Genomic DNA, 72,089 nt, shown 5'->3' on the forward strand with positions numbered 1-72,089 from the left:
AATTGTTCAATTGTTTATATGTGATTTGTAGCTGTTTTCACACTATAATGACAGAGCTGAGTAGTTGCATCAGAGAAACTATGACACACCAGCCTAAAATATTTACTATATAGCCCTTGAAAGAGATACTTTGCCAACCATCATTTTAACTGATATCACATTCTCTTGACTATTGTTGCTTCACAGCAAATCTTGAAATCAGGTAGTGTGAGTCCTCCAACTTTGTTATTCTTTTTCAGAATTGTTTTGACTATTCTAGTTATTTCTCTTTTCCACATACATTTTAAAATTAGTTTGTTGAATGTTTTAAATGCCCTCTGGTATTTTGACTGATATTATGTTGAATCTCTAGATCAATTTGGTTAGAATTGACATCTTAACAATATTGAGTCTTCCAACCTATGATCATAGTATATTACTTTATTTACCTAGATCTACTTTGGTTACTCTGATCAATGTTTGTAGTTCTCAGCATATAACTCTTGCGCACATTTGATAAGTTTTTATATGATAATTTCTTATGCTTTGATGCTATTTAAGTGGTATTGGTTTGTGCATTGAAAATTCCATTTGTTCATTCCTACTACAGAGAAAGAAAATTAGTTTTTCTATATTTATCTAGGGTCTTATAACCTTACTTAAATGATTTATTGTTTCAAGTAGGTTTTTATAGATTTTTGGTGTTCCAGTGTAGATGATCATATTGTATGCAAAGAATATAAGCTTATTTATTCTTTTCCACTTAGTATGATTTTGATTTATTATTATTTTTAATTTATCACATCTGGTAGGAACACCAGTAAGATGTTTACCAGGAATTGAAAGAGCAGACATGTTTGCCACGTTTCAGTCTTAAGAGGAAAGCATTCAGTCTCTCACCATTAAAAATGATGGTAGCTGTAGGTTTTGTTCATGACCTTTATCAGATTGATAAAGTTTACTTTAACTTCTAGTTTGTTTCAAGCTTTTAACATAAATGGATGTTAAAATTTATTAAATTATTTGTCTGGATCTTTAGAGATAACCATATTTTTTCTCTTTTAATATGTTAATATGATGAATTGCATTAAATGATTGCCAAATATTGAACCAAACTTAGATTTCTGGGGTAAAATCAACTAGGTCATCATATATTATTCTTTTCATATATTGTTGGATTTTACTTGATAGCATTTCTTTGTAGATTTTTCCATCTACATAATAGGCATAATGGTCTGTAATTTTTACTTTTTTATGATTTTAATGGTGTTTAATTAAAAAAATATTTGGTTCTGTTTATAGGGTAATTCTGGCCTCATTGATCAAATTGAGAATTGTTTACTCTTTTGTTTCGTAGAATAATTTGTATGATAATGGCAATATTAATTCTTTAAATGTTTAAACTGGTAGATTTTCCAGTGAAGTCACCTGGAAAATGGAAATGAGGAAGGGAAAAAGGAGAGAGAGTGTGTGTAAATCTACTTGCCATACAGCTCAAATAAACCTAACTTCAAAATGGAAAATTTTCACCATAATTGGTTTCATCTAGGCTTTTTGCCCAATCCAGAAATTACTGCCATGTGCAGGTGAATGCACTGATTGGCTTAGGCACAGGAAACATGTCCTCTCTGTAACTGAGCCAATCTTATTTAAAAGACTAAGACTGGGAAAAGAAATTTCCTTTGATAGGAAATAGGGCACAGTTCCCAGACAAAGGGTGAGTGGATGCTGAGTGGCACAAACAGAAGTTTCCATAAATTACTAGCCTTGTTTGCTGCTAAATCTGCAGAACTGGGGACCAATGTGTAGAAGTCACAGGGAGACATGGAGGCTATTCTCCTATGTATAGGAAGGACTTTATAGCAATCGGAATACTCCAAGGATAGAATAAAACGTATCTTTAAAAAGTGGTGAGCTCTTTGTCCTTAACTACATTGTTGCAAGAGATTGATGATTGCCTTCAGAGATATAGTAGATCAAATCAGAGAAAAGCATATTTTCATTCCAACAAGATAACATCACCAAGCATCATTTCTATGATTCTGTGATTCAAAGATATCCCAAATCAATATAAGAGTCCACAGTAAAGAAATTGTCTGGTCAAGAGCTTTTGTGGGTACCATTTCTTCACTGAATAATTTGTTTTCCAGGTGTTGAGTTTGGGATGAATGGATAAAGAAGATGTGGTTTATATATACAATGGAATACTACTTGAGAAGAGAAAGAATGAAATCATGTCATTTACAGCAACATAGATGGAACTGGAGGGTATTATGCTAAGTGAAATAAGTCAGTTAGAGAAAGACAGATATCATATGTTTTCACTCATATGTGGAACTTGAGGAACTTAACAGAAGACCATGGGGGAAGGGAACGGGAAAAATAGTTACAAACTGAGAGGGAGGGACAGAAACCATAAGAGACTCTTAAATACAGAGAACAAACTGAGGGTTTATGTGAAGGGGCAGAGGTTGAATGTAAGTGACGAATGTAAGTGAATCTACCTCAAAGCTAAGACCACACTGTATACACTGTATGTTAGCCAACTTAACAATAAATTATATTTTTAAAAAAAGAACTTTTGGGGATATTCAGAGACTGGAGATGAGGCCATTTTAGAGCAAGGTGGACAGAGGGTGATCCTGGAAATGTGATTCAATCTGGGTCTGGGTGTAGGTGTAAACTCTGGAAGTGGGAGCAAACAGGGCAAGAGGGAAGGGCATTTAACACATATTGAAAAGTTGACCAAAATATCCTGTACTTAACACAATACCTGACACTTGGTAGATACTAAAATAAGTATCAACAACATAAAGAATAATAAAGTGAATACATAAACATGTGTTTGGAGGTGATAAATAAACCAATTTGGCTGACGTTGGGAGCTTTATAGAAGAGCCAATTTATTGAGAGAAAAAAATATGTTGATGCTAAATTGGAGAGGTCCTTAAATGGCATATTAATTAATCTCTAAATGTTTCAACTTTTTTCTGGGGAAGGAAAAAGGAAAGCAAATGCATGGACATTGTATTGGAGAGGGAATATTTTGACCCTCCCATATGTATCCCAAGTTTTGTTTTAATCCATTAGTCTAGGAGTATTTTGTATTCATTGCATTGAAGCTTCTAAGCCAACTGTTTCCTCTTCACCGATATCCAAGGCATTTTGATGGGGCACCTGGATGGCTCAAATGGTTAAGCATCTGACTCAGTTTCGACTGAGATCATGACCTCAGGTTTCATGAGTTCAGCCCTATGTCAGGCTCCATGCTGACAGTGCAGAGCCTGCTTGGGATTCTTTCTTTCTCACTCTCTCTGCCCTTCCCCTGCTCATGTGCATGCTCGCTCTCTCTCTCAAAATAAATAGACTTTAATAGAACAACAACACTTGATGATGACGATGATGATGATGATCACGACATCCAATGCACTTTCAAATGAGAATCACAGCTTTATTTTATTTTATTATTTTATTTTATATTTCATTTCATTTCATTTTATCTTTTTTTTTTTAAGGTTCAGTGGACTTTAAATTTGAGTACAGCTGACACAGGTTATATCATCTTCACGTGTACAACAAAGTGACTCAGTTAGTCTGTTCATTATGCTGTGCTCACCACAAGTGTAGCTCCCGTCTGTCACTATAGAATCATTGACTATATTCCCTACACTGTGCCTTTTATTCCCATGACTTATTCATTCCATAACCGGAAGCCTCTATCTCTGATTTCTTCTCCCTTTTACCCATTTGGCCCACCCCCACCCCTCTGGCAATGACTCCTTTGTTCTTCTATTTATAAGCCTGATTCTGCTTTTTATTTGTGTATTCATAGGTTTTGTTTCCTGGGTTCCACATATGAGTGACATCGTATGGTATTTTTTTAAAGTCTACACATGTTGGCGATTCTCTTTCACTGTGTGAGTATTAATTCTGCTTTTCCATTCTCAAAATCGTTTTTGATACTTTTATTTGTTTCTTTTCACTTCTGGTAATTAATTAAATTTGAGGGGAAAATTCTATAGGAACTTAAACTTGGAATTTTTGAGGGCCCTGGGGGGTTCAGTCAGTTAAGTATTCCACTTCTGATTTTGGCTCAGGTCACCATCTCACTGTTCTTGTGAAATCGCGCCCTAAGCCAGGCTCTGTGCTGATAGCTCTAAACCTGCTCGGGATTCTCTCTCTCTCCTTCTCTCTCTGCCCCTCCCTTACACATGCTCTCTCACTCTCTCTCTCTTTTTCTCAAAATAAATAAACTGAAAAATTGTATTAAACTTTGAACTTTCTTGTTAACATGAAACTCTATTCTTTGTTAGCATTATTATTCTATGTAGAAGATACATAGTTTTGTAATCCACCCAGTCAAATACTTTTATCTTGGTTATAATTTTTTCTTTTTTTTTCTTTATAACATCCATGCACAAAACCATTTGTACAGAAATTCTGACAAGGTAGCTCAGTTTATAGAGTTCCATGAGATGTTGATAATTTTTTTTTCATAATTTTCTCTGAATTGGCAATAAGTTTCACATAGTACATCTACAGAGTGAAAGTAGGATATTTACCAAAAGGGTGTTTTGGAAGGAATATGCTGGTGAGTGATGAGACAAATTAGTTCCTTGAACCTTGACACTAATGAGGTGGGTGACTTTGGGCAAATCTCAACTCTGGTATGCAATTTAGTTGCCTTGTTGCAACATAAAATGGGTTAAATAAATAGCATTAAAAACTTAATTTTATGCTCACTCTGTCTCATGATTTTCACTGTAATAAGAGTTATAAAGAGGTAGAAAGATTTAGGGTAAAAATACTGCAGTTAACTTCAGACACTTTCCATTTTAGGTACATATCGTATGTTTTTAGAAATTCCTCACAAAACCTTAAAAGAGAGGTCTCAGAAAAAGACAAAGAAAAAATAAAACATTGTAAATATCTTACTCCATTGTCTTCTGGGATAAAGCATTAGTGTCAAAATCTTTGATGGATATCTAATAATCTTTCTTGTATAAGTGACTAGGTCTTTTTACTTGGATGCCAAAAGGGTTTTTCTTAATTTTATATAGTCTTTACATACATCTTTTATTAAGGCTGCATAGGGTTAAACTCACTATGTATATGGTATGCCTATTTTTATAGTTCTAAGTTGATTTTTATTTTATTTCAAGAAATTTTCTTAAATTATAGTCACAGAGTTTATTATGTATGTTTTTTCCTAATTTTCTTCCAAACCAACCCCTATTAAATGTTTGTTAGATTTTCTTTGTTTATTTTCCACATTGTCGTGTTCTCCTCAAGGCTTATTTATCTATACTGTTTTGGGGAAGGGAAGTTTTAACATTTTTGGTCATTTCTGTCTTCTATTTTTAAAGATATTATCTGTATTTAATTTAGTTTTGCGTTTCTTCCAGGTAAGTCTTCATTTTTGAATTATTTTTTAAAAATGGTTTATTGTCAAGCTGGTTTCCATATAACACCCAGTGCTCATCCCCACAAGAGCTCTCCTCCATGCCCATCACCCCCCTTTCCCTCCCCCTCCCCATCAGCCCTCAGTTTGTTCTCCGCATTCAAGAGTCTCTCATGGTTTGCCTCCCTCCCTCTCCCCCACTATTTTTCCTCTTCTTCTCCCCCATGGTCCTCTGTTAAGTTCCTCCTAATCCTCCTATATGTGCAAGCATATGATATCTATCCTTCTCTGCCTGACTTATTTCACTCAGCATAATACCCTCAGGTTCCATCTATGTTGCTACACATGACCAGACTTCATTCTTTCTCATTGCCATGTAGTATTCCATTGTATAGATGAACCACATCTTCTTGATCCATTCATCAGTTGATGGACACTTAGGCTCTTTCCATGTTTTGGCTATTCTTGAGAGTGCTGCTATGAACATTGGGGTACATGTTCCCCTATGCGTCAGCACTCCTGTATCCCTTGGGTAAATTCCTAACAGTGCTACTGCTGGGTCATAGGAGAGTTCTACTGTTAATTTTTTGAGGAATCTCCACACTGTTTTCAAGAGGGGAAAGATAGTGGCAAATGACATATCAGATAAAGGCCTAGTATCCAAAATCTATAAGGAACTCACCAAACTCCACACCCAAAAAACATTTTTAAATTATTTTTAAATTTTTAAAATTATTCTGTGAGTCATAACCTCTTTTTCCAAATCTTCCTTTCCACGAATCACATAACTGCTGAAATTTATCTACTTTTAATGCATGGTTTCTTTTATAACTTCTATCACTTTCTCAAAATCTTTAAGGTTTTTAAAAATATTAGTTTACAGATTTTTATCTGCTTCCTAGAGATGGATTTTGGCAGGATTTCATTATCTGCACTGACTTTATTCTGCTCCTTAAACTATTTTTTCTTATAATAACGTCCTATATAACTCTTTTCTGTTCCTTGTTTTTACACAATATGAGTCTTCCTGTACTTTTTGAAGGATGGTGGTGAAAGACAGTTTTTTTTTAAGCTTCACCACTCTAGAATTCTGTGTTGTTGTTACTGCTGTTTTTGTTTTGATGTGTGAAAACATATGGCTTCAAACTTTTTGATAACTACACTCAAAAAATGTTTTTTGAGGTTCTCTTTTCTTTGTTTCTCTTTTGCCTGTTTTGCTCAATTCATCATCCCTTAAAACAAATAGTTCACTGTGTAGGGCTTTGTCCTACAGCAGAGGTTTGGCCCCTCCACTGATGGAGTTTGCAAGACTCAAAGATTACAGACCTTCACTGAGGTTCCTGCACTTTCACCGGTAAGCTGGAGTTTATAGAAGCACTCCCAGTTTGGGTCGCTACTCTCACACTTTCCAGTGAATACCTTTGGTGGACTCAGTGAGGTACTGACCACATCCCCTTTCAGGAATGGAAGATTGATTCTTGCATATGCTAAGAGTATTGCCAGAGAAGACCCTTCCTTAATTGTCAGCCCTCTGTGAGTATTGCCATATGGGGAAAAATCTGTTTCTCCAAAGATCATACTACCTTGTAAGATTCACGGGTCAATGACTGATCAATGTGAAAGTATGATAATTTCCAGGAAGGGGTACCTGGGTGACTCAGTTGGTTAAACTTGAGATTCTTGATCTTGGCTCAGGTCATGATCTCATGGTTCCTGAGTTCGAGGCCCCCAATGAGCTCTGCACTGACAAGGTAGATCCTACTTGGGATTTTCTCTTTCTCTCTCTCTCTCTGTCCCTCACCACATGTTCTAAATAAATAAATAAACAAATTTAAAAAAATAACATCCAGGCAGCCCAATCTTGGGACAAAGCTGATGGTCCATTTGAACCTCAGAGCTTCCCAGGAGATAGGCTGAAGACAGATGCTGGCATCACAGAGGACTCAGAGATGTTGGTAGGTGTTTCCTACCTGCTTTTATTTTTGAGGTTTTTGGACATATGTAATCAGCTGGTTTTATTGTAGAAACTGTCTGTTGTTTTTCACTGTAGTATCCCAGTTTCTCTCTTTGTTTATTTAGGAATGGTTAGAGTTGGATTCTAGGAGATTCAAAATCTCATTGTTTCCACTAGTATATTTCCCCAGTATTTTCTCCTGTCACACAGTTTGAAAATATTATCACAAACAGAAGGATGGAAATGAAGTGGTAGCTTGAGGGGAAGCGGAGCCAGAAGAGACATTTTCGGGTAAGAGATTACCATGAGTGATATCCCTTAATTTAATACTAAACTGGATGCTAAGGGAATAATGTGGGAAGTTCATTGAATATTCGGTCATGAGACCTGAGTTCAAGTCCTGGTTTTGCCAGGTGCCTTGTAATCTGAATTAATCGCTGATTCCAATGAAATATCAGTTTCAGTATCTGAAAAATACAAACACCTTCCCCGACTGTATCACAGGAGCGTTGTGAGACCAGGAAGGCAGTGTTTCACGTAAAGGCTCCAAATGAGCATGAAGCAAGTTAAGAGAAGATTTGTATCCGAAAGCCTTGCAGGATGGGCACCACTTGACAAATTCAGCGATGGATGCAATGGACACAGGGCCAATAAACCACAAGAGACTAACTGGCAAGTGTTAAGTCCAGCAACACAATTTATCAAGCAATTCCAAGTGGGATAAATGAACATCGCTTGGATTTTTTTCAGTGTCAGCATCAAAGCTTCCAAAGGGTTCAAACACAGGTTGCACAGGGGTTATTCCATGGCAAGCACAGCTGGCTGATGCCTTTGATTTCAGAATGCAAATGTGTTTGCTTTGGCAAAGGAAAAGAAGATGAATGAAGGGCAGAAACAAAAGATCCCAATTTTTCTGCAAATCTTTCAGGGAACTTGCAACAATGAAGACTTTCTCTCCTGGGGAGCCAAGGTTTCTAGGAGGAAATATGAAAAGAAAAACGAAAGGAATGGAGAAAATAACATAAGTTAAAATAACCTCAGGGCTCTGAGCTATGTCCTCATTCTTGGCTCTATTTTATATCTTAATTGTTGCTGTTTTTATTTCTATTTTTTTCATAGCAAGTTTTCTGGGGAAAGACACAGCTTTTTACAATGGAAGCACTCAATCAATATTCACTGCAGAGCATTTGACTCCAAGCATGTTTGCGTATTAATTGTGCAAATTATTTTTTTAAAGAGCTATTGTCATATAACCAAAAGCAGGATCTGAGAGCAAAAGAGATCATTTTACTAAGGAATATTGGCAAAAAATCATACAGAAAGAACTTCAAATCATGGGGTTTGGCATTCTAGAAATATATATGATTTTGGCCATTATTTGGACTTACACTAGATTGAATGATCCAATGATTTTGAAGATCCATATAGATATTCTCATTTTTAAACATTTTTGTGATGCTATAATCTTCTACCCCAGCAGGACCATCAATGTAAGCCACAATAGATCTGAAATAACAAGATGCTGCAGGTAGCTAAGACAACCATAGCTGGGAGTAAGATATAAGAGTTGAGATACAAAAACAGCATCTATGGCTTGTTAGAAATGCTGTGTCCACAAGATGTAACAAACAAAAGTTCCTTTTCTCATAAAAAGTCACAGAGAGAGACACAATGTCACTGACGGTGGGGAAGATAGAAATATGACTATTCCAAAGGGCTAAGGTTTTCATCTCTTTTCTCATTTCCAAGAATACCAAATGTTGAACGTGGGTTATAGAGTAAAAGAAGCAACTTGGAGCGTGGAACTGAGGGCATGTGATAGAAGGAATGTAGGTAGGTCATAAAAGGACTCAAAGAACCAGTGGAAGGGCCTCCATGGAGAAAGCATGGGAAAAACAAGGTCCCAAGGAACATAAACTCATCAGAGACCTGCTTTAGATGATCTTGAGTTCAGTTGTTTAGACTGTGCCAGGAAAAAAAAAATCACAAACCTGACACTAACCAAAAAAAAATAAAATAAAATAAAAAGTCTTAAGGTTCATAGCAAAGATATATTGTCAGTGATTAGTTTGGAATTCTGTGGGAACAAATAAATCCCTGAAGACCAGAGTCAGGCAAATATTGTTTAATTTATAAAAAAGAAGACTAAGATTAGATACAAGATATATAAAAGCTAGTTATTTGACACCAGAATTTAACATAATGTTTATCACAGAGAATTCATCAGAAAAAAAAAAGTTGAGTGATTAAATGAATAGATTGCTAGGTAAAAGTCAAGAATCAATGAAAGAACAAAAACAAAAACAAAAACCGAAAACGGCACTGGTTCATGGAAAATGAGTCCAGGCACAGTAACCTTACCATTTTTGACAGGATTGTTAGATTCAGAAATAAATGCATATTTCTTTTACCTGGATTTGGCAAAAATCTCATGGTCCCGTTGTGCCCAAAATATAGAAACATCGGTTATATGACAGTACAATAATTTAGTTCAAAGGTGATTGCAGAAAGCCTAACTAAATAATTAATGAATCAATGTCAAGCTCTACAAAGGTCTCTACTTATGCCTCTGAGGATCTTGTTTTTAAACCTATGATATTCAACATTTTAATTAAACACTGATCTGATTACAGGCACATGAATAGTAGTAGATAATAGGCAATAGGAAGTGTTAACTGTCTTGAGTGGTTGAATCAAAGTTCTCCAAGATCTTGACAGTGTCTTGTAATTTTTTGGCTTACATGGATGATTTTTCTTTTTAAGGAGCATGGATAGTCCCTCGTTGTTGTTTTTTTTTGTTTTGTTTTTTTTTGTGTTCCTTTTTTTATGGAATGATGGAGATAAGCTTAAGAAGTCAGCTATTTGCTATATTTTCTCCTGCTTCACCTTCCTTTTTTGAAATGGTAATATCCAAATTTAATATCCCAGTCTGAAGTATCTTGCCTCAAGACTGGACCCTAAAATTTAGATTTCCCCTTGGATCATATCATATATTTTCATTTTGCTCATTTTTCCATTCATCTTTTCACTAATTCATCTAACATTAACCAAGTACCAAATTTGTGTTGGAAAGAGTGAAATTAATAAGGTAGTTCTTGTCCTTCAGAAGATCGTAATTGATAAGGATGGACACCCAAAGACGTTAATAAGTAATTATAACATAACATGATGAGTTAAAGGAGAGAGGTAAACATGGAAGTTATGGAAAACAAGGAACAGAGAGTGGGAGATACTGGGGGGAAAAACCACAGATGTAGATGCAAAAGTTTCTCACAGATGTTAAAATTAAATCAAAAACTAAAAACACAACAAACAATTAGTAAAAATTAGAGGCAGAAGTGGGGGGTTATGATTTTATGGTTGCATAAAAAGGCATCCCATTCTCCTCCTCTTCTGCCTTCTTCACAAACCACTTAAACTTGCAGGCTACAGACCCAAAATCTTGGCCAGCACTCTCTCTAGTGGTGGACCTATGAACTACCCCTCTACTGTTTTCTAAATTGCAAGAACATGAATAAGATCATACAAATCAAAACCATACTGAGATACCAGCTCACTCTGGTCAGAGTGGCTAAAATGAACAAATCAGGAGACTCTAGATGCTGGCGAGGATGTGGAGAAATGGGTACCCTCCTACACTGTTGGTGGGAATGTAAAATGGTGCAGCCCCTCTGGAAAACAGTGTGGAGGTTCCTCAAAAAATGAACAGTAGAACTCCCCTATAAGCCAGCACTAGCACTGCTAGGAATTTACCCAAAGGATACAGGAGTGCTGACGCATAGGGGCACATGTACCCCAATGTTCATAGCAGCACTCTCAAGAATAGCCAAAACATGGAAAGAACCTACGTGTCCATCAACTGACGAATGGATCAAGAAGATGTGGTTCATCTATACAATGGAATACTACATGGCAATGAGAAAGAATGAAATTTGGCCACGTGTAGCAACATAGATGGACCTTGAGGGTGTTATGCTGAGCGAAATAAGTCAGGCAGAGAAGGACAAATACCATATGTTTGCACATATAGACAGATTAGGAGGAAGTTAACAGAGAACGAAGCGGGAGAATAAGAGGAAAAACAGTTGGGGAGAGGGAGGGAGGCAAACCATGAGAGACTCTTGAATGCTGAGAACAAACTGAGGGCTGAGGGGTGGGGTGGGGTGGGGGAGAGGGGAAGGGGGTGATGGGCACGGAGAGGGGCACTTGTTGGGATGAGCACTGGGTGTTATATGTAAACCAACTTGACAATAAACTATATATATCTATATATAAAAAAAGAACATGCACACGTGAAGATACCCAGGACATAAACAAGTAGGTGATTGTTGAATCTGAGTAAGAATAAGTACTTTAACACTATGGAAATATATTCTTCAAGTAAGTCCAATGAATAAAAAATTGTATCAATGAGATTTCTCCAACCAAAAACAAACTTACATAGATATTTGGGACCCTAGAAATTCACACAAAAGTAGAGGATCTGACAAAGGAGAAGTCTGATTTGATTCCCAGCTAATTTACTAATTCTGGAGAGTGATAAGTCATTTCAACAATCTGTACCTTCGTTTCCTTAACATAGTTGTGTTGACTGTATGCCTCAGTTGGCCTGGGACTGTTTTGGTTTATGTCTGTTGTCCTAGGTAATTGTGAATAGTGTCTTATTTCACTTCCTAAAGAGCTCCATTTGGGTTATAAATTACATAGTCACCCTTATTCCATGATCTAAAGGTAATGTTCCTTTACCTTTATGGGGAGAATGACATGAGCCTGGTGGAAAGGAAGTATAGTGATGACTTAGGTGCTTGATTTTTGCTTAGTGTGTTTTTACACTGAAACTGTCCCTTTAGGGATAGTCTCTCACTAATGACTGATGAATGTTTCTTTCTGTCTTCATTGCGTCACATTAAGAATGAATGGAAAGAGTGTGGGCTGTGAGTCTCCTCAAAAACTTAATAAAGTAAGCTTTACCCAGGAAATAGGAAAGCCCCTCCTGAATCACATATTTCTGTGTAAACCATGGCCTCTTCAAATATTTTTTTAAATTACATTCTTTCCAATAACCGGGAAACACAGATATTTCCACTAAAATCTGAAGTGACATGGAGAAGGAAATAAAAACAGGATAATGAAGGCCCTGTATTTTAGGTTTGTGTGAAGCTGGGCTTCCCCACAGCTGCACATTCAGTTCTTCTAAAAACACAAATATGAAACAACCTTTCTAATAATGAATGACTAGTGGAGTAAATTATAGAGCATCCGTACAATGGGACGCGCTGCAGTCACTAAAAATGATGGTACGGAGCTGTATTTATTGACATGGAAAATTGCTCATAGCATATTATCAACTGAACAACACAGTTGCTGAGAAGCAGGTGCAATATTATTGTAAAATTATGTAATATATAGTTTAGGTGTTTATGTGAATATAGAAATGTCTGAAATGCTCATCAAAATATTAATAGTGGTTATCTCTGGGTGGAGTGGTTTCAGTGGGCTTTTACCTCCTTTCCATTTTTTTTTAAAGTGGTGAGTATATTCCCTCTTAGTAAAAACAAAATATGTGCTTTACATGAAATTATGAAAGAAATCTCTCTTAAAAGTTGGAATGGCCGGTATGCAGATGATGAGAAGAAGTATTGACATAAAATAGGTAAATAACTAAACCTACACAGAACTACAGCTCTTTCCTCCATCAGCATTGGGCCTTCTTGTAGTCCTAGTTTTTACGACATCCATACCCCCGACAAAGAAGCAGACAGGATAGCCTAAACACTAACACCGCAGCTCCTGTGGATATCAGCCTCGAAGATGATCCCCATAGCTCCTGGCTTCTTGGTAGGAATGTCCTGTTCGGCTGAGGATGGGCTGGACGTAGTGAGTAGAATAGAATGAGCCTAAAGCGATGAGACCAGGTCATCAAAAGCAGCATGGGATTGCCTTCTATCTCTCTGTATCACTCACTGTGTGGGAAGCCAGTTGCCATGCCATGAAAACACTTAGTAGCCTAGGGAGAAGCTGAGGGGGTGAGGAACTGAAGTCTCTGGTCAACAGCCAGAGAGAGACTGAGGCGTGTCAACGAGTGGATGACTGCAGCCCTGGCCAACAGCCTGATGCAATCTTAAGAGAGACCCTGAGCCAGAAACCACCCAGTTGAACCATTCCTGGGTTTCTGACCCACAGAAGCAAAGTGGGGTAATACGTGTTTGTCGTAAAAAGTTGGTACTTTTTTCTTTTTTGCATAATTGGTTATAAAGCAATGGATAACGAATATAACTCCGAACACATTTGACAGGATGTCTGTCTTGGAAGTGTGTAGTTTAAGAACCTTACATTTGAGCCAGCTTTGGCTTCCATGCCAGGCTCACTGCCTCCTCTACTGATAAAAGATTCCTTGAATTGACAGTTTTATATGTTTCTTTTTTTCAATATCAATTAAATTTCTGGTTCCCAGCACTGGGTATCTAAGTCAGATAGCTCTAAAACATGTGACGGTTGATTTTAGGTTGAAAGTTTGCCTGGCATCAGGATTCCAGAGGCATTGCTAGTTCTGACCTCTGACCCCGGTTCCCTCAGGGCCCCTTTCCTTCAGAGCAGGTCCATAATCCAAGTTTCTTTTCCACATGCTCTCCTACAGCTGATAATTCAGAATGTAAAGCACATCTCTTCCTGGGATAAGAGCCCAAAGATTATGGGGTATTTTGTCATTGGAAATGTTGATGATTTGCTATTAAATTTCAAAACAAATAGGAAAGCACTTCCATTTGGGTTATAGTGAATAACGGATATTGAACTCTTTGTCTGTAAAAGCAACAACAATGACCAAAAAAACTGGATAAAATATATGAAAATGTTTTCGGGGAACCAACAGGCTGTGTGGTTTGTAAGTGAAGCAAAAATACAACAAAGACACAAAAACAGATGAAACAAATAGCAATATGAAAGACTTAAATCCAATGGTATTAATATTTACATTTTATGAAAATGGATTAAACATTCCAGTAAAAGGCAGCAAATTAGCAGACTAGATAAAGAAACAAATCCTAACATTGGGCTGTTATGTGAAACGTACTTTAACTAGAAAGATACAAATAGGTGAAAAGTAAAATGATGGGAGAAGATATACTTTGTAAAATTAATCATCAGAAAACTGAGTGGTATAATAATATCAGACAATGGAGGCTGTAAAACAAGGAATGTTACCAGAGATAAAGGGGGAAATTTTATGAAAATAAAAGTGTCAGTTTTTCAGAGAGATATAAGAAACCTAAAATGTATTGAATAGCAGAGCTTTAAAATTCTGGATTAAAAATTGTCAAAACTAAAGTTATAAATTAAAAAAATCAACAATTACAGTTTGAGTTTTTAACATCTCTCTCAGAAATTGAGAGTAAACAAAATATCAGTAAAGTTATAGAAGAACTGAGAAATATTATTAACTAGCTTGATCTAATTGATATTTGTAGAATAATCGAAAGTGTACAATGTACAGTGTTTTCAACTGTTATAAAAACTCACCAAATTAGTTTATATGATGAACCATAAATCAACTCAGCACACACTTGGTAAGCAGATGAAAAGACTTTAAAAAACCTATGAGATCAAAGAATACCTTCTAATGTTTAGTTCTACTTAGTTTTAAGTAGTACTAAAAAACAAAATAATACATGATAACTATAATTCTAAAATAATAAATACAAAATAATGTATATTATACAATGAATGTTTATAACATTAAGACACAATGTGGGATGCAGCTAAGCGTTGGTTAAAGGAAAATCTGGAGCTTCAAATAATTGTATGATAAAAGAACATAGGTCTTAAATTAATGATCTAAGCTTAACCACCAAGAAACTAGAAAAGTAAAAGTAAATCAAATGCAAATTAACTACAAGGTAGGAAATCATACAGATAAGAGTAGAAATACATAAAAAAGGAACAAATAATAAGCTGAACATAAACAAAACCTGATTATTTGAAAGGAGCAGTAAGATTAATAGCCTTTTAGCTGGACTGACCAAGAAAGTCAAGGGATGAAACACAAATTACCAGTTTCAGGAATGAAGGAGTGGGCATCACTGAGAATCCAAACAATAATAAAATAGACTTAAAGGATGATAATAAAACCAATTATGCCAGTAAACATGACTATTTAAATAAAATAGAAGGATTTGTTAACGACACATCTTGCCAGAACTATCTCAAGAATAGAAGATCTGAATAGTCCTATCTCTGTGAGAGAAAGTTAGTTTGTATTTAAGTATATTTCCACAAAGGAAACTCCATGTATAAATGACTTCATTAGTGAACACTAGCAAATCCTTAAAATAACATACAAATTCTTTCAGAAAATAGAAAAAGAAGCACTTCCCAACCCATTTTATGAGGCATCATCAATTGGGGCATCAAAACTGAACACACATTACGAGAAATAAAACCTCAAGACTGAACTCTCTAATGCATGGACACAAAAACCTCTAAGAGAATAATTATTAACAAATAATTTTTGACAGTATATAAAATGATAATACAACATGATCAAGTCAGATTTATGGAAACCATACAGGGCCGATTTAACATTACAAAATAAATCACTATGGTTCACCATTACTGACAAATAGAAAGAGAAATAACAGAATTACATAATCATCTCAATAAATGCCAAAAATGTTGATATAAACTCTCAGCAGAGAATATTCTATTAAAAGAACAATGGGTGGGACACCTGGATAGCTCAGTCGATTAAGCATCCAACTCTTTAAAAAATGTTTTTGTTTAATGTTTATTTTTGAGAGAGAGAGAGACAGAGAATGAGCAGGGAAGGGGTAGAGAGAAAGACCCAGAATTCAAAGGAGGTTCCTAGCTCCAAGCTGACAGCACAGAGTCCAAAACGGGGTTCGAACCCACAAGAAACCGTGAGATCATGACCTGAGCCTTAGTCGGATGCTTAACTGATTTAGTCACTCAGGGGCCCCAACACCTGACTCTTGATTTCGGCTCAGGTCATGATCTCACAGTTCATGCGTTCAAACCCTGCATTGGGCTCTGTGCTGACAGTGAGGAACCTGCTTGGGATTCTCTCTCTCTCTCTCTCTCTCCCTCCCTCTGCACTTCCCCCACTTGCTATTTATCTCAAAATAAATAAATAATTAAACTTAAAAACAGAAAACAAAAGAACAATAGATAAATAATTTTGGATACATTTTTACAGAAAGATACCACTCAGATATAATTATGTATATACATATGTATTTCTGAGTGGCATTTCACTATGTGTGTGTGTGTGTATACATCTATATATGACATATATATACATATGACAAACTACTGATACATGAGATAACATGGATGAATCTTAACAACATCATGTTAAGCTAATGAATTCAGACCAAAAGGAGCCCATGTTGTAAGATCCCATTCTATTATAGGCACAACTTAATCTATGCTGATGGAAATCAGACCAGTGGTTGCCTCAGAGTGGGGGTTCAGGTTAGATTTTCTCAGGAAGCGGTAGCTGAGAATTTTCTGGGTTGTTTCATATGTGTTCTGTCCTGATTAGGGAGGGGTTACATGCATATGCACATGTTAAGAAATAGTGCAATGTTCCTTTAAGCTTTTGTATGTCATTGCATGTTGTTGTATTAGTTAGCTCAGGCTGCTGTAAGAGAATACCACAGACTATGTGGCTTAACCAACAGAACAGTTTTTTTTCCCTAACATTTCTGGAGGCTAGAAGTCCAAGATCAAGGCATCTTCTGAGTTGACTTATGGTGAGACTTCTCTTCCTGTTTGTAGAAAACTGTCTTCTCCATGTGTCCTCACACAGCCTTTGCTCTGTGAACATATATATAGAGAGAGCTCTGGGGTCTCTTCCTCTTCTCAAAGGCCACCAATGCTATTGGATTCGGACCCCATTCTTATGATCTCATTTAACCTTAATGACTTTCTTAAAGGGCTTATCTTCAAATGTGGCATATTGGAGATAAAAGCTTTAACATATGAATTTGGGACACTTGTCACAATCCAGTCCATAATAGTGACTTATAGACTTAAAAAGCAACTAAAAAAATAAGATTAAGAAAAGATATATTTCTATTCCTTGGGAATTTCTATTTCTAGGAATATAAAGACCTTATAATATTCAGGGTCACATTTTTATAAATGAGCATAGAAAAATAACCTATCTGAAGTATCAATCAAAGGAAGCAGATTGAACGCCTGAAATTCAACACAAGTTAGTTATTTGACTACACTGGCCTTACCAGCAATAATATTAGTTAGGGAAGGAGGCAGGTATGAGGTAACGTCCTTTTAAATAATGCTTTGATTTGGCTGGGTTACTGCAAAGCCACATTTACCACTATAAATAATAATTCTCATTAATCCATAGGTCCTTCTGACAGGTTAGAGTGATTTTTCAAATTCTACATCAATCACCCACCTCCATGTGTCACACATGTGAAAAATTACTATTTGATAAAATCGAACTCAATACTATAGAGTCAAAATTGCAGAGGAAATAAGCTCTTGAGGGCTGGGCAAATTTGTGAAGTTCAAAATAGTAGTACTTATTTTTTCCCCCCATAGGGATAATTGTGTAGAGGTCCATGAGAAATACTTCCCAGGCCTCTACCATGAATATCTGCTGTGCTTCAACTGGAGAAGCAAGATCCTTTCTTCTGTTCTCACACTAAATGTATCTTGAGCATACCTTCTGTTTCTAAGCATTATGGCAGATGACGGAGGAAAGGGATGAATATATTCTTGGCCATGACAATCTTCACATGTAAACAAATCATGCCATGAGGTGTGTGGGACTCTGCCTCGGCCTGACAAGAAGAACAGTTGTGTGAGTTCCTACTGTTCATGGAAACTGTAGTTTGCTTGGTGGGGATAGACTAAAGAATGGCAAGAGAATTCTAGGTGTGAGGAAGAACACAAAATACTGCAAGGCTTGGAAAGAGCCTGGCCCATATTCTAGAACTCAGCAGATCAGTAAGCCTCTTTGGCAGACAAGAGAAGGTAAGGGGAGGAAAAGTGGAGAGAAGACAGACTATGTTATTAGTGTTGAATATCATGCTAAGGAATTTGAGCTTTTTTTTTCTCCTGTAGACTGTAGAGAGCTCAAGGGAATTTTAAGCAGAATCCTGTAATGAGATTTTTCTCTCAGAAAGGCTGGGGTGTCACCTATGTGGAGGGTAGGCTGAAAAAGATCTAGCTATGAAATCATTGTCATTGTGCAGCTGGGTTATAAAGAGGCCAGCTCTAGAGTTGTTTGCAATTATTCCATTCATTGATTCAATACTTCACAGAATGCAGGGACCAGCTAATGAGATAGATGCAGAAGGTATATCAGAGAATGTGTTAATATCTCTGTCCTTCAAGAATTTATAATCCGGCAGAGGGAGGCAGACAATGATGGGCACTTATACATGTCACAGACTCCCTGGCATTTTTCATGGTTACTGCATCTTCAGTATCCTTAATGAGCAAAATAATCAAAATAATAATAACTTCTCGCCTTTATTAAGCATTTTATAATTTCCAAATATGCATATCCTTACATGTATGTCAGCCTCACAAAAGCTCCTGTAAAGGAGGAAGACATCCTAGGAAGAAACTGGAATTTAGCCAGAGAAGATGACTTGCATGAAAGCCTAATAGTAGCCAGGAAAAGAGCTAAAGACAGTCTTGTAATTTCTAGTTTTGTCTTTATTCCAGGCCACTGCACATTTTCTCTTATTAAATGAGCTCTAGCATCTTTATTTTCTGTGAATCTTCAGATCCTGATTGTTTACCCAGCACTAGACTCATCTGACCTCTCCTTTCCCAAGGGTGTCCTGTGACCGCCAGCCTTCTGGTTGTTAAGTGGCTCCTGGTTGTGCTCAGTGTCCTCTGTGTCATCATGATTCTTGTTTATCTCACTAGTCTCTGACCCATAGTGGGTGTGCCCCAGTGCTGGGGGCCCTCTTCTGTTTCTTTTGATGATCTTCCTGTGACAACTGCACTTGAACTAAATGAAGAGGACTATATAACAGATTGGAGGATTTTTTCTCAGAATCAATATTCCATTTAAACTCTGAGCTTAGGTTCTTGGATTACACTTATGTCTTTAGTTTCCTTTTATTTTTTAAATGGGTTTCAAGTGCAATTGAATTATTTATAATCTTTATAAATTAATCTTTATAAATTATAATCTTTGTAAAAAAAGGGCCATGGACTTTATCATTGGTCCATGGATTACTCTAAATCTAAAGAAAAAATGTTTAAGTTTGTTTATTTGTTTATTTTGAGAGAAACAGAGACAGTGTGAATAAGGAAGGGGTGGAGAGAGACGGAGAGAGAGAATCCCAAGCAGCCTCCATACTGTCAGTGCAGTGCCTGACGTGGGGCTTGAACTCACAAAACTGGGAGATCATGACCTGAGCCAAAACCAAGGGGCAGACACTTAACCAACTAAGCCACCCAGGTGCCCCTCTTCTAAAATTTTATAAAAATAGTTACCTTGAAATAATGTTATAAGCCTCTACGAATCCACAAGTCAATGCAAGACCTTCATAATAACTGTAAGGAATCTTCCCTTTCTTATTTTACTTCATACAGAGTAACCACCATCCCAAAGTCCTTATGTATCACTTCTTTATTTTCCCATTTTATTTTTTATATATTCAAGAAATTACTTATTTTAAAATGAATTATTTTCAACTTTCTAATAAAAATTTATTTATGTTGTACATAATATTTTACAAGTGTGTTTCTCATTTAGACATATTGTTAAGGCTCACCTATATTGTTTTCACTGCTGTACTTCACTTATTTTTAGGGATATAATACCATTAACAAATTTACAACAATTTATTCATTTGTTACCCTGTCTATGGATACTGGGTTTTTTTCAGTTTTTGCAAATTTCAAAGATGCTATTGTGAATAATATCAGACATGTTTAAAATGTTCCCTTGATTCTGCATGGAGAACTAAAACTGCTATTTTGCATGGTATTTAAATGTACAAATTTAACATAATTTCCAACTATTTTTAAGTGATTGAAACAATTTATACATCCATCAGCAGTATATAGCCAATCCTGTTTTTTTTTTTTTTAACTTTCCAACAACTGGTATTGTCAGACTTTTTAACTTCTGCTAATCAAATGAGTGCAAAATAATAGCATATTTTGAACTAACGGGATTGAATATCTCCTTGAATTCTATAAACCATGAATTTTCTGTTTTTTACAAACCTCTTTAAACTGTTTGTCCATATTTCTGTTGAGCTGTTGTGCTTTTCTCGTTAACTTGTACAGTTTCCTTGCGTATTTTTTGTTGCCTATACTAAAGATATCTTCTCTTGTAGCTGATTTGAAGGGGTCAGAATGGTATAGCATAACACACATGATTTTGGAGACAGGCTGAGCTGGTAAACTCTAGTGTTGTCAGTTAACTCATTGTGTGAACCAGCTAGCCTGTGAGAGCTGCCTATCACATACAAAGTATTCATGTCATAAACAAAGCCTTTGTTGTCATATGCAAAGGGGTCATGACATCATGCTGATAATGACAGCTAGGAACCAAAGCATAGAACTGAGCTCTTATTATATATCAGATACTGAAACCCTTGGGAGACAGAGATGGCACATCCTTGACCTCACAGTGAATACAGTATAGTGTGAGGAAGATGAATCAACAGTTATTATCAGGTATAACAGTAATTGATAAGCCTCGGTGCTTAGGCATTCTTAGATAGGCATGCAACCTAAAATGGACTTTGCCAAGAAAGGCTGGCATTCCAATCATTCATTTATTCAATCATATGTTCATTCATTCATCAAATATGTAATGAATATTATCAACTATAAACCAGGTTCTTTGCTAAGTACTATTGCTAGTGTTATAAATGGAATTAATTTGATTTAGTAAATGTTTTGCCTTGGGGAAGAGAGAAAATAAAGCGCCAAAGGACTCCAAGGTTTACAGCTACATCAACTGGATTTAGCAGGAGGACTGGCCCTGGATGGGCTTCGTTTTCATCTCCTTTCATTCAGAGAAACTATCCCTAGTAAGTTGTCTGCGCTTTAATAAAATTACTCTGGCAGATTTTTATTCTCAAGTTTCCACTCTCTTCCTGAAATGGGATTGCATGTCCCATTGACTGTCACATGACTTTCCCCATGACAGGAGTATACATCCATGGCTTTCTGACATGTACTTATCCATGTGACATGCTTTGATCAATGGGATGTGAGCGGACTTGATGTTCTGCACGTCTGAGTAGCCATTTTAGATGCCTTCTGCATTTTTTCGCTCAGTCCTCTTTGTTTTTCCATCCACAGTCCAGATAGGGAATTTCCTGTGATCTGGGGCACAGAAGGAGCAGATACATGGAGAAGAGCTGAGCAGAATGGTTGCCAACCTACAGTCAATTGGCAGAAGACCCTGAAACCCTGATGTGCCCCTGCTTCTTCTTCATTGCAGCTCAAATGCCACCTCCTCCAGAAAGTCTTTGCCACATTTCCTTGTATCTCTCTACTCTCCCATCTGACTGTGTTCTCCTTAAAGTCAGGAACCCATCACTTTCATTTTCCTACCACTGTCCACCATCAGCATGATGTTTCTTATGGGGGAAGTACTCCATGAAATGTTGCTAACAAATGGATGGATGGGTGGATGAGAGGCAGGGGTGCCTGGAGGACAAGTCTTGGATTCTCATGGACAAAGCTCCAGTGTTGTTTTTTTATACATATATAATTCTAAGTATTGAGTTTCATAAATGACTCAGTGATCTACAGGATAAAAGTAAATGGAGACTGGGCTGACATGGGAAATATAAATATTTACACAACAGAGTTCTAAAAAAATGTACTCCAAAGTGTTTTGTCATAACAAGCACATGGTGGCTTGATGGTTTCCTATATTTTTATTTTATGATCATTAATTTGGTCAGTCAACAAATATTCATCAAGTGACTCATGTACTGTAACCCAAGTTCCTCTTAGAGCTGAGCTAACCAATTACCTGAAAGGAAGAATGTCTGATCTTGTTTAAAATTAATGACCCATGACTGGCAAATCAATGATTTTCAGGGGACAGGGACTTCCTGGAAACAAAATAAGTTGTTGATTGTCTGGAAGGTCCTGGTTTTTATCCTTTTAGGTTCAGCATTGACAAAAGAGAACAATTTCTGCACTGGGAAGGATCAGAACTTTTCTAGAGTGTTTGGACATGTGTGTGGGTGTGTATGTGTGTGCAGCTGTGTGTGTTTGTGGCTGAGAAGGGCATGTGTGAGTGTGTCTGTGTGTGTGAGGGAGAGAGATTCCACCTTGAAGAGTAAAAGTACACTTCACCAGTATCTATGGACCAGTGATATCTGAGGAGTTTTGGCAAAGATATTTGAAGGTGGCAAAATATTTTAAAATTTATTATTTTATGCTGCCACCTCTTAATCCTTTTTAGAAAACGTAACTGAAATAAATGTAACTGACACAGATTGAGGAATTTCAGTGTGACTGCCTCTGATCAAAGTGCTTTATAGATTTTAAATTTGGTTAATCCTCCTATCAACCGGATACTGTAAACTCTATTAGTATCTGTTAATATTATCTTGTCAATATTACAACCAATTCATGCCATCAGCATTAAAGAGGTAAGGAAATTGAACCATTGGGTATTTTAGTAACCTGTGTATGGCCACACACACCTGGAGTTAGGATTTGAAACTAGGCAGTTTGGCTCCAGAGCCAAACCCTTACTTACTCCAAGATACTGATGCTGTCTCATCCATTATCATCCAACCAATAAGTGGAAAATAGAATTTGAACTTCTCAGTCAAAATCAAGCATTTTAATCATTCTTGTTTTTTTCTTAATTTTTTTTCTTTATTTCTGAGAGAAAGAGAGAGAGAGAGAGCAGGGGAGGGTCAGAGAGAGAGAGACAGAGACAGAATCTGAGGCAGGCTTCAGGCTCTGAGCTAGCTGTCAGTATAGAGCCCGAGCCCAAGACGGGGCTCGAACCCATGAACCATGAGATCATGACCTGAGCCGAAGTCGGACGCTTAACCAACTGAGCCACCCAGGCACCCCAATCATTCTTGTTTTTAAGGCTCCCATCACTGGCAGCAACTGTAGTTTACAAAAATGCATTTAGCAGTATTTCTTTATTTGCAGCCCAGCTGCTGGGTCAAACAAGTAAAATTACTGTCCTCCACTTTGCAGGTGGAAAACTGGGGCTCAGGCTCAGATCATTCAAGAGATTCACTCACGGTCACACCAACAGTTAACAACAGACCTGAGGTCGGAAACCAAGACACGAGACTCCTAAGCTGGTATGCCATCTATGGGTCATGAGTTCATGCTATTCCTAGTGAGCTCTATCTATGGACATGGTGTCATTTCTAACCTCAACCTAATAAAATGGTAAATTAGATAAACCAAGGTTGACCCAGAGTTCCTCTACAAACAAGCCATGATCACGGCCCCAGTTACAGTGTTGGGTACAGACAGCTAGAAAATGGGCAAGATTTGGGGAAGGCAATGTTTGGGGATATGCAGGTGAGAATGGCACCTGAAGCCCATATGGGCCAATATGTTGGTATACCCAAGCAAATGGAAACAATGGAGTGTTTGCAGTGCTGGAAACCAGGGAGATGAAAGCCCACAGAGGGAAATGTGCAGTCCCTGTTGGAATTAAGTGAGAAAGACACTGATAGGTGCCATTTAATGAAAAACGCTGTCTCAGCCTCATGCTTGTTAACTCTTTCATAGTTAGCTTCACTTCTGTGTCTGGGTAAATATAGCCCTCCTTTGCACTGAGATCCCAGACTGATCCATTTCACATGCAAATTATACACAGTCGACTTTCACGGTGCTGAGCTATGCTATTGCCGAGTTATCTCAAGTTTAAGGCCTATTATATAGCCTTGCTGAAGTGGCACAATTTAGGGGCTAACTTCAATCACTGAGGAGTTCAGTTCCTTTTCTTTTCAGTCAGTTTTCGCTCACATGATTAGTCACCAGGCCATTCCAACTACAAAATCCAAAGCTGGAGCTGCTGGTTGCCTGACATTTTCTAGAGCCCATCCACACACATCCCCTACCCCTTCCCTGCAAAAGTAATAGAATTACTATCACTGTTTCTATTTTAGGGAGGAAGATACCAAGGCTGAGAGAATTTTAGATACTTGCCTGAGGTCACACAGTGAAGGTGTAGCCCACTCAGATGAGAGTGCAGGAATTTGAGGCTTTCACTTCTGTCAGATGTTGGGTCTTGATAATAAAGATGTAGACCATTCTGCCAACTGGTAGTTAAAACCCAGAATCTACAAGGGTCTGAAGTAGTTTGGAGTCTACGTTCGCATGCTTATGTTTATCAAAGCCAGCTCTCTTAATGCCATCCCCTCCTAGTAAAATTAAGCTGACTCTCCCTAACAAGATTTGCTCTCAGGCCTTTGCCTATTCAAGCAAGGTCGTCTCCTACCCTTTCCCGTATGCATTGGACCTTATGTCACATGGAATGACTTGGAATTCCAAGTCACGACCATGTTCTCTCCTGCCTCTGCCTTTACTGTTCCTTCTGCCTTCTCTGTGATCCTTACATCCTATGCCTGGTGAAAATCTTGTTTGTAATTATTCAGATATCCTTTTGATTCTTGCCGTCCAGGTGTAACGCTATGCTCTTGTGGTCTAGATTGGGTGGACAGTTGACCCAGGCTGTCAGGAACTGAGGAATTTCCCAGGTTTTGAGATTTTCAGTGCTAAAAATGGGCTGCTCATGGGCAAATAATTGCTCATCTAAGATCGAGAGGAAGGAGTTGACTCCACAGTAACAACTTGTCATCCTCAGGCATTTAAATATGGCCTCCTCTGGGTTTCTAGGTTCTTACCTTCACACTTACCTCATTTCTCTAATTGTTTGCTTATAAAATTATGTCCTTGAAAATTGTCCATCTCCCCAAAAGACTGTGAAACCTTGTTGAGGAGGGTGGAAGGTATGCAACATTTTTTACTCATCTTGGCTCCTGGCTCTGAGCCCAGCACATAGTGAGTATCCTTTAAATACTTACAAATGATTTTGTAGGAGAGACGGTACATTCCCTCCAGGGACTCGGGAATTAGGCAGTGGATGTTTTATTTTTTTAATTAATTAATTTTTTAAATGTTTATTAATGAGAGAGAGAGAGAGAGAGAATAAGCCGAAGAGGGGCAGAGAGGGATACACAGAATCTGAAGCAGGCTCAAGGCTCTGAGCTGTCAGCACAGAGCCTGACATGAGCCTTGAACTCATGAGCTGTGAGATCATGACCTGAGCTTAACAGACTGATTCACCCAGGAGCCCCAGAGAGTGGATGTTTTAATATGACAGGAGCATTCAGTACCCTATAACTATTGGAGGACTATTTCCTGAACTCTGATATGCTCCATTCTCTAAGGTCCTAGAAACTTCTTTTGGAAAGCAAATTGGGACAGAATCAGATTGGACAGTAATATGAAATAGATAATACCTAAAAAACACAAGAGGAAGGACTGTGAAGAGAGTAATCATAGTGAATGAAAGATAGAAGTTATGTGTGGAGGGGTTTGGAATAATGAATGGTCTAAGTAATGGATTTTTGAACTTCAAATACTTGACTACTACAGTAAGGATATAGTGATTCTTAGTAAAAGCATGGCTAAAACTAGCCACACACACAAAAAAAGTTGGCACTCTGCTCACGTTTTACAGGCAAATTTCAGGAAAAAATCAAGATAAGAGTTGATTTCAAGCTAGCGCAAACTGTTCCAGAGAACTGGTAAACAGGTAATCCCCCTAATTTATTTGATGAGGCTGAGATAATCTTGGTATCAATCAGGCATAGGCAGATGATAAATAGAAATTATGTGGCAATGTTAGTTATGAACGTAGATATACACATTTTAAACAAAATATTAGCACATTAATTCCAATAATTTGTGAATAAAATCCAGACTGACTTGAGTGTATCCCAGGAATGTTGGTATGGCTTAATATTAACACATAGTTTAAAGTAATACACTTCATTAATTCATGAAAGGAGATAAACCATAAAATCGCTTCAATAGATTCAGGAAAACATTTGCTAAACTATTTAATTTTTAAAAACTTATAGGAAATGTAAAACTGTGAGAAAAAATATTTATAGGTAAGAATTTTAATAATCCTGGATCTGAGAAAGAGAGTATTTCACACATGACACAGAAACACAGATTATTATATAACAAAGACATCACAGAAAAGTCAAAAGAAAGGTCATAAATACGATGTACAATACATATAGGCAGGAAAGGATTAGGGTTCACAACTTATACCAATTCTGGGCTTTATGTCTGCTCGGCACTAGTATGTGAATATAAACATTTGCTATTCTGCCCCCTCACCCCCACCAAAGATTGTGAGCAACATGTTATGAACTGAGTCTGGATCATTTCTGCCTCCACAGCACCTAGCACAGTACCTGGCATATATTGATGTACGGCCAATGTTTATGGAATGATTAGAAGGCACAAGGTACTGTACTGAATCCCTTTCAGTGGTTTACTAATTGCTAACTATCCACATTACTCCAGGCTTTAGGTTGAAACAGACAATAAGCTATTTCAGTCAGTTCAAGCTGCTATCATAGACTTGGTGGGGGGGAGGGGAGTGCTTAAATAACAAATATTTATGTCTCACATTTCTGGAGACTAGAAAGCCCAGATCCATACTCAGTGAGGATTCTCTTCTTGATCTGCAGGTGCTGGCCTTCCAGTTGTAACCTCATATGGCCAAAAGCAGAGAGGGAGGAGACAAGCACTCTGCTGTCTCTTCTTACAAGAGCGTTAATCCCAGGATGAGGACTATAGCCTCATAACCTAATTGTCTCTCAAAGGCTCCACTTCCTAATAACATCCCATTGGGGGTTAGGGTTTCAACATACGAGTTTTAGAGAAGCACAAACATGGAGTCCACAACCCAAGCGAACTAGAACTACTTTAAGTGGAAAAATATTTACTGAAAAGATAGAGAATGACTCATAGATTTCTAGGATGACTGGAGAACCAGACTCAGAAAATGGTGGGAAGGAAGGCAGGCTTCTTAGTTAGAGCCACAGTGCAAAGATAGCTAGAGAACTAGTCTAAGAAGACCCTGAGGGCAGTGGCACCTGTTGTCAGCATTGCATATAGGACCTCCACTGTCCTGAGAGCTACTCCTGGCAATGTGATGTTCTTGCTCAGCCTGTTGCCCATCGGAATAAAAGTCTTCACTCTCATCACAGATCCTAGATACACACTTCTGGGCTGTTGGATAAGCTTGCAGAACTTCACCTTCATTTACCCGGGAGCTTGGAAAGCTGAATCTGGACCCCTATTAACCTGAGCTGATAGGCAGGGATTATGTAAACATAAGTAAAGAATTTAGATGCTGGGCAACCAACAAAATTCAAGATGTTCACTACATAGCCCACTATATAGTTCATCTTTTGACCACTGAGACTTTATTTTTCTTCTAGGTCTAAGGGTGTAGTTGGGAGAAGAGAAAGAGGTTCTCAGACTCCACTTCAGAATCCAGCCTCAGCAGCAACAGGCTCAATGCCCAGAGGTTCTCAAGATGGATGGTAATTCCTCTGCAGAAAACATTGGGAAATGTGTCAAGACTTTTTTCAATCCTTTGGGTGAACTTGTTAGAATTTGACAGCAGGAGAAAGCTAAGTGAAAGAACTCACAGGGCACAGAACAAACATGTGGCAAAAAATTGTCTTTATTGCATGCCCATCCTGCCTTGAGGAACTGTTGGACCTCACCCGTGAGGGGGCATCTGTCAGTGCAGCTGTTGCTGCACTCAGCAAGGTGGCCCAGAGCCAGGCCAAGAGGGCCCTTGTGGGATGCCAGAGATATGCTTTATCTGCACTGGACAAGATGAAGGGAGATCTGAAAATATTCCCACTACGAGTCAGATGTGGATCTGGAATCTGGTCTTTTGCAGTTAAATTTCTCCTGGCTTAATTCAGGAAAATTAAGGCCCCTTAATGGGGCCCTTAGAGGGTAGACTAGGCCTCAGCATTATAGACCTAAGACGGCCCAAGGCTCCCTAGTGTTTAACCAATCCCCCTGTGTTGGGGGAAGTCTTACCCTTAATTGAACTCATTAGCAACTGCATTTCCTGTTCTTTTTAATTGTATTTCCTGTGTGTGGGTTAACACAAAACTCTCTAGACATTGTGTAGCTAGGAAGATTTTATTTCATACAGTTCCTTTTCATGCTGGGCTGATATGTGCCCACAATAGTCATTGTGTATACAATTGTGGCCACTTCTAGTGACCATATTATTGGCTCTGAATACTATACACATCTATCTATCTATCTATCTATCTATCTATCTATCTAATCTTATTATATATGTATGTGTGTGTATAAAACATAAATATAACATTTCTTGAATATGTATGATCCTTATTCATAGCTTTTAAGGCTTTTCATGATATTGTTTATGGGATTGTAAAGTAACTAAAATTCGTAGTTATAACTTCCAGCATTCTTTTTCCCTTTAGATGTAATAAAAAAGTCATAACAATAATAACTAATGCTTGCATTGTGATGGTTTATGGAACATTTCCAACTCTTACACACCAATGAAGTAGGCATTACTAATCATGCCACTGCAGTTCATACAGTTCATATCACTTGGGCAAAGCAGTGCCATTTACACGGGTTGGAGCCAAGACATGAGGTCAGGTCCTGCGTCTTCCAAGCCTGTACTTGTTACAGCACGCCAGCTTCTTCCAATGAGTGTTGTTTTGAAAACCCACTATCTCCTTCAAACACAGAAAATCCAGTGTCTCCTTCCTCTCCAAGGGAAAAGAACCCTCATGAATGTTTATTCTTTATTCTTTGACTATTTTGAAACTGGAAAAGAAAACGCAAAAAAGCACCATGTAGTTAGATTGGAAATATTGAGATTTCTCTCCTCCCTGTTTACACAGTCACTTGTAGAACAGGTGTCCAGTGTGAGATGAGAACATTGAACCTGAAACAGCATGAATAGGTACAAAACTGTCAAAGGGCAGCAGTGGACCCATTACTGTGTGTGGTAACCATTCTCCCATGTTTGATGATTTTCTGAGCTGTGCTGGTGATTTGAACAGCACTTAGGAGGAAGGGGCTGGAAGAAAACACAATAGCTCTGTTGACCTAACTTCCAAATAAAGGGATTTTCAGAATCTTTCAGGAAAGACTGCGGTAGGTAATGGGCATAAAATGAAATATTGTTCTGATGAAGGCCATACTCAAGTTGCGGCTTTTCCAATCTAAAGAGCGTGTCTGGAATCTCTTAATGCTTAGATCTGGTCTAGTATACATCACCAATGGTTGACATCCTTAATGAGTTTATTATATATTTAAATGCTGGTTAAATACATGGTTTCTTTTTTATTTTGTAAATATATATATATTTATTTATTTTTACAAATAGTTTATCAAGTTGGTTTCCATATAACCCCCAGTGCTCATCCCCACAAGTGCCCTCCTCCATGCCCATCACCCCCTTCCCCTCTCCCCCACCCCCANTATCCCCCCTGGCCCTCCATTAAGTTCCTCCTAATCCTCCTATATGTGCAAACATATGATATTTGTCCTTCTCTGCCTCACTTATATACATGGTTTCTATGTGTAAAACATTAGTATATAGAAAAACTGAGATCATCCTTATGAAGTAATTCATCATTGTTTAGGTCTTATGTTTATTGGTGTCAATATTTTTTAGATATCCAAACATTTTTTATGCATTTGATCCTAAAAAAAATAATTGAAGAAATTTTATACATATAATATTATTTCATACATATATTATGTATGTAATAGCAGTTATATATTACTTCCTCAGTTCCCTATAATATTATATATATAATTTGTTATTATTATTATTACTCTCATTTAAGTATATCATTGGGCCTAGTGGGAGTTAATTGTCTGCCTAACATAACTCAGCTTGTCTGAAGCTGGGCTTCAACCCCGCTCCTTTGACTCCACATCTGAGATTTTCAGAATTATGGGTGTTGCCTGTTTTCAACATATCAAGATTTGACCACAATACAAGATAACCCATCCACAATCTTTCTTGTCAGTTTTCCTTTTCACCCTAAATACACTACTTCCAGGAATGCAGAGCCCTTCCCGGCCATCCCGTCCTGTGGCCTCGGTCATACTGTCCTGTGCCAGCGACTAACTCACTGTATTTCTAGCATTGGCCTGATTGTCCATCTGTGCGGCTGGATGATAGCGCTGTTATTCATTTTCAGAATATCCCTAAGTGTCATCACTTGTCTTCTCAAGTTTGGAGAAAACAAAACAACACAAAGCAAAACAAAGAATGTTGCCTTCAGTATGACCTAAGATTCAATTCTCAGTTCCTTAATGGATGGTAATCATGAAATAAATCTTACTTTGAAAAGTTTCCTCATCTTTTAAAATACAGTTTTGGCCCAAATAAATCATAAATATCATTCCTGGGGAATATCAGAGAAAGGTATTAGGCATATAAATATTTTCAAAATACAAAGAGAGGGCTAAGTTGATTTTAGAATTTTCTCAATTACAGGATCTTCTCCCCTAATTTCTTTCTTTAAATATTTTTCTATTTATTTTTGAGAGAGGGAGCATGAGCAGGGGAGGAGAGGCAGAGAGAGAAGGGGAGAGAATATCCAAAGTGGGCTTTGCATTGACAGCACAGAACCCAATGTGGGGCTCAAACTCATGAACATGGGATCATGATCTGAGCCTAAGTTAGACGCTCAAACAACTGAACCATCCAGGTGCCCTTCCCCTAATTTCTTTCTAATAAGTTATATCCTGTTAAGTATCAAAAAAAAAAAAAAGAAAAGCTAACTGAAGGCATATAGAGTAAGTAAACAGACATCAACAACCACAGAAACAAAAATAGTAAAATATTCCCCTTAACTAACTTGTCTCTAGATCCCATTATAATAGTATGACTTTCACATTGCTTTTACATGTCATAATCACATTTTCTAATAGTAAACACTTTCCTGTTTTATATGATGAATTTAAATGTGTTATAAAATAATTACATCACAGAGTTTTATAAAGAGACCTTGATTTCCAAGAGTGTTATTTCCTTTTTCTTTTTAATTTTTTTGTAGTTCACTTATTTTTGAGACAGAGAGAGACAGAACATGAGCGGGGGAGGGGCAGAGAGAGAGGGAGACACAAAATCTGAAACTGGCTCCAGGCTCTGAGCTGCCAGCACAGAACCCGAGGCGGGGCTCGAACCCACGAACCGCGAGATCATGATCTGAGCCAAAATCCAACGCTTAACCGACTGAGCCACCTAGGCGCCCCAAAGAGTGTTATCTCCTAAATGAGTCCCTGATGCATTGAACTAGATATGGAAGGTCTCCCATGGCTATAGTGGTTTATAGTATGAAATCAGAGCTGTCCTAGCAAATCAGTCAGACATGATAATCCTCCTGTGCATAAATTGAAAGTGTCAAAGAATAAGGACAGGGAAGATTTTCAGTATCACAAACCTCGGGAGGCAAGGAAGGGGCTCCTGAAGCCTGTCTGTACTTTTTTGCAAACGGAACGCCAAGGCACCTATGTTTCTGGGCATATGGTAAATGCTCATGAGAATGGGATGACACTCCACCTGCTGCTCAGGAGTGAGTTACTGAGTCTGTGTTCTGTGCCACACAATTTACAAAGCACCGCATGGATCCCGAGGAGCTTCTGTGGTCCTGTGTAGTGCGCCTGTGCGGCACACATCCCCTTAAAGGCTCTGCGATGTGAGTACCTGTTACTCCATCCTGTGCGTGTATGGCAGACAACAGGGCGGGAAGCCGTCCGAGGGAAGTGGAGGAAAGGGAGAGGTCAGGATGATGAAAAAGGGTGGGGACTAGAAGCCGAGAAGCTGGATATAGACTCTTCTAGTAGTGAAGGTCTTATATGTAAGTGTCTGGACAGAACCAGTGGGAGTGGGTTTGAAAAGGTGGGAGCAGATCTGAATGAGTTTTAGATGATAAAGTAATATATTTTCTGCCAGATAAAATATGGGGCAATTAATGGAAATGTGTACTTTAAATATAATTTCATAAGTAAGAAAGAGGTATTGTAAAGGGGAGTTTACAGGAAAACAAAGTTGGGTTTGAGACCCTTGATTGGAGGTACTTGAGGGACCTACGTGGTAGAGCTATGTGAGCATAAGTGAGTCAGTCTCCCTTGGAGGGTGCTGGTTGGAAGTGTTAGGATCCCTCTTCTGCTCTCTTTCCAAGTCAGGATTTTCTCGAATCAAGCATTTTCCTGGCAAGGGTTATAAATTCTCCCGCTCCCACCCTAGACTGAGGTATGATGCTTGGAAATTAAACACGTTGTGAAATGGAATGCTTAAGAAGGATGGCCACGGTTGTACGTCCAGTCTGCTTAGGGCCATCCTGGTTTAAAGGGCTGTCCCAACGTAATTATTAACATGCACCTTCTTTCTCTTTCACAAATGTCCTGAGTTGATCATCTTTGCCATTATCATTATCATCATCATTATCATTTTACTAACCCTGGTCTTACCTTACATGGTCTCTATTAGTTTAAGAGCATGTTCACAGGTATCATCTACCTTGATCCTTACAACAACCTTGTGGCAAGATGGGGGCAGAACTTGCCCCCATTTTCCAATAAAATGGGTTTATTTGGGGTATAACCAATGTGACCATCACATTGGATCTTTGGTGCAAAAGTAGGGCCTGAGTCTGTTTTCTGAGTGTATGAATAGTGAGTTTCTCCAAATATATCACATTGTTTCCCTAAGTTAATAATCTCATAACTTTTTGACTTTATGATTGATGGGGAAAAAATAAAAAAAAAAAATCCCCAAACCAATGGGAGATTACCTAGCGATACAGGGCAAATACTAACAGGAACATTTAAGAGGCCTGCCCTTAATTCACAAATCACATGTCTGTGCCCAGATGTTTCCTCCTGCTTACCCTGCCCTCTTCCTCTTTATTGGCCTAAAGGCTGAAGTCAGCAACCTTTCTTAACCCCTGGGTAGGGCAATAGGAATTTTTTTTTTTTTTTTTAATTCAAAGAGGTGTCAAAGTGAAAAGGAAATCCTATGACAGGGAACAAATTGTCTAACAAAAAAACAAAACTTTGAGTTGGCCCCGAACGACCTTACAAACACAAATCTGGTTTCTTGCCTACTTTGTGCAGCATAATGGCTACCATTTCTTTATTTAACTTTTGCACCATATGACAGGGTCACTGACAAGTCGGAAGGTATCTGGTACTGTCACCAGTTCTTCAGATTCTGAACTGCAAATCTTCTCCATGTGAACACCCATGTTCTCTGAGATGAAATTATGTTCCTTAATGGCACATTTATAGAGAGGTCTATCTTGCTTGCCCCACAGAAGTCTCTGGGTTTCATCTCATGTTGAATTGGGCAAATCCAAGATCAATCTCTATCTTCAAAAGGCCAAGAGCTATTTGACATTAAACGTAATATTTGCTCTTGTTGAGTCTCAGTTTCCCTGTCTGGGGCTTGGCAATCTTACTTTGTTTTGATTTTGCTGCCCACAGTTTCTCTTTTGTCACTACTTAACTAGGTCATAAAACATTAAAAAAAAGGCATGTGGCAGGCTGGATTTGGATTTGGCCATCAGTTGTCTACCCTTTTCAGGGCAAAGTATTATCTGCTTCACAAGGTTGTTCTAAGAACCTCATTGATGAGATGTATGAAGTGCTTGATGGAAGGTCTGATATTAAATATCTATTTCTTCTTCCCTTCCAACTCATACCAGTTCTCCTTCCATAAACATGGTGGGGAAGGGGTGGGGGTTGGCTGACACTTCATATCTTCAGCAAGTCTTTTTGTTTCATTTTAATATTATTTGTGAGATAAAGGTAGGGAATTGAAGATATTGAGTCATTGATCCCAGAAACTTATGTACAAATTTGAGCTCATTCACTGTCATTTTCCTGTACATTATTCCTCTGAAAATGTTACTTAACAACAACCCTTTTAGTGAAATTCACAATAGACCTATAAAGAAGCCTGCAGTTTGGGCCAAAGGTCCAGGTAACAGCTGTGGGTTTTTGTTTGAATAACAAATAATGAAGAATCAGCCTTCTAGGCATCTATTATTTTAAGCTTGACCTCTTGTGCCTGCATTTCATGTCCTTCCTTGCTGGCCTCCAAAGCAGGCACTAGACTTGCCCCTTCATTTCTCTGAATCGGTGTATTGTTCTTTAGAGATTCTCCTTTTGACCCAAGTTTTTCAATTACTTTTTAAATACTCCTGCATTTCTCATTTTTGTGTGCCTGTTTTGTTCCTCAAGTATCTGTAGGGTATTAATGCAAAAGACAAATTACTTTAAATGCACTAAAAATACTGCACATTGGAATTAAAAACACACTAAGTTTGCAGGCGAATGTCCCTAGTTCTAGGTCTGATTGTATCGCTGGTTGTTTAAATGACATTGGACAGACCCCTTTCACGGGGTGAGTCTCAAGCTTTCCATTTGTGAATCGGGTAGGAACTGGTGTCCTTCCTACTTCTCTAGCTTTCCCGTGGGAATAAGACCACAGTAGCTATGAAAACAAGATACTGTGAAATTGCTGGTAACTTTGTTCTGCATTATAACCATTAATAACATCACAATAATGGTTGTAATTTAAATAACACTTATTGTGAGCTAGAAAGCCTACTAAGCATTGTTCATAAATTAGCTGATTAATCATTAACCTTCATAACAAATGTGTGAGATAATTATATTCCCTATCTTATTACAGATAAAAAACAATTAAGAAACCTGGAGATGAGGTAATATGCCCAAATCTCATAGTGAGTGAATGAGCTGGAGTGGGAACTCGAATATTGTACCAACATGAAACTTGAAGCTCCATGTTCTTCCTCTTTATTACCATGGAGCTTGAAGTGAACACAAAGGTCACATCTTTTTTTTATCAGACCAGAGAAGACCTAGGCATTCTGTGCTTGTCTCACACATGCTAGAGTTTATGTCTAAAAGTAATGCCCTAAAGGACAGTTTTCCCTTTTTTTTCACATTTTATCTAAAAAAATAACTAAGCATCCACAGATACTTTATAAAGAGACATTTTCAAAGATCACCCAGACATGATCCAGATCACAACTTCTACATACAAGCAGAGTTAGGACAAGCAGAAAAAAAATAAGTAAGACTATGGAAAAATAAAATCCAAGGGCTAGAGCTAATATTAACAGAAAGGGACAGAAAGGAGAAAGAGATAAAACCTTTCACACAAAGAATAAATAATTTTTGTTCTTTAGAGATATTTATAAATTTTGTTTGCAGACTAAACTATAAAGTAAGCCTCTCTTATTTTCTAAAAATAAAAATCTCATGGATTATGTCCAATAAGCACAATGAAAAGTGAATTAGGAATGAAAAGAAAACTAAAATGTATTATTTCAAAATCTAACAAGATAAAGGCAAAATTACAATGGAAGTTGTAAACTCTGTTGATCAGAATCACAATGAAGACAGCATAGCAAATCTGCAGTGTGCAGTTAAATTGGTTTCAAAGAACAAATGTGGGTGATTAAATGTACTGAAGAAGAAGAAGAAGAAGAAGAAGAAGAAGAAGAAGAAGAAGAAGAAGGGGGAGGGGAGAAGGAGGGGGAGAGGGTGGGGGAGAGAGAAGCGAGCAGGGCAGAGGGAGAAGAGATAGAATTCAGAGCTCCTTCTAGGTATGGAAGAACAGTCCTTCTGTTCAGTGCCATAGTGGAAAATAGGAAAGGATGGGAGGCATAGGAGTCACATTTTATGTTTGGTGATCAGCAGTTGAGGTAACTACCTAATGTTCCAAGGGGCAAACTGGTCTTATATCCAAGCACACTGTTGAGAGTTCCAGGAAGGTAGGAGTGAGGTTATAGACTAATGTTCAGAGGCATTAACTGACTTTCTCAAAAGCGTGTGGCTCTTATCAGGGTTAGTATTTAAATATGACCTTCTGATCTCCCAGTGAATTTTTAACAAGCATTAATGCTTCCCTCAAAAAGCATAAATATGTAAGTGAAAATATGCATATATACATTATTTTGATAATGCAGCCCTTAAAAATGCCCATGAGCAAATCTACCTGGATAATCAAACAAAGCATTGTTCATTTTCTTTTAAGAATGTAGATATTTTATTCAGTCTTCACTTGCCTCTTTGTAGAGATACTCATAAAGAATCTAGGAGTTGGATTGAAACATAGAAGACAATTGAAACTGACATGAAGCTAAATGAATATACATTAGCTTTTAAGATGTTCTTATTAGCAATGTGCCTTTCTGACTCTTCAATTGCTTAATGAGTTGTACTTAACTGCTGTTGTAGAAGGGGCCAGGGTACTGAGTTACAGAGACAAGCACCCCAGGAAATCCAGAAACTTTGCCCTTTGAATTACTGTTGTACTTTTTTAAAATGCAAAGCTTGATAATACTTCTTTTGCATTGCCTCCTCACCCCAAGTCCTTTTTCTGTAAATTGAAGGCCCATTATAAACATCATCCTACAATGACCCTCATATTCCCCAAACGGTGGCCTCCTCACTCTCAAGACAAAGGTTGGAATATTTGAAAAAGCTTGACAAAAGAAAGGTTTGGTCAGGGGCACCTGGGTGGTGGCTCAGTCAGTTAAGCCTATGACTCTTCATTTTGGCCCAGGTCATGATCTCATAGTTTGTGGGTTTGAGTCCCGTGTGGAGCTCTGGGCTGACAGTACGGAGTCTGCTTGGGATTCTCTCCCTCTCCCTCTGCCCTCACCCAGAATAAATAAATAATTTTTTTTAAAGGAAAGGTTTTTGTCAGTCCAGGAATCCTATTGTATTTCCTAAAGGTTTCATTCAGCACATTTTTAGCTTTGAAAACCTGGAGGAGGAATATCGTTTTGCCCACCCAACTTTTTTTTCATATCTTTGAGGTATAACTACATACAAATGTTCCTAAAAATGAAATAGATACTCAAAACAGTGGAGGGTGAAAGAACATGGAGAGAGTACACAGAGCAAATGAAATAAATTGGGGTGGTTGCTGGTTTGAGGATCAACCATTCTTCCAAGACCTTAGTTCAACCATAAATAAACTGGGGCACATTCAGAAGGGGAGGAATAACCTGTAGGCTTAGGCCTGATTGGAATCCCCTGCTTTTATACACTGCCACCTCCCCGTAAGTGTTTAAGGTTCTTGGACAAGCTCTCTCGTGGACACCGGAGGCCTTTTCTCTGCTGGTTGGTGGATTGTAAGGGCTTTGGAATTAGACTGAGCAGAAAAACAGTGGGAATTGTGAAACATGGACTCTGCCAACCAGTGAATCAGGAATCACCTTGAAAGGCAGGTGTTCTGAAGCCTTATCTCAAAGAAGGGCACTTAATTTTTTTTAATATTTATTTATTTTGAGAGAGAAAGAGCAAGCAGGGAAGGAGTAAAGAGAGAGAGGGAAAGAGAAAATCCCAAGCAGGCTCCGCACTCAATCTCACTAGCCCTGAGATCATGACCTGAGCCGAAGTCTGACACTTAACCGATAAAGCCACCCAGGCATCCCAAGGATTTTGGCTGGTCTTTACAAGTAGCTCAAAAGTAGCATTCTTCTTCTCTATTTTCATCTTCACTAGCATGACATAATTGATTTCCTGATGAGCACCACGGATTCAGAGGAAGACCAGATTGGTTTAATAACAGAAAAGAATACTAGCACAGCACTTGAAGGAGTAGGTTGTCAGGGTAATTCTTTTCTATACCACTCTGGGACTGTCCCTGACAGCTGTATTGTCTGAGATTCTTTGGAGTTCTTCATTTTAATTCCTGGACCCTTTGAATCCTCCTCACTTCAGCAGTATTCATTTCAATTTTTGATGACTTTGCAAATAATCTTTGGTTTTTTGGATCTGTCTAAATACTTTTTGTCATAATGGTATCATCTGAAAACTACATTGTAAGTGTTTAACACTCCCATCTATCACGGCATGCATTGCTGGGCACAAATTCTGAGTCATTAAGCAAGTAATTGTCCTATTAGACTTATGTTACACTTAACGTTTGTTCTGGGTCCTTTAGGCACATCTCAACTTAATGTGTTAAATTGCAAATAATCTCCCATCCTCTTAAAGGATGAAAAATATTCACCGATATGTGAGCAGATCTGCAAGGGAAAATGCGGACAGTTACAAAAATGGCTGGTTTAGAGCACAGGCCCTGTTTCTGCAGTTGATGTGGATTCTCTGAAACAAATACCCATTGTCAAGGGCGATCAGTAGTTTTTGTTGATAATGTCCATGTGAAAAATTGGCATCTGCATATTTTTCTAGTTAAAGAAATACTCCCAGAGCACTAATTTACTCTAATGATATAGACATCATTTGACTTGACAAAAACAAACAAAAAAACTGAGCGAAGGTCCATTTCCTATTTATGGGATGTAATATACAGAATTCAGTTGCAATGTTCACTGAAGTTTGAAAAAAAAGGAATTCAAACAAATGGAAAGCACAAGGATACTGTCATGAGGACTCTTTGCCCTGAATGGAAATTTGAATTTAATTACAAATAATATTTATATGGATTTTCTGTAAACATTTAGAAAAGCACCCAGCCTTGTCTCTTTCTCTTCTATAACACTTCCACATCTTATTTGTATCCTATTATTGCTTAAACCAAACCCTTTTGCAGTTATTTGTTGATCAATCTTCCTCGTCCACTAGAACAAATAGCTATTGTTTCTGAATCCCTAGGATCTAGTCCAATGGCTTTCAAGCATTGTGTGAATATTGTATATGTGTTGAATTAATTGAATTGCTTTCTCTTTCCTGCAGTTGGAGATTACCTCACTTCCCACTGGTACCAATTGTACTTCCTGGTTTTTTTCTCCGCAAATCTCAAAGCACTTCGATTCAGTAACCACAAAGACAGTGTTTGATCATACAGTATGTATTGTTCTTTAGGTCTTTTATGAATGACTCAGTTGATTGATTCATTCACTCACTTATTAATTCATCTAATAATCAGATATTCCAGAACTTTCATTTTTTAAATTTATTTAATTTTTATTTATTTTTGAGAGGTAGAGAGAGAGGGCGTGCGGGGGAGAAGTAGAGAGTGAGGGGATGCAGAATTTGAAGCAGGCTTCAGGCCACGAGCTGTCAACACAGAGCCCAACATGGGGCTCGAACTCACCAACTGTGAGATCATTACCTGAGTCAAGGTTGGACACCTAACCAACTGAGTCACCCAGGCTCTGCTAGAGTATTCATTTTTTTTAAGAATAGAATATGCATCTCATATATAATTTTTGATCCCCGAAAATTCCTAGTCCAATGCTAAGTTTAGACACTAGTTGTGTAATTTCTGGTCAAGTTACTTAATACTCTTTGACTCAGTTTCCACTTGTATCAAATGGAAATCCAACAACATATTTTATTTGCGGTACAGATTAAATAAGTTCTATAGGTAAAGTGTAGTCACAGAATAGGTACTGTAACTGTTATTGTTATATTAGCTGACCAATAAAACCTTGCCTACTTGCCTGATCGCATACTTTATGACTGAGAGAAAACATTTTAACAGTAGTGAGTTAAGAAAAAGTTTATCTGTTTTCTGAAGCTCATAAAGGGAAAATTTTCCCTTTTATAATCAGACAATAATTCCAAAGGTAAAAAGAAAACCGTATAGAGCATGGTGATGCATTTAAGCTCAATTATGAGGAATGAATGAATGAGTGTTAACTCTCTTGTTAAATACAGGAAGTACTGAATGCACTGAAATGTTTTATTCTTAAAAATATAGTCATAATCCTTTAGAATTCCTGAAGTGGGAACAGAATGGCCAATCCAGCTTCACTTGATCTGGTGTGTTTCAATTACGCTTACCCGAATTTCTGAATTCATACTCATGGTAGTTTTTATTATCTTTAAATTGTTCTTTTAGGATACAGAAAGCTAAATGGAGAAGTTTCATATGTCTTTATTTGAGCCATAAAAATACTTTTAGGCCTTTATTAATTTGTGAATATTTTTCAACCAGTTTATTTCATAACCTTGAAAAAAAAAACAATTATAGGAGCACCTGGGTGGTTCAGTGAGTTAAGGGTCGAACTTAGGCTCAGGTCATGATCTCATGTCCATGAGTTCAAGCCCTACCCACATTGGGCTTTGTACTGACAACTCAGAGCCTGGAACCTGCTTAGGATTCTGTTTCTCCCTCTCTCTCTCTGCCCCTCCCTTGCTCACACTCTATCTCTCTGTCTCGCTCTCAAAAATGAATAAACATTAAAAAATTAAAAAAAAAACCCGACTAAGTATAGATGGCAAAACAGGGCTAGGAGGGAATATGAAAGCTCTTACCTTATGTCCTAAATCTGCAACTTCCTCACTGTGTTCACCCTGAGCAAGTCATCTTTGGGTCCTCATTTGAAAATATGCTGTGCAGAAAAAGTGGAAAATGAGTGCCTCACACATTGTTCGGTACAATACACTTTCTCTAAAGGTTATCTGTCCCTCACCTCAACCCCAAGGTTTCTTTTGTGGAGCCCATTTATCTACTCAAAATAGAACAGTGAGTTTTCATTACTTTTATTTGAAATCCCAGCATTTGTTTTCCATAGAAAAGTAACTGGTATCATTGGCGACCATGCTTTATTAAAATTTTGTATTTGAAAATCATGCAAGATCCTTAAGAAACAACTGGTTGCATGTTCCTTCTAGAACATTAATCATCATTAGCACAGCCTGGCAACCTGATCACTTTTTTTTTTTTAAAGAATCTCTCCTTTTTCCAGGAACCCTCTTTTTCCATAGATGTTACATTTTAATTCTGCTAATCTTTGCTAAGATCTGAAATTCACCCTTCTCCAAAGTTTGCAAACACGGATTCTACCCTGACTCCTTGGGTACCCACATAACAAGTCTGAACTCCTTTATACATTAGCCCTTACTACTTATCATCCAGCTGCCCCACGGCCTTCCTCATGATTTTATCCCTCTGAGGAAGCCTATAAATTGCTCTAAGGTCTGAAGTAAGTCATTTTCTGCCTTTGAATACTCCATTTATTCATCTAAAAGGACAGGTAATAATATCTCTTTTTCTTGATTGTGAGGAAAAAATGAAATGGTATATACCATTCAATAAATATTATCACCTATCATATACGAGGCATTAGTCTAGAAATTAGAGGTCGAACAGTGGACAAAATATACAAATTTTCTGCTCTCATCACCTAACTTTCCTTTTCTTTTCTTTTTTAATCACTTCACTTTCTTATGGGAAGGCAAAGAGTACACAACTTATAGTGAAGTCTAAAATATTAATAAAATAGGTAACAGGTGAGTAAGGAGTGATAAGTGCTTAAAAGAAAAAATAGAGTAGGGACTTATATGAAACATTGGGGCAGGAGTGTTAAATTTTAGATATGTTATACAAGGATAAGTTAGGAGAAAAACAATATTTTAAGAGACCTGGAAGACATTGGGAAGAAACTAGATGGATTTTAGGAGAAAGAACATTTCAGGTAGTTGGAAAAGAGAACATGAAGATTTTTCAAAATCAATAAATGTTAAATCAAAAAATCAATAAATGTTAATATCTATTTTTCTACAGCAATGTTTTGAATATAACTCAAAAGTGGTCTCCAAACTTTCATTGATCATCCTAATGTTCAAATGTAGATCACTTATCCCAAAATATTTGCAATATGTATCTCTTTACTTGTTTAAAAGTTGCATACATGTACAATTATACGAATATAGCATGTATGGTATAAAATAAAAGCAAAACAAAATTGAAATAATAAGGATGAAAAAACAAATATATAAATTGAAATTACAATTTTGTCTTTTAAATTCAGAAACATCTGGGTGCCTGGGTGGCTCACTTGGTTAAATGTCTGACTTCAGCTTGGGTCATTATCTCAAGGTTTATGAGTTTTGAAGCCCCACTTTGGGCTCTGGGCTGACAGCTCAGAGCCTGGAAACTGCCTCAGATTCTATGTGTCTCCCTCTCTCTCTATCGCTTTCCTGCTCACACTCCATCTCTCTCTCTCTCAAAAATAAATAAACGTTAACATTTTTCTAGAAAAAGGAAACATCTTATATACTCTTAAATGCCAAATTTGTAGCCCAATGGATGTAGTTACTATGCGTCACATTTTTATTTTTAAAACTATTGTTACACATGTTTCTTTAATGTTTTCAAGATGAATTATCAGAAATGGGGCAATTTAAAAATTTTACCATTGACTCCCCAGGGTAAAATTTTATTTTCATTCCTTTACTCTTCCTCCTCTGAAACATCAAACACAACTCTATATAAAGACTGAGTCTTACCTTCAAATCGGAATTTGAGAATTAGACTATTTAACACATCAAACATTCCTTTTGCTTACTGAAAGGTCCTGTGCCTGAGAGAACTAGGTGAATGTTACAGAGGGGACTTGCTTTTTCTTTAAGATCAGTGCAATCAAATTAGATTAAGAGTTGATATTTCTCCAGCAAGGTTGTTCGATGACATGTAGTTGGACCCTCTCATGTATTGAATAGGAGGATAAAGTATGAAGGAGTCAAATTTTGCCAAACGCCACCTTTTGAGTCAGAAATAAATACAAATCTATGGGTTACCAGTCTGTATTTTAATCCTTTTCCAGTTGATAGTTCTATAAAAGCCATTGTCTTCAGAAAGCTAGTAGAATCTAAAGAAATAACTTTGTGAGATAATGACTGAAAATAAATAATCTCTCTCTTTTTTTATGTCTATTTATATTTGAGAGAGAGAGAGAGAGAGAATGAAGGGAAAGCAGAGTGTAAGGGAGACAGAGAATCTGAGACTGGCCCTGCCAGTCTGTGGGACTTGGCCTCACAGACCATGAGAACCTGAGCCTAAATCAAGAGTCAGAGGCTCAGCTGAGACCACCCAGGTACCCCGATAGTTTCTCTTTTTAAATATTTGCAAAATGTTGTCAGAGGAAAGCACAAGAGGCCCAAGAAGAAAGCCTCCTAAAGACCTTCCCAGTGAGGACAAGTGTTTAGAAGAGCATTTCCTTGCAGGCATTCCTATTGCCTGTATTACAATGGAGCCACAACTGTAAGCTCCTCCCCTCCCCCAAATAGTCTGATGTTATTTTATCAGATTGAGGGTAATTCACCAAAAAAGTGAAATGTGAATGATTTTGTGTTCTCAAGAGTCACATAGAAAGGTCAGAACCATCTTTTCTTTTCATAACGGGCAAGAAAGGAGGAGGTTAACAATGTCAAATTGCTACCCCACAGCTGACCATATTTCAACTATAAATTCCTTTAACCATCAAAACAAATTTGAGAGGAAAAATACATTATTTTCATTTTCATTTAGAGATGAGAAAACTGAAGCCAAAAGAGTTAGGTACATTGTGCTCAGAGTCACTTAATGATTTTGTGGTTTCAGAGTTTCATATCCCCCACCCCCTACAATACTCAATTAGATATACCCACGCTTCTTTTCCTTAACTATATTTCCTGCTTTTTAATTTAACACGTTTTCTTAAATTCTTTACTCTTCCCGATAATAATTTTTGAAACTGGATGCAAAATAAAGTCTCCTCTTCGGGTCTTTCAAATGAAGTATGTCTCCCAAACTTAAATGGGTCACTACCAAACATGATTTGCTAGAGAAACAATTCAAAAACAGAAGACTAAGATAGCATTTTGCCACCTAAATCATATTTTGGAGCCTATTTCAAATAGGCTTATAGACACTTTCACTAGTGTCTAGTAAGGGAGCTCGTTACAGCAGCCCAGTTGACATAATGAGATATAATTATCCTTTCCCATTGTTCATTTAAAATTGTAATCGCAACTCAAATTACTGTACAATTTTAAAAAATCATAACACATAATTGTCATCTTTCAACATGTATATATTATAAAGTACCAATTTTTTCTTATGCGTATTTTTTGCCCTGAAATTCACTCATTATCCAAATAACACTTTGTTGTGTATGATTTATGCTTTTGATAACATATGGACTGCTTTCAGCTTGATAACCAGTCTCTAAGAAAGCCACCATAAATGTCTGTGCGTAAAATAACAACATATTTTGGTGCTTTAGCATGCTAGTTTCCAGAAACAGTTTATTCGGCCTGTACTGGTTGTTTAGTCCAGGCAGATAAATTATTTGCCTTTAAGATTCTTTTTTTTTATATTTGGGAGAGTTTATAAACCTAGGTTGTAGGTTTTTAAGTAACGGATTCTGGAATTGCTTGTCAGGATTTCATGCACTGGCAAGGTCTACAAAAAGATGATGTGGATAGAAGCTTCAAAATACAATAGTGAATAATGTATTGAGTCCAGAGAAAATGAAGGGCTTCCCAGCGAATGGCCCATATAGTCAGTAAGGTAACTGCATTAGCTGCTGGAACTGCTATGACAAAGTGCTACACAGTGAGTGACTTAAACCATGGAAATTCATTGTCTCACAGTTCTGGGGGCTGGAAGTCCAAGATTAAGATATTGACAAGTTGGTTCCTTGTGACATCTGTGAGGAATAATATGTGTGCCTCTCATGTAGCTTCTGGTGTTTTCTGGTAATTTTTGGTATATAGAAGTATCACTCTGACCTCTGTTTTATCTTCACATGTTGTTTTCCCTATATATGTGTCTCTGTGTCCAAATTTCACCTTCTAATAAGGACACCAGTCACATTGGATTAAGAGCCCATCCATAGCCCATATTGGGTTAAATCGTCATCTTAATTAGTTACAACTTCAATGACCCTATTTCCAAATAAAGGCACATGTTGAAGAACTGCAGGTTAGGACTTCATCAATGAGTTGAGGGGAACACAAATTCAATCTATGATTTTAATGCTTTACTCTATGGATGCTTTACTCTATGCTTTACTTAATGCTTTACTCTATGGATAGCACTCTCAGGGAAACAATATAACAAGGGGAACACCTTTGTTTTCAAGGAGGTTATGTTGAATCCAAAAAGAACATAGTCTGATATTTTATTCACTAGTTTTGAACTTTTCTTCTCTTTTAGTGTATACTGTTATGGCTACAAGTCTCCTTCAAAGTACTGCTTTGGCTGTGTTTCACAAATTTTATTCTAACATATTTTCTTTCTTATTCCATTATAAACATTTTCTAAGTTTCTTTTTTTTAACAGTACATCAGCTATTTAGAACTATTGTTATTATTGGTTATCATAAATCATAATCTATAAGATACATTTTGGAATTTGTTGATCGTTGCTTTTTGACAAATATATCTAATCACACTTGTTAGTGTTTTAGGGATGATTAAAATAATGTATATCTATCAGGTATATACATTCCTCAGTTGTACCAACTCTTATCCACAAAGTTCTACATTTGACAATTAGATCACAGTTATTAAATATTTTGTTAAAATCTTCTATTTCACTTTTTTAAAAGATTTGCTCCCAAATGAAACAATTTCTCCCTGCCTTTAAAAATGGCCTGAAACATAGTTTAATTCACCACATGGCAGAAAGGAACTATTTAAAAAACTCAATATTACATTTTAATTTTAAGAGAAATGACTCATATAGAAGTCAAGAGTTGATAAACTATTTGCCAACTTTATATTTAAAAAATAAAATTTCAGAAGATATTAGAGAATAATAATTTCGACATGAGGATATCCTTCATCTTGATTGATAAAGTTTTAATATGAAAATGATTTTTACAGAATAATTTGAAAATTGTAGGCACTATGATTTTTCACCTCAAATCTCATTAACTGAGCTAAAATAATACTAATTGTACAATATTACTGAGTATACAGTAGGGTTGCCAAATAAAATACATAATACCAAACTAAACTGAATTTCAGATAAACAACAAATATATTACTATGTCCCAAATATTGAATGGGGCATCCTTACACTAAAATACCTATTCATTGTTTTTATTAAATTCAAGTTTAATTAGATGTCTTATAGTTTAATTTTCTAAATCAAGGAGTTCTATCTTATCCTTTGTATTTAGGTTGCCACGGTTCATAATATCTCTTACAGATGCTTTTATCTTTCTCATTTCTGGATCCAAATAAGGTTCACATATAGCATCTGATTGTCATGTCTTTGAGGCTCTTTTAATGTATAAGTTAATTTTAGAATTTAATGTAGACATTTTACATTGCTTTCTATTTTTTATGATGAATTTTAAAGACTTAAGGACAATGGTCTTATAGACGATACCACATGCTGAATGTCTATGATGGTTTGATTATAATCAAGTTAAACATTTTTGTGGGACTAATTCAGAGGTGGTATTTTATATTTCTTGTTAAATTATGTCAGGAGGCACATGATGTTAGTTGGCTCCATTCTATTGGTCCTGATATTAATATCTCAGTTAAGGTAAATTTGTTGATTTTTTGTTTGATCTTTCAGTTACTGAAAATTGTATTAAAATTTCCCACTATTATTGTATAATTATCAATTTCTCTTTGTAGAAAGATCATTCTTATTATTTTAGTCCATATTTAATCTATATTATAATCATACAAAAATTTTAATGTAGTTGGTAATATTTTTGTTCTTCTAAATAGTTTTACTCTTTTTTTAATGTTTTATTTATTTCTGAGAGAGAGAGGCAGCATGAGCAGGGGTAGGGGGTCAGAGAGAGAGGGAGATACAGAATCCAAAACAGGCTCCAGGTTCTGAGCTGGCAGTTAGCACAGAGCCCGACGTGGGGCTCGAACTCATGAACTATAAGATCATGACCTGAGCCGAAGTCGGACGCTTCTGACTAACCAACTGAGCCACCCAGGCACCCCTAAATATTTTTACTCTTATTAACGTGGCTATGTCATCACCTTGTTGGCTAGTATATAACAGGGATCTTCTCCAATTGTTAGATTTTCTACCTGCCTCCTCTAGAAAGTTAGTTTCACTATTATAGAATTTTAATGTGAAAGTTACTTTATCATCCAATTGAATATAATTATCCACCATCCATGGTTTCTTCCATCAGTCTAAATACTTCCCCATTTCCTCCTTATCTATCTGTCTGTCTGTCGTCTATCTGTCTATCTATCTATCTATCTTTCTATCTATCATCTATCTATTTATATATCTGTTTTTATTTTGGAGGATCATTCTTTTCTTTCTATTTATTTTAGAATCTTTTTCTCTTTTTCCTCTTTTCCTTCTCTCTCTCTCTTCTTCTTCTTTCACATCTGTAGGTGTAGTACATCCATGCCCTTTCAGTGACACACCTTAAGATATTTTTACATTATTTTAGCATTTTAGTTTCATGTGTTGGATGGCCAATCTGATATCTAGTATCTCATACTTACGTAAATGAACGTTTCTTTTCTTTCTTTCTTTTCTTTTTGTGGATCTAAATTTATTCTTGCTCTTTTTTTATTCTCGTTTCCTTTTTAGTAGTCGTGTACATGTACTTGTTCGTTTTTTATTATATTTTCTTGGGTTGAGTTTTGTTCTTTCTCGACTGCTTATTTGAGTGAGGGTTGAAGGGAGGACCAGGGAAGTTTTATCATCTCCTAGGAGAGGAAATATTCCAGGGAAGCTCTTTAAGGTACATGGTTTCAAGAATGTGAAAGGGTCTTCATTTCCTTTTTTCTTTTTTTTTCTTTCCAAGATTTTATTTAAAGTCAAGTTAGTTAACATACAGTGTAATGTTGGTTTTAGGAGTAGATTTCAGTGACTCATCACTTTCATGTAACACCCAGTGCTCATTACAACAAGTACCCTCCTTAATGCCCATCCCATCCCCCCACCTCCAGCAACCCTCCTTTTATTCTCTATAATTAAGAGTCTCTTACAGCTTACCTCCCTCTCTGGATTTTCTTTTCTTTAAGCTGATAAAATTAGTCATTCTCCAGGGCTCCTTACAACTTGCAGGTTACTCTCCAACTTCGTTTAAATTCTAAAAACATGAAGATGTGCCTTTCCTTATTCATCTTATATTCTCAGTTAGCCCCTTGTTCTCTACTGCTTTATGACATCAAAGAATATTCAGGAAGTTCTTACAGCACACCTCTTCCCTTTATCCCAGTCTTGTTTCGGGCAGATACTGGGTGTTGTCCCTGGTTTGTGCTTTGCATTCTCTCCACATTATCTTAGGGTAGAATTGACCTCTTTCACTATGTCTGATGGCATACGGAAGGAAACATAGGAGTGGGTAAGAAGAGTCCCTTCTCAAATGCTCAAAACTTGAGTTGGAATCTGAGGGGAAGATTTCCTATAAATTAAAACATAAGAATTCATCTTATTTTGATGAAGCAAAACATTGTGGTAACATGACACGAGTAAAATATCTATTATATACTGAATCTTTTGCATAATTTATTCTACTTAATTGTCAGAGTCACTCTTTAAGACCAGTTAGATACTCCCTTGTACCACCTCAGATATTTTGGCCATGTGACTGCTTATTCCATCCCGGTTACTATTTAAGCATCAAATTCTAGAAACACTTTCCATGGACCCAACCCAATGTGCATCACCCATTGTTATTGCTATACGGCTCTTCTATGTTGTCACCAAGGTGTGACAAGCCCCTCCGTGTACCCCCACGTGGGTAATCCGGAAGTTCACATGAATTAACATCCTGTGGAGTTAATTTGACTAATAGGAAACTGGAGTCTATGGGTAATTTCTTCTTCTATGGATAATATCTTCTCTCTCTCATCAGGTGGGCCATTCTAAGAAGTGGCAGTTCATTGGACCTGTTGAAAGATGGCCCTATATACAAGCAATCGGTTGAGCTTGACACCAAGTAGTGACCACCTTTCCCTACCTTGTTTTGTCTTTACTTCGCGTCTGTTTCCCTGACACTTGATGCCTCACTGAAATCATTGTTATAAGTTTTGGCCTCAAATTTTGATTTCAGAGTATTCTAATCTAAGACAAATAAGAACAATGCCCAGGAAATTATGTAGCAGTCCAGAAATTTTTAAAAAAATGTTGTAAAGTTGAGGTTTTATTTTATTTTATTTTTTATTCTAAGGCTATTTCATTTTAAAATTACTACTCTACCACTTGCAGCAAAATCTCCATGACATTTAGAAAATTCAACTTTTCTAAGTTCTTTAAATTTGATTTTGAGATTTTAAAATGTTATTTGAACTTCTTTTTTAAAATGTTTCTTAATGAAAGCCTGGAACATAATAAAGATTTTGAAGTTCTTTGTGTCCTCTTCATGCAGCTGGGCCAGAGCAGTAGCCCCTTAAATCTTCAGGGGGAGGAAGAACAATTAGGTTGTCATCATAACCTCTTGGTGTCAAAGGAAAGTTTGATCCCATTGTTAAATGCTGACGTTTGTGGTGGTAACTGCTGAGCATTAAGAAGTTCTGTCTTCACTGCCAGAGGCTTATTAATGTTAAACTCTTGTCAGCTTGCCTAATCATAAGCAGCTTAAATGAGGGGGGAGGGAAACCCCAGTGTTTCCAAATCTGAACCAAGTCTGTTATTTAAAGGAAAAGGATATGGAAATGACACTTCTCAAAGAAATGTTCTGCCCAGCAGTGATGTGATGTCCTAGATAATGAGTGTAAGCAATCACTGGGACCTTGATGAGTTATTTTGAAGAAAAAGAGATAGGAAAAAAAACCCCACAAGACCTTAAATAATTTTAAAAAACAATAGATAAAAAGGCATGAGGCATATCTTTGGGTCTTCCACTCCTAAACGAAGCCCCTCTCTGCTCTAATATGAGGTCAGGCCAAAGTCAGGAGGAACTGTCATCAATAGATAGCACTAACTATTTAATTTGATGTGAGTGCATATATGCTATCATACATAATTAATGACAACATGAATAAACTTTTGAAATAGAATTGCATCCCAATTGCTAATCAAGTCGTTGCTCTTTCTGCAACTCACCTTTTGATTTGGGGCCAGCCACATACATGCCTGTTTATTCCTCAGTTTTCTCATCTCTAAAACAATGGCAGTGGGCCCACATGATCTATGTTCTTGCCTCGTTTTTATATGCATTTTATAACATGATTTGCACAGTGAAGACATATAGCTACAACACAAGAAAGCCATCGGTGCACTCTTCAGTAACCAGTGTGTAATTGATGTCCTTACAGTTGGCAGTGACAAAAATCCAATTCAATTGGATTAATACAAGAATGGAATTTTATTAGCTTACATCACTGAGAAGGATGCGGAAGACCTCACCTCAGGTAGGAACATAAATTCTAAGGAAGGTGGCGTGATGGTCTGTTTTCTCATGGCTCTGCCCTTTTCTCCATGCTGGGCTCTTCCTTGCCTGTTGCAGTTTGATATTCTCCACATGACAGAGAACGAGGACAAACGGTGTCCAGCTTCACATCTTCCTGATGCCCAACATAAGAGGTTTTTAGAACTGTTGTTAGAAAACCCCCAAGGTGGACTGGAATTGACCTCAATTGGGACTCATGACGATCTCTCAAGCAATGACTTGGGCTGTGTGGTCAGTGTTTCATCATAGCCTAGACCAAGATGATTCATCCACTCTGAACTATCGGTGTCCATCTGTGGAGAAAAAAAATGGTATGAAACTAGACAAATAAGTCATTAACACAGTTTAACATAGATTCACTCCCAGATACTTCAAGTAAGTCAAGAGTTTGCTTATTCTAATATAAAGCAAGCTACATTGCTTATGAATAAGAGATCTGATACAGTGTCTTGACATCTTCAACTCATCAGCATGAATCTCTACTTTAACCATTGTAAATCATTTCCAACTTTCTTGTAGGTCATAGCTTCTTATCCTTGTTTGGCTTTAACTCCTTCTTCTTTCCAAACCTGTAGTATGTCTATCCGTATCATTCTTCATCCACACATCCAGACTTCTGCCACCAAAAAAATGTTAAAACATATAAAAACTAAACTATACAAAATATAATAATTACCACATGTCTCTGGTTATATTGTTTCCCTCAATGCTGGAATAGGAGCATCTCTTCAAAGCTCCCACAGCTCCCTAGGATTCCCTCCCTATTGAACTTACCACACCACACAGTACATTTTCTTCCCTGACCCTACTAGACTTATGAATAAATAAGGGATGTTTTGATTGAAAATGACAGATATAAGTATTTTACTTAAAAAAGGAAATTATATTGAAAGGATCTCAGGAACTCCAGAATTCCAGATGTCTGTCTATGTATCTCTTGCCTTTGATGACTTTGTACGTCTGCTTCATGCTCACCTCTTCCAGACATGCTAAAATATATAACTGTTGCTACCTTCCAAGCCACTTGCCATGTAGCTATGACTAATGAAAAGGGTTTGCCTCTCTGTCCTTAGTTCCACTTTGAAAATCCCTAAGAGATCTTTTGGGTTTGTTCAGTGGGGTTTGGAACATATAAAAAATACATGGCTGTTGGAAGATCTACACTATGTATTTAAAATAGTTGGCACATTATATTCAGCATATAAATTAATTCAAAGGGGGCATCATCACACTGGTACTATCTCAAGCTTAAACAGTGAGAAAAGTTTCCCATTTCAGCCTCATCTAATAGTTCCCAACTGGTGCAATCTTTGGCTCCTCCCTCCTTTGGTGAATCCTTAGGAACAATGGACTTTTCCAGGCATCATTTCCTTGTACTTTCATCTGTATATAAATGTATTTTTATTGTGGGAATGTGAGCAAAAATTCCAATTTCAAATTAATTGCACAAATATTTCTTATAAGTTAATACTATAATCATTAATTTTTTTCCTATTGTACTTTTTCTAATATTTTTCTTCCCAGTCAAAAGAGGGTTTAAGAATTTAAAGGCCAGATCAGATGTGGAAGCATAACTATAACTACAGGCCAAAAACAACCTGATTCTTGTCATAATATTCATGAGTGAATTATTAATAAGCACTTAAACATGTTCATCTAAATTATCTTGGAAACAAAATTAAAATACACCAATTACTTTCCATTAACATTAAAACACAATAAATAAAAGGCCAAGTTTGTAATAATTATAAGAAGTTCCAAATTTTTGTTTTAAATTTTTTTAATGTTTTATTTATTTCTGAGAGAGAGACAGTGTGATCAGGGGAGGGTCAGAGGGAGAGGGAGACACAGAAGCCGAAGCAGGCTCCAGGCTCTGAGCTGTCAGCACAGAGCCCATGCGGAGCTTAAACCCACAAACCGTGAGATCATGACCTGAGCTGAAGTCGGATGCTTAACCGACTAAGCCACCCAGGCGCCCGAAGAGGTTCCAAAGTTTTGTGCTGCATTCAAGTTGTTATATTTTAGTTTTTCTTTTTGTTGAACCTCTGTGCCTCCATCTCTCAGTCATTCAATAAGAGTTTAATACTTTTCCAACATAAGTCAAAGAGCTGGTATAATAACAACATACATTTTCTTCTGTTTTAATGTATGTATAACAAAGTGCCTGTTCTTCCATGTTAAGATTGTTTGCCTCTCGTGCTCAAATAATGGTGTTTTCAAAATTTCTTTATAGGAGGCACAAAGAGGAGATATGTGGTTGGATCAAGATTTATGAACTTATCCGGAAGCTCTATTTGCATATCAAGCACATTCTTGTAACTTAGAGTGTAACTTATTAATTTAAAAAAATAGCAGAGTATTCTAATCATTGCTCTGTGAACTCTGCTCATAATTACTACATTATCTTTTCCTCCCATTAAAGTGTAAATACACCAAGGAAAGTTTCTTGATGGGCTAAAGGAGATTTGAGGGACATGGGTAAAGCCCCCAAATCTTCCTTAGGACCAACGTCAACCCCATAACTCTCCACTCTCCACAGTTGCTGCTCCAAAATTCTGGGATTCACCCCAACAAAAAATTTGTGGAAAGAGTTGTTACATTTCTGATCCTAATTTCTTTCTCACTTCAGAATAAGGATGCCTTTGGAGAAGTGTCTGCTCATATCTTCTGCCCATTTCTTCACTGGATTATTTGTTTTTTGAGTGTGGAGTTTGGTGAGTTCCTTATAGATTTTGGATACTAGCCCTTTATCTGATATGTCATTTGCAACTATCGTTTCCCATTCCGCCGGTTGCCTATTAGTTTTATTGATTGTTTCTTTTGCCATGTGGAAGCTTTTTATCTTGATGAGGTCCCAGTAGTTCATTTTTGCTCTTGATTCCCTTGCCTTTGGAGATGTGTAAAGTAACAAATTGCTGCCGTTGAGGTCAAGGAGGTTGTTTCCGGCTTTCTCCTCTAGGGTTTTGATGGCTTCCTGTCTCACATTCAGGTCCTTTATCCATTTTGAGTTTATTTTTATGTATGGTGTGAGAAAATGATCTAGTTTCATTCTTCTGCATGTTGCTGTGTGATCTCTCAGCACCATCTGTTAGAGAGACACTTCTCCAAAGAGGACATCCAGATGGCCAACAGACACATGAAACGATGCTCAGGGTATCTAATCATCAGGGAAATACAAATCAAAACCACGCTGAGATACCACCTCACACCAGTGAGAGTGGCTAAAATGAACAAATCAGGAGACTCTAGATGCTGGCGAGGACGTGGAGAAACGGGCACCTTCCTACACGGTTGGTGGGAATGTAAACTGGTGCAGCCCCTCTGGAAAACAGTGTGGAGGTTCCTCAAAAAATTAACAATAGAACTACCCTATGACCTAGCAATAGCAATGCTAGGAATTTACCCAAGGGATATAAGAGTGCTGATGCATAGGGGCACATGTACCCCAATGTTCATAGCATCACTCTCAACAATAGCCAAAACATGGAAAGAGCCTAAGTGTCCATCGTCCATCAAATGACTAATGGATCAAGAAGATGTGGTTTATCTATACAATGGAATACTAAATGGCAATGAGAAAGAATGAAATCTGGCCATTTGTAGCAATATGGATGGAACTTGAGGGTGTTATGCTGAGCGAAATAAGTCAGGCAGAGAAGGACAGATACCATATGTTTGCAAGTATAAGTGGATTAGGAGGAACTTAGCTGAGGACCATGGGGGAGAAGAAGGGGGAAATAGTTGGGGAGAGGGAGGGAGGCAAACCATGAGAGACTCTTGAATGCTGAGAACAAACTGAGGGTTGATAGGGGTGGGGAAGAGGGGAAGGGGGGTGATGGGAATGGAGGAGGGCACTTGTTGGGATGAGCACTAGGGGTTATATGGAAACCAACTTGACAATAAACTATTTTTTAAAAGAGAATGAGTTTTCCAACAACAGCATCTTGTTACCTTATCATTTTCACTAAGCAGATGACCTCTAAATTAGACCTTGAAGAACAGGTCAATTTCATCTTGATAAACAATGGAGAGGACCAAACAGAGAGTGCTATTAGTGAATGTAAAACATGGAATTGTGATGTCGAAAACAAGGATTGAGAACAAGGTGGATTGGGGTATGGTATGAATTAATTTACCAACTCAGTATATATTCATATAGATTCCATAATTAGATACTGGAACCACAATAAGGTACATGACCCTGCTCTCATGATGATCAGAGAAGATCCTGTCCCTGGGGTACTTATGTGGTAGACACTGAGAGGCAGATTTATTAACTATTGTGAAGCGTCTTCGTTAACAGACAAAGGAATTCAAACTTGATCTTGCCATTACTGATAACAATACTTTTTTGCCAATAATTACAAGGTAAGCACTATTTTAACAACTTTACATTTATTCACTGTTACTAATTATTGGAACTTTATGATATAAGGATGCATTTGTTGTCTTCATTTTTCTGATGAGGACATTGAAAAATGGTGTAGTTACTTAACTTGTCTAAAGACTTAAAGCTAATAAGAAGCAGAGCCAGGTTTCGAACCCAGGTAGCCTGGCTTTAGAATCTGTAGTCTTAACCATTTGCAATTACAAATATGAGGCTGAAGTGATTCTTCTTATATATGAAAAAATAAAGGCTTGAAGATATTATGAAACTCATTGGAAGATAAGTAGTATGTATCAGAGCATAGACTAGAGTCCAGAAGGTGGCAGGTTCAGTGTACCTTCCATTACACATAAGGGCTGCATTGCTATTGGGATACGTGAAAAGGTTAGAGGGATATACTTGACTGAATTAGGAGACATATGTTTACACTGCAAGAGAAGATAATGCTCCTTTTCTTGGAGTGGTCAGACCAGCAGAGAGGTGCAAATGTCCCATTTTGTTTGTGGCTCATTTTCAAAATACGCCAGCCAGTGCCTGTAGTTAACATGTTTAAAGTTAGAAATACATTGTGGTTTCTCCAAGTGAGTTCAAACTTGGGCAGAAAGGTATTGATTGGTGAGGATGGCTCTGGCGTTTCCATGTTCTTTTACTAAGCATGATGTGCGAGGTTGTACAGTCACAAAGATGTCTTCCCATGTCTCACTGGGGCTGGTTGTACCTCCTCTAGGTGAATGGTAAAATGTACATGGGGATAGGGAATGACACAGGCCCAGAACTCATTTCTCACTAAAAGGCAGCCTAAAGTGATGTCACACATAGAAATTAGATTAATTCAGTCCCATTCCTAGAATGTTTCCAACTGAGCCTGACATGTAGGGACAATTGATGCTGACTCAGAGCTATTTCCAGACGGAATGAGCTTTCAGACTGATCATCTCTCACCTAATTCTGGCGTAATTCTACTCCACTCTTTCCTTCCTCTCCATTCAGCAGGAGACCCATTGCAGATGACCAAATTCCACTGATTTTAGGCCTTTTTCCTTCCCTGGTGGATCCTGAAATTCTCCCAAACCCCTATCTATGCAGACTGGGAAGTAGTAAAATAGGGAGGTTGAATTCTTTTGCATATTGAAGTTGAAATACATGAAATTTCCACAGAATTTGGATCCCAAATTAATTTTTCTCATGCTTGTGAGGTAAAATTCCAAAGATTATAAAATACTTCCCCTTTGTTGTTGTTTGTCCATTCAGACTCAGTCAGGAGGATTCTCAACATGTTCGTAACGGCAGTATTCTTTCAGCATTTGGAGATTTGGAGGCTGGATCTTTTTCATTGAGGAATGTATTTCCTCCCATGTGGCTTCAGAATTGTATTTGTTCAATGCCTAATCTCTGATATTTCTCACCATTTTAAAGATTCCCAGGAGTTATTATGCAAAATGAGTTTCTCCAGAACTGGCATCATATCCCCAGAATTGGAAAACAAAACAATTCCTGCTCCTAAAAGACATATCTGACAAAGTTATTTCCAAGCCAATCCTCTGTGTTGCCAAAGATCATGGCAGAAACTTATTACTACCCTGCAGGAAGATGGCTATTTTGGTGCGTGCCTTGCTGGGAGACCAGACAGTTTATACCCATTTTCTGAGAGCTAAGACTTGGAATTTAAGCTCAGTTGGGAAACTAACTCAATAAGAGGTTAATTTTGGCACTGTTTACTGTATCAATAAAACTTACTTATGGATACTACCTGGGAGTTCAGGATAGTATTCCCCTCGATCTCTTATGTCTGCATTGAGCCTTATGACTCAAACAAAAGTGCTTAAATGAACGTGGGATTTGCAAAGTAACATGGAATCTACCGCACTCTCTTTGAATAGGGTTGATCAGTCCTGAAATACTAAAGCTCTTTCTCCTTCACTTAGTTTTGGAATTTTTAACACCTAGAAAATCTTACTTTTTATGGCACTACAGAATCACCTTGATACCAGATAGTGCTGGGAACCTGGAAGGTGAGGGTCTTGATGCTTGATATCAAGATAAGCCAAGTGCTAATTCTTGCCTTGACATTTTCCTCCTCGGAAATTGAATTCTTGAATTCTTACTGAAATTGGGGGCTGCCAGTCTAGCTTCCTACCAAGGGCTGGTGCTGACGATTAAAAGCTAGAACTTCCCTTGTGCTCTGTAATATATTGAAAATTCACTCCCTTTCAGAACAAATGGCACATATATTTTTTTCAGTCACTGATGCCGCAAAGCTCTCTTGTGATAATCTATTGTCTCCAACCAAATTCCTGCCTCAGCTTCTCCTTTTCACTGAAGCCTCTGAGGACTGCCGCTATTCACCATGATACCTGTTCTTCACAGACATAAACTAAGTGAGGTGCTGGAACTTGCATCCTGAGACAGTACACAAATTTGTTGGGGTTTGGGAAGACCCCTGCATATTTGTTGGGGTGTCCTTCTAGAAAAACTGTCACAGAACCCTAATCACCGCTACCTACTCTAAGATGTAGTAACCTGCAAAATATTGCAAATGTCCTAAGGTTCAAAGTGTCTGGCCCAAGCCACACATTCATAAAGCCAGCTCTACAACTGAAAAATCAACTGTGTTGTGCAATGTGGCTACAAATCACTAAGATAAAAAAAAATTATAAAGGCAGCTTGGTCTATGTTCTGGAATTCACTACCAAAGCCTATAGCCATCTATTCAAGCCATGCCAAAAGCCCAAATCATTCCATACATAATTTGTTTTATGAAATTTTACACCTAGAGCATTTCTCAAGATCCACATCTCACCTCTCAGACTTACTTGAAAAGAGCTAAATAAACAAGTCTCCTCTTTGCTATGACCCGGGTCATGGACTAACTGAGAAATGAATACAAATAGGAACCAACACATTCCCTTTATTAATAATAAAGAGGAGATTGGAGGACAAGGCTTGCAGATGTGGACAATTGAACTTACTTACACTAGACTCTGAATTAGCCACACTTACTGTCCAACCATAAATCCCTCTATATGCAAACAGAGCCTATGAGAGTTACAGCATGAAGGAACAAGGAAGAATATTTAAGATAGCTCCATCTCAAGAGTTTATTCTTACTTAATGTTTTAGTGACAAAAATATTTCCCCAGCCTAAGCATAAAAGAAACTGAAGGCAGGCATCTGAGTGTATCTACACAGGTTGTATACTGCATTATTCCAGTGGGCCTATTGAAATCAAATATGTTATGACTGGTGTCCTTAGATTTGTGCAGTGTACAAAGTGAACAACCACCCTCAGTGCACTGGTGAGGAAGTAGAGGGAGGCCAGAGTACTACATTATTTGAACTACCTCAGAAAGGAAGGAGACATCAGGAGTAGGAAAAAAATGTTTCTTGCTGACAAGAGGTACCTGAATAATTCCTGATTACAAAACTCTCATGCCTCGTTTATTATAAAATCCATCTTCTGCTCCTTCCCAGTTTCATTTCAAGATCAAAGTAGACTGAATATAGGGTTCACTTCTACTTAGTTTCTTTCCTGATATATTTGTGACTCATTATTTTTATTACATTCTTATTATTATGAGGATAGTGACCTTTAGTCAAACAACTTAGGTGAACTATTTATAGTGCTTCAGTAATGTTATTTGTACCTTACTCTTGTCATGAAGGAAATTCAACAGTATGCAAACCCTACTCCGTTTTATCTGCTTCTTATGGGTTTCTGTTGATCTATGTTTTTGTTAACTGATTCTATAGCTAACAAATATCACTGGCACATTTTCATTTTCCAGTAATAACTTTCCCCTGGTCTCTGCCTTTCTGGAACTTTAAGCATTATATATAATTTATTATATATATATATATAAAATGAAATCAATATATCAATAAATTTTTGGGGGGTTAAAATTTTTTTCTTTTATACTTTATTGTCAAGTTGGTTTTCATATAACATTCAGTGGTCTTCCCAACAAGTGCCTTCCATCATGCCCATCACACATTTTCCCCTCTCTGCCACCCCCATCAACCCTCAGTTTGTTCTCAGCATTCAAGAGTCTCTTATGGTTTGCCTCCCTCCCTCTCCCCCACTATTTTTTCCCCTTACCCACCCCCATGGTCCTCTGTTAAGGTTCTCCTGTTTCACATATGAATGAAAACATATGGTATCTGTGCTTCTCTGCCTGACTTATTTTGCTCAGCATAACACCTTTGAGTTCCATCCATTGCCATGTAGTATTCATTGTATAGATAAACCACATCTTCTTGATCCATTCGTCAGTTGATGGACACTTAGGCTCTTTCCATGTTTTGGCTATTGTTGAGAGTGCTGCTATGAACATTGGGGTACATGTGCCCCTATGCATCAGCACTCCTATATCCCTTGGGTAAATTCCTAGCATTGCTATTGCTGGGTCATAGGAGAGTTCTATTGTTAATTTTTTGAGGAACCTCCACACTGTTTTCCAGAGCAGCTGAAAAATGAATATATCAATAAATCTTAAGGCAATCAATAATTACCTTAAGAGCAGTAAAAGAGCAGTAACATTTTCTATTTATTCATTTCTATTTTTATCCTGCACATTAATGTATAATATTATAATTTATCATTTTAAACAAAGCCTTGCCAAGTGTGATTGTTAGCCCTCTTTATAGATAAGGAAAAACTGCCTCAGAGAAAAGAACTTGGCTGGTGTCCATCCAGCTGGTAAGCAGCAGGGAGCTACAGCAATGTCCCCTTCGCACCACAGTGCTGCCTTCACACGGTTATAGAATGTTAGGAAAGGAAATCCAGGGTGTTGTTCAACCAACTGTTACTTTATAGAGGGTGACTTGAGGCCAATTATATGAAGATCATATATGCATTTCACATGTAATACTCAACTCACCGTCTATATAATACAGAAACTTTATATTGAATACATGAAAGTATATAAAGGTGGACCTCCATCTGCGATCCCTGGTAGCAACTAGCAGAGCTTAGCAGACAAAGCCTTAAAGAAACATTCTTATTTACCAGTATTCATTGAAGTTCTCACTAAACTTATTGTGATAATCGTTTCGCAATATATGTAAGTCAAATAATTATGCAACATACCTTAAACTTAAACAGTGTTTTATGTCATTTATATCTTGATAAAACTGAGACAATTATATTTTTTTTTCTTAAATTTCCATGTGTCCGTTTACCTATTTGCAACCCTGCTCTCCTAGTTAAGTATCAGTAGTCTGTATTACGTCCACCAGTGAAAGAGCTAAACCAACTCCGAGTCTAGCTAAGCCCTAGAAGGGTGAAGATATAACATAATTTATGAATTCATCAAGACAAGTGAGCCAAGAGAAGCACTTTCAAGACAAGATTTGCACACAGAAGAGCATTTATTCTGTTTTGATGGGGGATTTGGGGGCTAGCCTCTCAGAGAAGGCTGAGGAGGAAGTTGGATTCACAAGCTTTAGTAGATCCTTTCCAGGTGGGAAAATGAATGAGTGGGGGATTCTGGTATTGAGAAACACGCTATGTAAAGGTAAAACACATAAGAATAAATAATTTGTGGGCGCCTGGGTGGCTTAGTCGGTTAAGCGTCCGACTTTCGCTTAGGTCATGATCTCGCGGTTCGTGGGTTCGGGCCCCGCGTCGGGCTCGGTGCTGACTGCCAGCTCAGAGCCTGGAGCCTGTTTCAGTCTGTGACTCCCTCTCTCTCTGACCCTCCCCTGCTGATGCTGTTTCTCTCTCTCTCACCTAGAAATAAATAAAAACATTTAAAAAAATAAAAAAAAAAGAATAAATAATTTGTTATTGGAGAATAAATTATGAGGGGAGAAGTGGAATGCTCTGAAGTTATAGTGATAAGGAGACACTAAATTATGATACCCATTTAGAAGGTAATTAGAAGTCTTGGGGCATCAAGTCGGTTAAGTGCCTGACTTCAGCTCAGGTGGTGATCACGCAGTTCTTGAGTTCGAGCCCCACATTGGGCACTGTGCTGACAGCTCAAAGCCTGGAGCCTGCTTCAGATTCTGTGTTTCCCTCTGTCTCTAACCCTCCCTCACTCACACTCTGTGTGTGTGTCTCTCTTTCTCAAAAATAAATAAATTTTTAAAAAAATTTTTTAAAAAGATGGTAATTAGGAGTCTTGCAGGTTTTAGGCAGGAAAAATTCATATTACATGCTTTGATATTTGTTCCTCGTGTGTTCACTGTTTCTGACCATATAAATTGTAATACTTTAAGCAAAACTAAAATTAAAATAAAGTTAACACTTTACTGAGTACTTACTAAGTCCTGTGACCTGTTCCCAGGACTTTGTACATGCTGTCTCTTTTATTTTTTATAATTTTTTAAAGTTTGTTTATTTTGAGAGAGAGAGAGCACAAGTAGTGGATTGACAGAGAGAGAGGGAGAGAGAGAAAATCCCAAGCAGGCTCTGCACCATCAGCAGGGAGTCCAATGTGAGACTCAAGCCAAACTGCAAGATCATGACTAAGCTAAATCAAGAGTCAGTGCCTTAACAGAATGAGCCACCCAGGCACCCCTATGCTGTCTCTTTTAATTTCTCACCCAACACTATGAGAGAGAGGCTAGTGTCATTCACAAAACACAGACCTAGTTACCTAGGCCCCGATGAGGTCAAAGACTTCTGAGCTTGCATAGTTAACAAATGGTAGGGAAGGGTGCCTGGGTGACTCACTGATTTGAACATCCTCTTGATTTCTGTTCAGGTCATGATCCTGTGGTTTGTGGGTTCGAGCCCTGTTTTGGGCTCTGCGCTGACAGTGCAGAACCTGCTTCAGATTCTGTCTCCCTTTCTATTTGGCTCTTTCTCTCTCTCTCTGTCAAAAATTAGTAACATTAAGAAAAAAAAAACAGTTGGGTTAAGGTTCAAACTGAAGGCTTCCCTCTCCAAAGCCTAGGCCTTCAACCACTGCACTTCACCTTAGTTTGTAAATTATGGATTCCCTTACCATGTCTGAAAGCAAAAAGGTTTACATTAAAGATGGCGGGGGGAGAAAGGCATTTTGCAATTGGAGCAGTCACATGGGCAAGAAGCAGTTGCAGAGTTGAGAGTGAGCTGGGTCCCATATGAAGGAGCTTTAAGGGAATTAAATGATTCAAGTCCAGATGTCCCTGAACTAGAACCAAAGAACTGAGAAGGAGAAACATTGATCAGACACCAAACCCCAGGGACAAGTGAGCATCCATTAGGAACCAATTCTGGAGAAAAACTGAGACACCAAGGGAGAAAGGTTCTGGGTACAATCCTGGATAGGAAGATAAGAATCAAGGTCTTGTTCAAGAGACAACCTGCTCAAGGCTTAGGATAGGGTGAGATCAGATATGTGCAAAAAAGACCTAAATGATGAGTACATTAGTTGAAGAGATAGCGTGTGCCTATGATAAGAATTTATAATAATAATAATATGTTGCTTATAGTTAAATGGAGCTAATAGATTGTAATCACAGCACAGACTCTGGAGAGAGATTGCCTGGGTTCACATATCTGCTTGGTACTTACTACTACTGTAATCTTATACTAGTTACCTTACCACTTTTTGTCTCAGTTTCCTGATCAGAAAAATAAGACTAATGATAATACTTACATACTTGTCCCAAGGATTAAATAAGGTGATATATGTAAAGCACTTATTATAGTGGCTAGAATATCCCATAATGCTTGCTATTATTACTTTTAAAATAATATTAACAGAAGAAAACAGAGGCACTGAGAGGTGTGTGACTTTTCCAAGATTAAGCAACTAATCAATGATAGACGTAGGATTTGAACCAAGGAATTACAGCTTTGTAATAATAGCTGAGTTCTATTGTTTTTCCAGTCATCCATCCCACAGTTTTAATAACATTTCTCATTTTAACTAATGACTATATTTCTATATGTAGTGTTATGTGTGTGTATATATATATATGTATGTATATATACATATATGTATACATATATATGAATATATATGTATATATGTAATATACCATATATTATATATAATTACTATATATTCTATCTCTCCTTTTATGTATGTAATACATATACTGTTTGTCTATCTATCTATCTTTTAGATATCTAGATAGATAAAATGTAGATAGGTAGAATATATATATAGTGAAATGATAGAATATATGTATATATATATGTATATATATATATGTATATATAGTGAAATGTTTCAGCCATGTGATCACTCATTGCATTTGAAATGGCATCTAGCTCTGATGATAAGTTGCGATAACTTTGTTATAAATTTGAAATCATGGAAAAGAAACATAGACCAAGGCAGCTGTTCACTTCCTGAAGCGACTGGTCTCCATCTGTTGCAATCAATCCATTCTAGCACCCCCAAAATCTCCACCAATAAATTAATGTTTTTTTTCAAAGGTGGCTTTAGCCCTGCCTTCTGCCGCATAGCTTACCTCATTACAGGTGAAAATAGTGACGAGTCACAAAGCAGAGAATGATGAAACTCAACTTGGCCGGTGTGTCATTTTCAACAGCGTAGAACTCTTTATTCTCTTGCTAGGTCAGTGGTTCCTCTTCACCAGACACTTGCTGCCCTTTAATATCTGATTCTTGCTTAGAGCTCCAGATTCGTCCTGACACTCTTGCTCCCATTCTGTCCCCTAGTCAGACACATACACACAGATTTTTTAATGTCTCATGGCCTCTCTCTTATGCCCTGATTTTTTTCATGTATTATTCTCTTTACTTGTAACACGTTTCTTGCCCTAATGTGCCTACCTTGATAGTCTCTGGTTTGTAGGCAAACCTTTACTGTCACTTCCCCTCTGGGTTGGTTTGCTAGGGACGCTGTAACAAAGGGCCACTGACTGGGCAGCTTTAATAATAGCACTTGATTGTCTCATACTCCTGGAGGCTTGAAGTCCAAAATCAAGATACCAGCAGAGTTGGCCTCTTCTGAAGCCTCTCTCCTTGGCTTGTGCATGGCCTTCTGTGTCTTCACGTGGTCTTTTCTTTGTGTGTGCCTGTGTTTAAACATCCTCTTCTATAGGGACATCACACTGGGTTAGGGCTCCACCTTAATGACCTCATTTTAGTGTAATTACTTCTTTAAAGTCCCTAGCTTCGTATGCAATCACCTTCTGAGGTATAAGGAGTGAAGATTTCAACATATGGTGTCAACCCATAACACTCTCCAACCCTGGCAAAGTCTCTTCTGCTCTGATGCCTGGCAAGCAAAAAGTGCTGGCATCAGGGTTCAGTTTACCCATGTTGTGATTCTCTGTTCACTTGTCATCCAAAGAAAAGCGATCTCTCTAATCATGGCCTGGTTCCTACTGGTCTTCTCTCTTCAATTATGAGGCACACTTCTTTACAGTATAGGTGACTAATATTATATGTTGAACTGGTGAACAATCCAGAGGAAAAGAAGAAAGTTAATTTAAATATAAAAGTATTATCAATCTTCTATGTACTAATTAGCCACTACGATTTAATTAGGAGATTTGATATCAATCTGTTGTCCTGTATCTGGAACATGATTTTTTTTCACCAACTTTCAAGATGACACTCAGCTTCTATTCTTGCTTAAGTATCACTTTCCCTTTCCTTTTATATTTCCAGGTATTTTAAAGAAGCTCCTCTATCGTGCAATTAGCAACAGTGCATGGCTCTGAGGCAGGGTGCTTGTGAATGATTTTCCACACGAGCCATGATTTACCCTGGCAAAGATGGGGGAATGTGGGATGCAGGGAGGTAAACTAGAAAACAAATTAAAATGTAGTTTATGGAAAACACAGTTAGGTCCCTGATAAAATGCAGCTTTAGGAAAAGGGGCCATCAAGTTATGGAATTTCTACATCTCTGTATTGAACAGCATAATTATCCAATGTCATCAATCACTAGGAGTCCCTCCGAGAAGATGGAAGGAACTAAGAAACAAACAACGGACATGTAGGGCAGGAGGACTGGGATGAGAGTAGGGGTGGGCTGGGACGGACAGAGAGGATCCGTGATGGATGAGGTCTCCACTCCAGCTGTAAATCTCCCACGCAGCCATCGCTGCCCTACTGGCCCAGGTGTTTAATGAACTGCTGTGGGATCAATAGCCTATGACCGACAACTTTGAAAAATTTCCCTTGATTCACTCCAGTGTTTTAATTCCTCATTGGTTCTGATGATGTAAACCCTTTGTGATTAGCTTGGTTGTTAAATACCCATTCACAAGTGTTGATAAAGCGTAGGACACTTCACCCTCTTGTACCTCTGTCCTCCACGTGGGGTTAGCACGTCACCGGTGCTGAGTAACTCTGAGGAACTACCTTTGCAACTTTCCCACTGGTATATTACCCAGACTGAGAGAGGGCATTATTTAGCATCTCTGTCCCCCAAACACTACATTACACATACATAGATATACACACACATTGTAAGGATAGATTCATTTATTATAAATGTATTGTGTGACTAAGATGTATCCAACATGGAACTCATTTTTTTTCCTTTATTAATTTTTTTTATTCTCAAGTTAGTTAACATACAGTGTAATTTTGGCTTCAGGAGTAGAACCCAGTGATTCATCTCTTACATCTGACACCCAGCACTCATTCGGACAAGTGTCCCCCTTAATGCTCGTCACCCATTTAACACCCCCTCCCTCCATCAACCCTCAGTTTGTTCTCTCTATTTAAGAGTCTCTTATGGTTTGCCTCCCTCTCTGTTTTTATCTTATTTTTCCTGCCCTTACTCTATGTTCATCTGTTAAGTTTTTCAAATTCCACAGATGAGTGAGATCATATGCTCTCTGTCTTTCTCTGACTGACTTATTTCGCGTAACTTTTTTCAAACTCAAAGATGAAACATTAAGATCTGAATGAGTCCAAGTGTGAGAAGCATATATGTGACCAAACATGGAAGCTGGTTTATTGTCCAGCTTGAGAAAGCATCTAAGGAACTAGCTTTATTTTTTCTTCACTGTTTCTTCAAACCCACTCTCTGGGATCATGCTTTCTCTATTTCTGTTTGAAAGTTTAGGAAGATTCTGCAGCTTTGCTAAATGATCTTAGATAACATTCCATATCTCCTTTTTGGCATCCACTCTGTTTTAGTAATCAAATAATCTCAGCTTAGGCTAATGCAATAATAAATATTCAAGACTCTTAGCCATTTGAAAGGCCTGGGTCTAATTAAACCCTGGATGTTTTAGCAGGCAGTGGGTCAAAGCTGGCTTCTCCTCTCTTTGTCTTCCATCTCATACCATTCAGCTACTGTGCCTGATAATTTCCTTTTATTTTTTTAAAATTTATGTCTTTATGAGAGAGAGAGAGAGAGAGAACAAGCAAGTGGGTGAGGGGCAGAGAGAGGGGGAAGGAGAGAGTCCCAATGTGGAGCCTGAACTCATGAACCTTAAGATCACAGCCTGAGCTGAAATCAAGAGTTAGATGCTTAACCAACTGTGCCACCCAGGTGCTCCTGCGCCTGATAATTTCAGAGAAAGAAAAAATGTGCTGTAAATGGCTGGCAGGGGCTTCAGCCAGCATCACTGCCTGTAAGGTGTCAAATGTCCTTTGGATGGCCCCTTTACACATTGAGTAATTTTGTGGGTCTCTCAGAGATCCTCTGCCTGAGACCTCAAGTTCAGTTTCTGGGATCTGGGCAGTACTTTTTTCTAATGAGTTCTGTATTCTGACAGTGCATGAAGGAAGTGTATCTTTCTTTTTCCTTCCAAGATTTTATTTAAATTCGATTTAGTTAATATATAGTGTGGTATTGGTTTCAAGAGTAGAATTTAGTGATTCATCACTTACATACACCCAGTGCTCATCACAACAAGTGTCTTCCTTAATCCTCATCACCTATTTAGCCTATCCCCCCCCCACCTTCCTCCATCAATCTTATTTGTTCCCTATAGTTAAGAGTCTCTTATGGTTTTCCTCCCTTTCTCTTTTTATCTTATTTTATTTTTCCTTCCCTTCTCCTCTGTTCATCTGTTTTGTTTCTTAACTTTTGCATATGAGGGAAATCATATGGCATTTGTCTTTCTCTTACTGACTTATTTCACTTAGCATAATACACAGTAGTTTCATCACATCATTGCAAATGGTAAGATTTCATTCTTTGCCATGGATGAGGAATATTCCATTGTGTGTATGTACCACATTTTCTTTCTCCATTCATCGGTAGATGGACATTTGGACTCTTTCCATACTTTGGCTATTATTAATAGCATGCTATATACCTGGGGATGCATGTGCCCCTTCGAATCAGTATTTTTGTATGAAGGAAATGTGTCTTGGTTGCAACTTTCCTTTTTGCCCTGATGCAGATAGGAGAAGCTCCTGAACTTTCTCTCACATTTAGACTTTTCTTAGTCAAAACCAAAGGGCAACCTATCTTCTGCTAACCCCAGAAAATGTTTGTCAAACCCTCTGGGATTTTTCCTCATAATTACCACGTTTTTTGTTTGAAGTCATTAGTGGGCATAGAGAAACCATATGATGTTTCTCGGAGCAATATTCTCCTTGAGATCATTTATAACTCAAGTATATCCTTGACAGGGCAGACCTGCTTTTGGATAGGTGGTGATGAAAACTGATTCCATGATTCTAGATTCTATGATCTGGAGATCAGATACTATTCCTCACATTTCCAACTTTATTTCTCCTCCACTATCCACATCCCTCTGGTGCTAGACTTCAAAGGACATGTTTATGTCACTGTATGACTCCTGGTGCTTATTTTGTGAGTCATAATGCACAGCAGACTTATTCTTGAAAGACCTTCCTATATCGAAATAGCTGATAAAAACTCAGCCTGGAAACGACTAGGAATTTCATAAATATAATCTGCTAAGATCAAATGCAACAAACCCTTACTTTATCTATCCAATGTCAGATCCCAAAATACCTGGGACCACACCAATGCAATTCAACATGAGGGCAGTTATAGCTATAGAGGAAGAAACCATGGTTAAAATATCTTACTTTTGTAAATTACAAAATTATATGAGTTTAGGAGCTCATCGCTAGCATCCTTCTCAGAGCCTTAGTGGGGACCCATTCCAGGGAAAGTTCCTGAAGCATGAGATTTCTTAATTGAACAGCTAATCTACTTCTGGACCCAATAAGCAGCTACAATTGGATATTGCAGAGCACCTGAAACTTAAATTCTGTGACAGATCTGTGTTGTACTGCCTTGGTTACCCTTTCAGGACCAAGACACTGATATCCCAGCACCTGATGGCTTTCAGAAGTATCCCTCTCTGGCAGTGGTTTTGAACTGAAGACAATCCTCTCGTGGGATTCTTCTTCACTTCTCTAATATAAACTGATCTTTCAGGTCGAGTTAAAAACTAAATGAGAAAACCTATTTCAAAGCTCTCCAGACTAGGTTATGTCCTCTGGTTGTTTCTCAATGGTTATGGGTTTAGTGACTAGTATCATCACTTAAAATCCCATATGATACCCTCATGTTTATAGTTAGAAGCATGATGCCTGCTACCTACTTATTCCACACACAAGGGAGAAAAACACCTGCCTTGTTCCTCACTGTGTCTCCAAGACACAAAACTTTGCTCAGTACATATAGAAGTTAGTAATAATTGTTAAATTTAGCAAATATTTGTTAAATCGACAGAATCAAAAAAATATTGTTGTGGTTTAATGCAGAAACTGTCCACCTTGTTAGTCATCTATCAAATGGAAGGCTTCACTTACTCCTATCTCACACAATGTTGATCAAAACACTTTCCATGATTTTTACAGCAAACTCTCTTAGAAATGACAAGACAAACACAAGTGAATAAAATAAGCAAAATGAGAACACCTAAGTGAAAAAATCTCTCTTTGTTTCTGATGGCACTGTCCAAAGTAAATATAATGGGTGCCACAAATACAAGTGACATGCGTGTTTGTTGCTTTAAGGAAACCAAAATATTCTACCATGTGTATTAAAGAGCACTTCTCAGACAGTTTGTTCATAAACATAGGTCAAAGTTTTATTTGTGTGAGAGATTTTTTAATGTTTTATTTATTTTTGAAAGAGAGAAAAAGTATGCATGTGAGTCGGGGAGGGACAGAGAGAGAAGGCGGGGACAGAGGATCAGAAGCAGGCTCTGTGCTATCAGCAGAAAGCCCAGTGTAGGACTTGAACTCACAAACTATGAGATCATGACCTGAGCTGAAGTCAGACACTTAACCACTGAGCCACCTAGGCTTCCCCACCTGGAGAGAAAAGTCTCTAGTTCAGGTCATGATCTCATGGTCCGTGAGATTCAGTGCTGTGTTGGGCTCTGTGCTGACAGCTTGGCGTCTGCTTGGTTTCTCTCTCTTTTCCTCTCCCCTGTGCACGTGCATGCAGCAGCCTCCATGCTCTCTCATTCTCTCTTTCACTCTCTCTCAAAATAAATAAACATTTTAAAAAGATCCCTTAATGGACCAATTCAAGGGTTACTCTTAGTAGGCATCTTACAGCGCAAGAGAAAAAAGATGGGTAACCTTGTTGGATTATCTATTAAATACAGATAATCACGTTAGATACAGAAAGAAAAGAAAATCTCCTTAAAGGTCATTGGATCCTTGACTGACAATTAGCTGACAGTGAACTGGTTAGGTAAAGGTCCCAGAGTAAGACTTAATCTTGTTAAAGTTCAAGGGAAAATCACTTAGCATGTGTCAAGAATACTAATTTCTCCCGAGAAGGAAAGTTCTGTGAACTGCACCAGTCAAAACTGTTATTTCTCTTCACCAGGAATAGCACTCTTCCTATTCTACAGAAGTGGTGTCAGGGCCAGCTTCTGCAGCCTATTTCCATTCCAGATCAAATTTGGGACAATTCTTATTTTTATGTTTTATTTGTTACTGTTTAGTTTGTTTGTTTGTTGGTTGGTTGGTTTTACATTTTGGAGTTCTTTATCAGGCATTTGAAATTGAAACATGCAAAAGTGAGATTTTTCAGGCTCAAACAAGCTGTAGGAACACAAAAGCACATTGCAAGATGCTGATTAAATGTAGTTTTGACATAAGTTTACAAATATGAACTATTTGAGCAAGTGGGAGTTATTTGTAATCAAATGTATTATCTTTCCGAACTTAAGCATTACAATAACAACACAACAGGGTTCTTCTCTTATAAGTAAAACTTTCTTTGTTAGGGGTTAGTTATTTTGCTATCCCAGGTGATATATCTGGAAAGGATCTCAAGCACAGTGAGAACATGACCTGAGACAAAATGAAGAATTGGAAGCTTAACTGACTGAACCACCCAGGCATCCCCAAAATGAAACATATTCTTATCATAAGATCCAATTGTGTTTCTTGATATTTACCAAGATAATTCTTAGTTTTAGTTGTTTTATTTTTTTACAAATAGGTCTACTGAAAAATCTCACATGGTAAACATGAACTGTGGTTAAGAAGTAGGTAGAATCACAGATCTCAAATAGCATACTTAGAAATTTGGAATTTAGGAGCCCCTGGGTGGCAAAGTTGGTTAAGTGTTTGACTTCAGCTTAGGTCATGGTCTCATGGCTTGTGGGTTCAAGCCCCACGTCGGGCTCTGTGCTGACAGCTCAGAGCTTAGAGCCTGCTTTGGATTCGGTGTCTTCCTCTTTCTCTCTGTTCCTCCCCTGTTTGCTCTCTGTCTCTGTCAAAAAAAAAAAAAGAAAAAAGAAAATTAATTGTAGCCTATGGAGATCTATGCCCATACCCAAGGAAGTACAGCTAACTGAAAAACAAAACAATACAAAAAAAAACAACAAAAAACAACAACAACACATTTTTAAAATCCAGAGTAGAAATATTGAGATTGCTATCCTGTGTCAGCAACCATGACTTCAAGATATCCCCATGAATTCAAGACTTTGGTATATACTGAAAGATGACATCTAAATGAAAATGAATCAAATCTGCATATACAAATTGTGGACAACCTGCAATATTTACTGACTTCCCAGCATTTCATTTTGGGATCTCCTTACAAGAGCTTTCATTCCTCATAATTACTTCTTAATCTAATATTTTGCTTCCATTCAAGTCAATATTTCTCCTATCATTTTTCCCATAACTGTTCACTCTTCTGTACCAAATATCAATAAAAACATTTTAAAAAACACATTGTGGCTTAATTTCCTCAAGGCAGTGCTCTGACGGTGATTGCTCCAAGTAGAATTTAACTAAATTTGAGTATTAATACCAAGTAGGAAACAGCAAAGAGACAATCCACAAATAATTTATATGAATTAAGTATTAGGATGGTTCAAAGATTCCAGCCGAGAGATATACATCATCCATGCCCTATCATACAAAATCCCCAACTTTTAGCTAGAACTTGGCTATTTATCGTTATCATAAACTCTTTCATCTCTTTATTTCTAAAAATATTTACCTCTTTCTTCTTCGACAGCCTATAGAAAATCCATGTTTTCATGAAAGCAATCAAGTTTTTCTTATCTTAAGCCCAGGCCATCTGGATCTTAGCCTGAAGACTGTTTCTAGACCAAATGTTCATCAGTGAGTTTTGCTAAGGACAACTATATTCCCCCTGAGGAATTGGCAGTTGCCACTTAATCCATCTCTTTCTCCCAAAATTTCACCCCAAACAAACTTCTCAACTATCTCAAAGTAAATCTAGGAAATGTAATGTACAATATCAACTAAGATAAAGAGATTAACATCCCCCTAAAAGATGTAGGAGAAATATGTACAGCTGAACACAGCAGGCACTCTTCTTACACTTAAAACCAAGATACAGAATGAAAAAAAAAATTGGGGGGTCTTCCCTCCGCAGGAGGCTGATGAAATCATTCTAAGTTCTTCCTATACATGCAACTCATAATGTAAAATCATTGCATTTGCTGAGGAATTCTTCGATTGCTTTCTATTTAATTATAGGCTCTGGTCTTCTTTCCCTAAGACATCTCAAAACCACATCTCCCACTTAAAAAAAAAAGATACTTTATACTTGAATGATCATTTAAGAGAGTTGCATCTGCAGAGGAGTGGTGTTATCCGCTATCTGCAGAAGAGCCCGGTTGAAGAATTTTCCCATGGCTATTATGGACCCTGTGTGAGATAATGTGATTTCGACTGGCAGGTTCATCCAAATGCTCTCATTCTGCTTTTGTGTTCACAGTATGTTGCCACTTCATAATGTGGAGTGAGTCCACGTTGTTTCCAAATGGAGGACCCTGGGAGCAAGGGGCTCCT

General features: G+C 37.6%; 4 long non-coding RNA genes across 4 annotated transcripts; 2 read left to right on the plus strand and 2 right to left on the minus strand.

Moving 5' to 3' along the window:
- The first annotated feature begins 3,826 nt into the window (after positions 1-3,826).
- Positions 3,827-28,721, plus strand: LOC144220282 (uncharacterized). The gene is made up of 3 exons (XR_013331678.1): positions 3,827-3,896; positions 23,544-23,653; positions 27,833-28,721. It is a non-coding gene; the product is annotated as an uncharacterized LOC144220282 (long non-coding RNA).
- Positions 8,014-20,762, minus strand: LOC144220284 (uncharacterized). The gene is made up of 2 exons (XR_013331680.1): positions 20,577-20,762; positions 8,014-8,308 (listed from the first exon to the last, which is right to left on the minus strand). It is a non-coding gene; the product is annotated as an uncharacterized LOC144220284 (long non-coding RNA).
- Positions 28,722-28,906: 185 nt separating the features above from the next.
- LOC144220281 (uncharacterized) lies at positions 28,907-48,329 on the minus strand. The gene is made up of 3 exons (XR_013331677.1): positions 48,145-48,329; positions 40,695-40,771; positions 28,907-29,225 (listed from the first exon to the last, which is right to left on the minus strand). It is a non-coding gene; the product is annotated as an uncharacterized LOC144220281 (long non-coding RNA).
- A 576-nt stretch (positions 48,330-48,905) lies between these two features.
- LOC144220283 (uncharacterized) lies at positions 48,906-53,253 on the plus strand. The gene is made up of 3 exons (XR_013331679.1): positions 48,906-48,966; positions 50,412-50,507; positions 53,175-53,253. It is a non-coding gene; the product is annotated as an uncharacterized LOC144220283 (long non-coding RNA).
- Positions 53,254-72,089: the final 18,836 nt, after the last annotated feature.

This window comes from Crocuta crocuta, unplaced genomic scaffold (assembly GCF_008692635.1).
Source record: "Crocuta crocuta isolate KB4526 unplaced genomic scaffold, BGI_CrCroc_1.0 scaffold179, whole genome shotgun sequence".
In the NCBI taxonomy this organism is placed as follows: domain Eukaryota; kingdom Metazoa; phylum Chordata; class Mammalia; order Carnivora; family Hyaenidae; genus Crocuta; species Crocuta crocuta.